This window comes from Athene cunicularia (genome assembly GCF_003259725.1).
Source record: "Athene cunicularia isolate RWA chromosome 1 unlocalized genomic scaffold, athCun1 chr1_part1, whole genome shotgun sequence".
NCBI lineage: Eukaryota > Metazoa > Chordata > Aves > Strigiformes > Strigidae > Athene > Athene cunicularia.
The window spans coordinates 100082773-100145999 of record NW_020799091.1 but is presented as its reverse complement, the minus strand read 5'-3'; the positions used below and the strand labels follow the sequence as shown (position 1 = coordinate 100145999).

The 63227-nt window shown below is 37.9% G+C and overlaps 1 protein-coding gene across 1 annotated transcript; it reads left to right on the top strand.

The window, feature by feature from the left end:
- The first annotated feature begins 9911 nt into the window (after positions 1-9911).
- On the top strand, positions 9912-28061 carry BACH1 (BTB domain and CNC homolog 1). Its single transcript, XM_026852868.1, has 5 exons — positions 9912-10024; positions 12311-12608; positions 16408-17799; positions 19522-19728; positions 24700-28061. Exons 2-5 carry the CDS (start codon positions 12369-12371, stop codon positions 25159-25161), a joined length of 2301 nt encoding a protein of 766 aa, XP_026708669.1. The 5' UTR covers positions 9912-10024; positions 12311-12368; the 3' UTR covers positions 25162-28061.
- Positions 28062-63227: the final 35166 nt, after the last annotated feature.

The window sequence follows — 63227 nt, the reverse complement described above, 5'->3', positions numbered from 1 at the left end:
GGAGGCGCCCTGTCAGCGCTGGGCACCGGGCGGCGGCTGGCTCCCCCTCCCCGGGGCCGTGCTTCCAGGTGTTTCCCCCCCTTTCCCCCAGGCCTGTGTGCCCAGCGTCACCGCGGGGCCGGGCGGTCGGTCGTTACGCAGCGTCTCGTCCCCGGTTTCCGCGCGTGCCCGTGCGCCCCGGTGACACGAGCGTGACGGTCTCACGCCGCGGTCCCGTCTCACCACGCGGTCCCTGGCCCTGTGCGAAAGGGGCAGCTCAGGCCCGCCGGCGGCGCGGCGGTAACCCTGCTCTGCCGGGGTGAAACATGCAGCTGGTGTATTCGGTGTTTGTTATCCTTTGTAGGAGCCGAGGAACATTTATTTTAGACCGTAAACAACGAGATACAAATCCTGTCTGTCTTGTTCTGTCTAGTGAGATACTTGGCATGCTTTGGGGCATGCTGAAAATACAGTAATTATCAAAGAATTGTCACCCGCTTTTCTGTCAAATCATATTGCCATACTAAAATGGAGAAGGTAAATGTAACAGGAATCCCAAATTCATATACAGCTGGGCCCTCTAAATGTTGAATTGAAAAAGGAAAAAGCATATATTCTAGCGGTAGAAGTAAAGTGAAGATAACTGTACAGTTTCATCATGTGTTAACTTTTGACAGACGTGTTAATTTGAGTCGCTTCAGGAAGGCACTTCCAGTGTATGAAAAACATTTGACTGTAGTAATGGAGTAATTGCAATTCAGAAACAATGTAAATTAAGGTTACGCAGCACTCTGAATACTCTATTACTAGAGTCAGTTCTTTAATCTCAAATACTATGCCACACTGAAGAGAAAACAAAAAGAGTCTGTTCCTGTCAAACATGTGAGTCCGAATTAAAGCAACTAAGATATTCCAAATCTTATTTTATGGCTTAAGAGTTTAGCTGTAAAGGTGACTTAAATGGCATAATTATGTTTGGGTGCCTTAACATGTGTGAGTAAGACTGTGTGTGTTACCAAGTAGCGAGGCCCAGAAGTGCTAGACTTGCAGAGAGGAATAGTTGTTGCTGAAAACAGAATATCCACACTGTATGCTTTTCAAAAGGACATACTTCAAGTGAACCCTACTGAACCCCTTGTATTTAGACTTCTTTAGAAGTACGTCCAGAGTAAGTTTCCCAGTTTAGTCTAAAAAAGAACCTACTCTTGTTGTCCAGCTCTGTCTTGTGAACAAAAGTATAGTAAGTGGGATGTTTGGGAAGTTTGCTTCACTAGCACACTCCTGATTCTAAGCAGAATGCTGAAGTGGAGGTTCATCTTCCATCTACTGTATTTTTGAGTGTTTTGTATGCAAGATTTTGGTGTGCTGAATATGTGTTTGCTTTTAATAGGTTCTGAAATCCTTATGCTTACTGTTCAATTGTTATTGAACAGTAATAAATGTATGTTAATGTAAGAATTGAATAGTATAAAAACCTGTCTTTACCTGATTGTTTGGATCAAGTGGCACTCCCATTGGGAGTATAATAAAGATGTCTTTGCACAGAAGTTGTACAAGTCCCAAATAACTTTGCCTTATGGTTTAGGAAAACATAGCTCAACAAGTCTCCTTGTCATGTCATTCCCATCTCCACAGTTTTATGAGAAGAGGTGGTCATATAAATTCTTCACAGAGTTCCTTTTAATAATAGACCTGCCTTTCTCCCTGCACTGGGCCTGCTGGTGTGAGGGGGAGCAGTGGTAGGTCATTCAAAGGGTTCATGTTTGTGTCTGTCTGCTGGCATTTTAGTTGTCCCTTAGAATTCGACCACTGAAAGTTTCATAGGGGATGTTTTAGAGTAGAAAAAACTTTTGTGGTATTCATAGTTTAAGTCCTGTCGTATGCAATCCTTAGTTAAATCATAGGTAATGTGTTAGTTGATGTAAATGTAGGAACAAAAGTGAGCAAAAAATAGCTGCTGAAACAACCATTAAGTTGTATGAATTCATCCTAATATGACCATAGTGGGGATAATGTATGAGGACTTGCATGCAGCTTTCCCTACCCCCCACCTCCAGTTCAAAAGTTAGTGGTGTGGAGAAGAAAAAAAAAAATATAGGAAGGCTCACTTTGCTGTATCAAATCATAGGCTGTATTTTTCAGTTAAGGCTATTCTCAGGGTGGAAGGAAGTTTGCTCTTGTTAAATAATACAGAGGGAAACCTTAGTATTTTGTATAAATGTGAGTTAGCAGGTCAGAGTAAGGCTCAACTGACCGATCAGCTTCTGAAGCTTTAGAAAGGAGGGGGAAGTGAGCTAGGAAGGGCAAATAGACTTTAGAAGCATTGGTGAAATACAAATAAATTGAGTTTAATCATTAGACACACATTGGAGAGTGGAAGAGGTAGCTTAGGGTATCAGTCCCTCAAAATGCCTTTAAATCAGAGCCTTCATCTTAAAGAATATTCAGTTAATCTTCAGAATCATATTGAGTTTATTTGTGAATGACTTAATTTGAACTGTAAAGATGATCTTTGTAGTTGTTTGCTCAGATTCCAGTCTTTGCCCATTCACTAATAATTTGATAAGTAGATAATCAGTATTTACTGGCCCTGTTTACGCTGCTTTTAAGATCTGTATTTTATATGGTGCCATCTCAAAAATACTTATTTATAGCTCAGCTGGTAAGGCCATGTCTTCCAGCAAATGGTCTACAGTTTCCTGATGGGAAAACTGAAACACAGCTTTATGTGATTTGTGTGAAGGTCTTCTTTACTTGAATTATCATTTGAAGTCTGGTCTTCTGCATTTTTTTTTTTTTTTTTTTTTTTTTTTCCTCCTGATATAAATATTGGCAGTTCTGCTGAACCTGCACATTTCTGTTTTCATAGAAAGTTTCTGTTTCGGAAGTTCTTTCTGATTTAAGTCTAAAGTATTTGTAGAATTGTTTCACATAGTGTAAGGAACAGTTGTAGAAAGAAATCGGAGTTAACAAGCTAGTACCAGAAATAAGATTATGAATATCACTTCCAAAAAGTGTTTTCTTTGACTTGCCTATATATTTGCTTCTCAGTTCTCTCAGGTTGTTTCTTGTTTCCTTCTAACTTAGGGTAAGATACGTTAGAACCTCAGATTGTTAAATTAGTGTTCATTATAAATATTTTGACATGCATACTTGTGAATGAATTCTGACAGTGAATGATTTAAATTCATTCATATTCTTTGTTAAACTGAGGCAAGGAGTAGAATGTGTATCTATAAATGCAAAGGTATTTGTCCTTTAAGTAAAGGCAAGTGTTGACAGTAGATGTTAGTTGTTGTGCATATTTTATGTTATGCCAGTTTACTCCTTATCATAAATGAATATTTTTATCATCTAACCTGGTTCTTACTTAAAAAAAAAAAAAGTTTCTACTAGTATTATTTGGGTGTTGTGTCTGTGTTGGGTTTCTTGCTGTTGTTGGGCATTTTGGGTTTTTTTAGGTGAACCATGCCTTTAAGAAGTCTGTTCATTGTTGTTACCTTCCCAGAGTAACTCTGTTTTAATACCAGCAGAACTGAAGGATTATTTTAAGTGATGGGGTTTTGCTGCAAAGTAGTCTCTAACATCCTTTCAGTCTTACATCATTTTTGAGCAGTGAAACAAACCAAATCGCACAAAATGATTTGTATCCCTGATCCAAAAATTAAACAATTAGTGTTGTATAAAATAATGGTAAACTGCAAAGTAGTAATAATTTTTCTGGCTTTGATGTGGAGTGCTTTGTATGATCTTCTGAGGGGAAGTATTCAAACTTCTGCTCTGTGGAAGATGTCTATGATTACATGGTATCAATCCTTTTATTTTTTTCTTTAAAATCACAGCTTATGGAGTCTTGTGACTATTGGGAATCTCAGGTCTCACCCCCCTAAGTTCTCATATAGCTTGCAAAGATTAAAAAAGTGAATATTCAGTGTCATAAAATGTAGAAAAAAACCCCAAAACAAACAAACCCAAAACAAAAAGACTCTCAGTGCAGACTTAAAACTTGCCAGACTTCCCATGATTCTTTTTAATTCTCGCTTGTAACTTGACAAGAGTCCAAATACTGTGGTAGGAATTATGTTGCAGCAATACAACCTAATAATTTTTAAAAACTCATTTATGTAATTAAGCTGTGAACAATATAATCCAGGTGTTTAGCGTACTTCTATTGTAAAGAATACAATTTAGAATTTTAATTATGAATATGCTAATCATCTTCAGATGAGACCTACTTTTTTCTGGATAGCATTGTTCTTACAAAGCAAAGCTTACATTATGCTTTTTTAAATCACTTTTCTCTTTTAAAGACTTATTGAACTAAAGATAGAGAAGCAATAAACATGAACACTAAAATGCTTGTTCATTCCTTGTCAGCATAACATGAATCAGCAGCTATTAAACTGCTGTAGACATTCATCTGTAACATAACTTTATTTCCTTAAAAGGAGAGGTAGCTGAGGGCAAGGACATAGATATAAAACTTCCTTTGCGGTATATTTTGAATAAATTGTCTCTTATCCAAACTGTCTTGTTTTAGCAATAGTAAATGATAGTTGTCACTTTGTACTTTATGTCTGTGGATGACAGAATTTTTTTTGTAGGATGAAGTAAATGTATGCCCTAAGGGAATTGACTAAGTGACCTTCTGGAAGTTACTCAACAGATCAGCATAGGAGTCAGGAATAGCACCCAGAATTTGTTTTCTTCAACCTGTTTTTTTGGGTCTACAATGCCTTTTTATCGGTGTTCTGGAGTTTGAAGTGTTCTAAGAGTACAGATATGTTACAAGCATGGTGGTAGCTGAGCAGACCTTTATTGTCCGCTAGATGAATTGATTTTGCTAGTTTTATCATGATGGTGATCACAACTGAAATTTCATCTGGATGTCCAGGTTCAACCCCCTCAGATAGCAGTGACAGAAAAGATGTCCTGCCTGGGTTCTGCAGCTGCTAAAGGGGAGCTTCATTCTCTGATTTCTCTTGTTTCAAGAACTTTACCCGTGTACGAGTGAGAGTTACTTTGATTACTACTGAGGATTGATATCCAATATGGTATTTACAGATGGTTGTCCACTAAGTAGGTAAAGACTAAGGAACAGGGTTTTGATTACTTTTTCAGTAAATGGGGTAACTTTTGGACTGAATCATTTACTGGAAATTTATGGTAGCTGAAAGTCAGGAAAAAAAACCCACCACCAAACCATATGTGTAGACTGAGTTGATTGCAATGGTAGAGCCACATAATTGATATCTGAGCCTATAAATAAGAATAGCTGCTCTTTTTAGGAATATCTGAAATTGATTTATTGACTGATGGAAAGTAAGAAAGAGGCTGTTACACTCTTTTTTTAAAGAGAACACTGACTTGATTCTGTAGTTCACATTTTTTTGCTTAGCTCTTGCTAGTACCATTGCTGTTTTAGAGCTTAGGACGGTATGGGTAGGTTTGTTGCCTCACTTGCTGTTAAGTGTATTACAGGTGATGATAACAAAGTACTGTCCTGTGTTTTACTTGATAGTGAGTCTTTCATAGACAGTCATTGGCTTTGGATGCTAGACTCAATTGAATCCAAATGTTTGCAGGTTCCCAGTGTATCTTGCTGACCATTAGATGCTGGATTTTCTCTTTCAGGTCCTTAGATTTACTGCCAAGGGCTTAGCTTGTGAGTCATGAAAATCAGCTATGTCTTTCCTGAAAGTGCAAACCTTCCAAGCAGTAAAGGCATGACTGTTACTGATTTTCACGGATTTCTGTTCTCTGATTTAGCGTTTCAAGTGTCCTTAAAAATACTGAAATCGGAATGTTCATAAAGTATTTTGGTAAATGTGTACACAAATCATAGGTGTATCATAATGTAAATAGAAGCAGAAATGGCAGTGATTCACACTCGCAAACCTGTATCTGTTTTAAGGGCCATTTTAGTATTCTTTGGCTGTTTGCCTTAAAGAGTCTCAGAGCCTATGGAGCTGTTTTCTGTGACTCATTCATTCTTTCTAGTTGTGAATTTTCTTCTAACGCCCCCAGCAGATCTTTCCAGTGTCAGCTGGTCCCATCTTCAAAACACTCTCTTTAGCTGTAAAGCATACCCCTTTGTGTGTTGAAACCTCACCCTCTTCAGTTTTTGTGGTGTTTGAGTATAAAGGATGCTGAATTTACCTCTGTGTTAGCTGTCTTACCGTTTTTCCAAGTAATTCTGTGGTAAAGTTCCTGGCAGCTGTCATAGGCAGACAGAGACACCTCCAGCTGTTATTTTTGTTTTCTTTGTTCAGAAAGAGTGATGCAAGTATATTACAAACCATCTAGAAGCATACAGAATTGGTATTGTGTGACTATTTTTCTAAGTTACAGAAAAGCTTAATTGTAACCTGTATGGTATTTTGGGGGACTTTCTACCATTGATGCAAAATGTTTAAATCTCCATTTAAATTCTAAAGAAGTTCTTACTATTAACTGCACTGAATAATAGTATGTTTTGGCTGATTTTTATCATCCTGTACGTTTGGTATTCATTAGTAATAAAATATTTTGGACAGAGCATGGCTTAGAAATTCCGTACAGAAAAGCTGGAATTTTTTGGTAGTTGTCCAGTGAATATCTAGATAAGTGTCAGGGATTTGGGATAAGTGCTACTGATGTTAATATTTGCAGTGAGATCATGGGTGGTACAGTTGTTTTATTGGTATAAGGTTTCGAAAGTTGTCTTAACGTCTGCACCTTACTGCTATTGCTTCTTGTTAGCCATGTAACTTCTTTCCCTTTTGAATGGGATTTCTGCTTGTTACCGGCTTTTTGCAACCACAAGGGACTTAATCGCTGTGGCAGATTATGAAGTTTGGGCTCAACAATGCCAAAAAAAAGGCAAGTGTTTGTATTGAGTGTTATATGTCATGTCAGTTTACATACACCATGTGTTTTGCTGTCCGCTGCATAATATGAAAAATTACTCCTCGGCATTAAATGCTTGAGAAAGTGGTACTGTGACAAATCCTGATTTTTAGGAGCAGCTTGCTAGGAAGACCTATTGTAAAAGGCATTTACTGGCTTCGTTATTTTAACATATGTGTGTATATACAATATAAAAATTATGTATTATCTATATGATACATTGTTTCTATATTTACATATATTAACCCAAATATATAAATTTATATATATATAATTTTTTATAAATAAATAATAATTTTTTTTTTTTTTTTTTTTGTTGTGTGAAATGCAATACAAAACTCTTTCCAGGGCTGTGTAATGGTCTGAATTTTCAGTGACATACTTAAACATCAAGCAGTTCTTTTGCCCTGTCATAAATGTATGGAGGTAAGCTGATTTCTGTGCATGCTTTTGTCAGCCTCAGTGACAACTTGATGCTTCAAAGCTTCCTTCATCTTCCGCATAACACGTTTCTTGATGACCACAGGATGTTGAGTGCAGACTTTTACATGTTGCTCTGGTGCTACTGAGCATGAAAGTTAATCTACTTTGTGCCTGTTCTGTATGTGTGTGGATGAGAAATGCATCACAGTATTACGAGTTTTATCCTGGTAATATGTTGCTACTCTTATGTTACCTATTCCAAGGTAATATCATCTATTATTATTATTTCCTGTTGGTAACTTAGCAACATTTCCTTACAGCTTTACCTGGTCTCAGCCATAATGATTATCATCTTTGGAATATATACTTCTTTTTAAAGTATCAAATGAGGAAACTTTATGGTTTGCCTTAAGATCTGCACCAAGTGACTCTTTAAAGCAGAGACTGGGGGGGAAGGAAGTAGAGGATCCTTTAACTTTTATTCTGCAGTCAACTAAGAGTTAGAGCAGTAATTGCTACCAATTGTAAGCAATCAGATGAGCAAACCTGCAGTCTAATTTTGAAGTACCTTACACTTGCCATACTTCAGCTACCTCTGTGTTAATAATATAAGCTAATGAATAACTTAAATGCATGAGAAAAGTGAGTGTTGAATGAGATTTGTATTTGCCAGTGAGTTTTGATAGGCATCTTGCTCTGATCTCTAGACTATATACTTAAACAAATGTATATTCCTTTTAAAAATGTTGTTCCAGTGCTAATTTTCTTTAATATAATTATTTTAAATGTTCTTAGAAAATAAATATGTATATATCTAGTCAAATAAAACTAGAGATGTCTAAGTTTAATGAAGATAATGGTAATCCTACAGGTAACTCAGGCATGGTTTTCATTCTGTATTCTAGTAGGGAGAAAAGAGAAATGGAGTTACTTCACTTTGATAAAGCAGAGTACATTTTTATACCCAGTATTTAAGAGAAAATATTTTTGCCCCTAGGCAAAATATGTTTTATCTCAAAATCACTGTCCTATGAATAATGGAAACTTTATAGTAGCATGCTTGGTTATGTTTTTAAAACAGAACTTGATTCATTCAGCTGCAGGTGTTCCTTTATATAGTTTTTATACTAGCATGTGTGTTTATATATGTTGTCTCCTTTTTTTGTTCCTCTTGAGACTGTGAGGTTATTAGGTGAGAGGAATTTGAGGAATGCTCTTGTACTACATTACTAGTTTTCTTTTGCTAACTGCGGATTTGTAGTTAGTGAACTTTCATGTTGTTTCTTTAATCCTTTCAACTTGCACTGTAAGGACATTTTTAAGTTTTGGGGGATGTTTTTGGACTCTCCTTATTTTACATGGTAACTGCTGTATCAAATATCTTAAAGAATATTGTGTGCTTTTGTTTCTTGGTATCTTTTGCATTCAGTCACATGGTTGGTTGGTTGACCTGGCTTAGTGAACAGTGATTTAAATATTCGGTCATCTGCTGACTTTTGGAATACATTTACGAGTTAGCTAGCTGTACCTGTTTTTAGTTTTCCTTACTTAAGTGGTAATTTTAAAATAAAAATAGCATGCTAGAGTAGGAGTTTTGGTCTGGTTTCCAAGGAAATGATTTGTGTGATCATTGTTCATAGTGTCTGTTTTCCTTCTTTTTAGTAACTTGTTGCTGCTTTCATTTGAATTGTCTGACAGGGGGGAAAAATCTGACAGATAATACTTGTAGAAAATTAAATTTGTGTAAAATGGGTATCTGCACTAAGAGGCAGAAAGCCTAGAGGGGCCTGTCCTCATAGGTCAGTTGCAGCATGACCTTATAATGCTCCTTTAAAAAACACCATTGAATTGTTTTCTGTCCTCCACACCTTTTCTCTTCTTTGTCCATCCATAAAATTTTTTTTAGTGCTCCAGGAGGACAGTTAGAGAGGAAAAATTAAAGAGTTTACAGAAAAGGTGTACTTTTTCTCTTTGGTAAAACAGTAAGTCTTGTTATATATATGTATATAATAAATCTACTTGTGAACAAGTGTATCATACACTGCGGTGGAAAACCTGGTTGGCTATCTTGACAAATACTATCATAAATATGGTACCATGCCTTTATTACACAAGTGGAAGACAGAATGAAAATGTTGACTAGTTTGACCTCTTAGTACTTTTCTAAAGTGTTACAGATTTTTACAGTGGTTACACTTTCCCTTTCCTGTTCGATGCTTTTTATTTTCACCAGCGTTTTCAATCTTCTGCATCGTTTACTTTTGATTTATCTCTGTCAACTATGACAGTAATTAGCTTTTACAAAGAAGACTGAGAAAAAATTAGTGTTTGACTGTGGTGTGTATGGTGGTTTTTTTGTTTGCATTTTTTTAAAGGTTCTTCTAAATTTTGAAATGCTTAATGAAAATACTGCATTTTATATTTTGGATACCTCAAAAACTTGCATCCTGTTTAAAAATAGTGAGGATGTAACTTGGCTGATGAAATCTTCAAATTAGGAAGCTCAATATTCTGTTGGAGTAAAGTGTTAAATTGAGTTATGCTTAAATTAAATATTTTTACTTCCGAAGAAACAGAAGGTAGTGTTTCAGTGTTGAAACATAATTTTTTTTGGCAGCAACAACATTGGAAGCTCACTATTAGTGCTTCAAGTAGGCTGCACACTGTTTTGGAAGCATCTGTGCTTTGTGGGGATTAAGGAGAAAGGGGGGTTGACTGTATTCTGCATGTCTAAGTATGTAAACAAACTACTGTTCCTTTTAGCCTTCTATCCTATGAAAGTGTAATGAGCTCAGTTGGATATTGGAACTGCTTATTTTATAAGGGAAAACCGAAGATCGGTATATATGATGCATGGGTTGTCCATCTGAGGGTTGGGAGAACTTGGGGCTTCAAAAGAAGAAAGGAAAAAGAACCTTTTAAGGCCAGTCTTAACTATAGTCTCCCTCGTGAGTTTTGCCTGGGTGTTCACCCCAATATATGTCCTTATATTTAATACTTTCCATTTTGTTTTCCATTCCTTTTTGATGTTTCATTTGGTTTTGTTTTTTTTCTTAGACCTTCTGGTAACAAATACAGTTGTACTTTGTTAAACTGCCTGTGCTGTAATATCTGAGGAATATGATAAGCTAAGGATATAGAACAAACAAATTAGGAATACATGATTTATATTGCAAAGCTTCTCATAAGCTATTATAAGAATAGAATTTTGTGAATAACTGTTTCACAGGGAATTACAAAAGAATTCCTATTTAAACTGATTGGAAATTAAATATTTCCTAAGTAAACAAATCTCTGTAGTCTTGTCATTGGGTATATAAAAATGTTTAAACTGGTTTGGGTTTTTTTTGCTTTCAAAAATAAGCTCTTTAGGGTTAACAGTGCATGGTATAGGTATTGCTTAGTGGGGAAAACTCTGATTTGTGTAACTTACTTTTTCCCCCAGGATTTTTATTTTCTCAAAACAAAATCTTGTGTATTTAAGTGGATGTCCCAACACAGACTTAGTTTCTTTGTCTTTGCCAAGTTATGAGCTGTACATTTTGTTGGTAAAGTTGACTGTGAAGTTGTGCGTAAAGTGTTCCAAGACAGAGTGGGAAGGGCAGATAATGCTGATGCTCTGCACTTCACTGGAGCCCAGACTTGTACAGGGCTACTACTGCCTCTGGCAATTTGGATCTTTTTCTTCTCTCTATCTCTTGGAAAGGCCCCTAAAAATGCTGTGTGCCATGAAAATAACTTGAGTAGTGAGTAACCAGGAGTACAGCTGGCAGGGTGGTTGGTTATTTCCCCACTGTGTATAAAAATGGCTATGCCCTCCTCCCTCCTGCATTGTGAAAGTTTCCCATATTTGAAAACTGAAGATTTGCATTGGCTAGAGTTTTATTGTTGTTGGGAGCTGGCATATCATAACAACCTCTGTTGAGCAATATAATGATTAGGTGGGGTAGTTCTGGGTCAGTTGAAGTGGGTCTCAGCAACTGTGTTCAGTTACAGTACTCTTGGGTAGAACAGTGCAGTGTAATCTGAATGTTTGCTTTGTTAAGGTAATGCCTTTCATAGTAATGTAATATATTCCTTGCAGGGCAGCTCCAAATCTGATTATGTGGTTTTCTTGATCAAAATTTATATGTGAGGACACTTCTTATTAGGCCCCTGTCTTTCCCGGTCTTTCCCACAGTTATATATGAGCTTATTTTAAGGTTTTAAATGTCATATAACTTTTACTGTTGTTTATTATCCAGTAATTACTTTTATTTCAGAACTTTGATCTGTCACAAAAGGTACTCCTTTGCCAGGTGTCTGATTCATAGTGATCCATTAGGAAAGCAAACTTCTATCAAGCATGACAAATCAAATAGTGATGAGCAGGAGGGGGGGAAAAGGCTGCATTAGAGAATTAAGGCAGGTGGAAAATAGGAGAACTAGTCTACTTTGAAAACAAAACAAAATACTAACCTGCTAGAGAGAATGAGAGTATTTTTACCAATGCCTGATTGGTTTAGCAGGCAAACTACTTTTCAAAGAAGATAGAATACAAGTATTTTAGTCTGTACTGGGTGAATCAGTAAACAGAAGTAGCTTACATAGTATTTTGGTGACTGGGCTTAATGCATCTTTTCTATTTCTCTCTGCATTTTGATAGTGTTGGAGTCATGTCAGAGTCACTGATAACTAAAAATGAAAGCTTAATTTTTTTTTTTTTTACTGTTATGGTAAACTTACGACTCTGAAACACTTCCTGAGGAATAATCTGTTCTTTATCACTGAAGTCACATGAATAACTGTTCCCTTTTTTGGTCTGTGAGACTACTAAAGTAATATTTTAAGATTTGTGTACTTTAAATGCTCATAAGCATGTATTTATGTATTAACATATATGAAATACTGAGTATTAATCTTGGTCTTAAAAAGAGTTAGAACAGATGATGCATGTTTGACATCATGCTTGTGTTTTAGTATCAATAGGTTCCTGTTGGATATGACTATCACGTGTACAACCTGTTTTTTCTTCCCCTAGATTTGAAGAACAGAAGCATGCTTTCCACTGAGATTTATGCTACCATTTATGATACAGAATGTCTCTAAGTGAGAAGCATAGTGTGGTTTTTGCATATGAATCTTCAGTACACAGTACCAATGTACTTCTCAGTCTTGATGATCAGAGAAAGCAAGATATTCTTTGTGATGTTACTATTTTAGTGGAAGATCAGCGATTTCGGGCTCACAAAGCTGTGCTTGCAGCTTGCAGCAGTTACTTCCTTTCAAGAATTGTGGGCCAGGTGGATGCTGATCTTATCATCACTTTACCGGAAGAGGTGAGTGTCACTCCCTTCTGTATTTTACCTGCCAGTGTTTCTAATTTGTTTTGTTCAATGTTGTTTTACAGTAGGTTGGTGCTTAATTGAGAAGTTAAGGCAAGAGATTAAAGAACTGAAGGGAAGGAATTTCAAAGTTGTAAAGCTGCTATTGGTTGTGGTAAAGGCTAGACAGATACAAGTGTATATCACAAACTGAAGATAATTGAATGCTGTCTTGGGGAATGTATAGGGGAGATCTTTTAAATTAAGTATGTATTACTTAAAATTATGCACCTGCTTTGAAGCATGTAAGTTTGTCAAAAACCAGACCTTAAATGGTAAGGAGTCATTGCACAACTAGTTGTCCTATATGAAAAGAGAATACTTTTGGAATAATAAACTAAGGCTTAAAAAACCTTTTAAATCTGTATCAATATTTGGTTTTGTATGTTTGAATAATACAGCTGTGCTTCTATTCGTTGCTTGCTGCTTACTGTTGATAACAGTTTTATTCTGCTCAGTTCTCCATTCTTTTTACACACATCATTAGCAGCTTGATTTTTCTTTTTATACTACTGTGGTTTATTACTTTTAAGACTGAGAAAATGTATTGCAATTACTTCATTTTTTTACCCCTAAAATGCATGTTCTTAAATCAGATTGAATTTAAAGGCCTACAGTGGGAATAAGCCAGAACCTGACATCCATAGAAAAGAATATTTATTATTACATCTGGAGTGTCCAAGCCATTTAAAGATTCCAGTTGGTGTTTAGTTAAGTTTTATAAGAGACATGAGGCAAACAAGTGACAGGATTTTTATGTGAAATGCTGTGTTTGTAGCTGAAAAGTGAAGAGTCTCAAAGTGCTCTGATTGTGCCCAATGGTAGCAGTTGTCTGAAGAGTTGGTTGTTAAATAATCAATGGTTTTCTCGGAGTTAAGTTATGGTAATTAGCTTTGGAAGTGAGAAATAGCATGCAAATTGTTGGCAACTCAACTAGAATCGTTAAAGTTGGAGGAAAGGTGCACTTCAATGAATATTTACAGTGACATTAGAAATTACATTATAAGGCTTGTTTATGTACAAGACTGACTTGAGTGGTAGCACAGGGATGATGTATTCAGAAAGCCTATGCTTCAGCAGAGTAGCTACCTCACTGGCTTTGTGTTGTACTGAGGAAAGCACAAGAATTCTGTTACTGTAATCTTCCTGATTTTATCAAAACCAAATAAATGGGATCAAGTGATCTCTTTAGAGCTTCAGTGGTCCTTGCAATAATGATCAATGAATTTGTTACAAAATTACACTGCAGCATAAATAACACTACATCACTTTTACTCAATCTTCATGTGGTGTCTGTGTGTTCATTTCTTCTTACACTTTTTTTCTAGTGGTTTAATATGTTGATAGACTGAATATGTCTCAGATTAAAAGAAAAGTAATGACGGGAGTTGATGTGGAAGGGAAGTAGGATTCTGGGGGACAGAAAGCCATGATTTGGAGTAAAAGAGGGAAATTAGTGGCATGTAAAACTTCTGATGTTGAAGAGAGAATTCTGCTTTGGGATGAAAAAAATAGATACTGGAAGAATAAGTGGTATACATCAAAGTTGGAGAGGGTAAAATTAATGTCTCATGCAAAACAACTGTTCCACTGAACCTGTGAAATAAACCTGAGTTAGCAGGAACCGGAGTTTGTAAAGAAAATGGAAGACTATAATAATCATGATATTTACTACATTGTAAACTTAAGAGGACCATTAATGTAATTTAGTATTACTGATGTAAGAACTGAATCTACTGAAGCAACCAGCAAAAATACTAAGTGAATGTCACCTTTTAATCATTTCATCTGATCTCTTGGTAAAAGCATTTTGAGATTTGGCAACTTGAGCTTTTCTTATGGGAACTGCTAAATATTTTGAAACGAGTCAGTTTTGGGAGCTGCATATTTGAGAGGGGCAAACACTGATCACATGGTTTGACATGTGATTATTATTTTTTTAACCTTTTTATTAATCCAGAGTCTTTGAAGTTTAAAATGATTACATCAGCCCAATATCTGAGATACAAAAATATTTTTTGGAATTAAAGAACTTAATAATATATATTATATTGTAAAGACTAATTACTGACATCTTGGTGTAGGTTTGTGGTGTTTTCACTCTGAGGTAGACTTTCAGCTCAAATACAAGTTAAATAAATGGCTACTGAAAGAACTACTTTTCTAGGTCAGTCAGACCAAGAGTCTTTCTAGCATTCTATCTTGTTTGAGGTTAGCCAGCTAGAAATGTGTAAGAGGAAGCAAAAGGAGTAACAGAATGCTTTTTTCCCTTCTTGATTCCTCCAGTTTCTAGCAGTGTTTCTAGCTTACGTAGAACATACAGTTTTGAAATACCGTTGTATTTGTTTTGTTCAGTTTAATGTTTAAATGTCACTTGTTTGTAAACCCACTTTAATGATTTATTTACTATACTGAGTTTGAAGACTTCTTGCCAGCTTATGGATAAACTGTCTTTTATACTACCCTTCCACACATGATTCAGAATGAATTAATGTGGTGGTGTAATCAGTATTCTCTCCAGAGCATATTTCAAATGCTATTTTAAGAATTCTGTAGATAGTTTGTAAGAGTTTACGGACAGTTCTGCTGAACTCTGCAGATCTTTTCAGCTTCCTTTCATGTGTTGCATGTGTTCTTTATCCAGCCACTAAAAACCCAAACTAAATAAATGCTAAATTGCATGTATAGTTAATTATCTTGCTGGCTGAAGAATTAAATATAGTTAATGTATTAATACAGCAATTTATTCAGCATAAAATCCTGTTAATTTCAGTAAAGAGGAGGAGCAGAATGTGGCCTTCAGTTTGAGTAGTAATAGTGGACATACTGTTTTATTCTTCACTTGCATAGAAGGGCTTAAGGGAGTGTCATGTAATTTTTAATATGATAATCTGTTTACAGCTGTCTGCCCAATTCCTTAGTAATTTTTTCATGCATAGACAATGAACTTCACAGAATCATCTAGGTTGGAAAAGACCTTGAAGATCATCTAGTTCAACCATTAACCCAACACTGACCATTCTCAACTACACCATATCCCAAAGTGCTCTGTCAAACTTGTTCAGTTTGTAACAATACAGGTTTTTTTATCTCTGAATTCCCTGTTAGGCAACTGTTCTGTGCTTAAAAACTGAGCTGATAATGATGGAAACTTTCAGTTAAAACTACCTACTCCAATGAGGCTTTAAACTGAGAATAATTAGTTTTGCTGCACAGTTTTTGGTTACAATTCATCTGTGTGACGAAGGAAGGACTAGGTAGTAATAAATAATCATGTGTGGTCAAATTCCATTTTTTCAAACTTTTTTATCAGTGATGCATAATACTGAGAAGATAACAGTAGTTCTCTTTAAAGGAACAATTAAATACTGGCAGCATTTTAATCTTACTCTGTAGAGTAATTCATATACAACTTGGGTTCGAAAGATATCTTCGTAAAGTTGGAATCCAGTTACTGGTTTTCAGTCTACAGCAGTATTTTTCCTTTGTTAATGCTGTAATGTCAGAACATTTTATTAAGAGATTGATCACAGCAAAGATGATAATGGCCATAAAATACAAAGCATAAAGTTGTATCAGAAGATTTGTTTTAGAATGAGTGTGGCCATGTTTTCTCTGTGGAACAAAGATACTGCTTTTGTCTTGTACTCTGTCCTGCTGGCATGGTTTGCTATATTTGGGTTCTGTGTGTTTCTTTGTTTAAACTCATATTTGCCATACTAATGTGTTTTTCTTTTTTTTTTTTTTTTAATAGGTAACACTTAAAGGATTTAGTCCTTTGCTTCAGTTTGCGTACACAGCTAAACTTACTTTAAATAAAGACAATGTGTCTGAAGTTTGCAAATGTGCTGAATTTTTGGGTGTACACAACATTGAAGAGTCTTGCTTTCAGTTTCTCAAGTTCAAATTTTTGGACTTCAAATTGGATCAGCAGGAATGTCCTAGGAAGAAGTGTTGTACACAACGTTGTCAGAAAACAAACCCTAAAATTGGCAGTGTGGATGATGGAGACCTAGAAATAGATGATGAAGCAGAAGAGATTTTAGAAAAGGAATATATTCAAACTCCTGACACAAAGCCCTGTAAAGATGAAGAAAATGCTAAATCATTGCCTGCTCTCCAAGATAATGCCAATCAAACATGTGATCCTGTACATTTAGAGAAGGGTAGTGTTTCCAGCTTATCTTCTCAATGCCCAAAGTATAGGAAATTCCAGAAAGCTTTTGGAAATGATAGAGTTCATACTTCAGAGTCTGGTTCCAGTATTAAAGACGTTCAGGTGCCACCAATTGCAACTTTTCTTGAGAAGGAAATATCTGATAATGATGGCATACAAAAAGCTCAGGAGTGTGTACCTATGCAGCTGGTCTCAAAATGTGAAGAGACTCAGGTAAAAATGGAAGAAGAGGAAGAAGGCATTTTGAAAAAGGAAGAATCAAAGAGAGATTCTGTGACTCAGAATGTGTCGTGTCCTGTGGAGAAAATGGATCTTGCTGCTTTCCCCCAAAACTCTGCTGCGCCTCATGGACTCAATTCTGTGTGTTTTTTACAGACTTGTGAGCAATATGCGGACTTGAATTTCAGTAGTATGCAAAACAGCACAGTCTTGGCTGAAAAAACTGTATCAGGTACTGGAGTTGGGAATGACAAAATTGAAAGTCTAGATGACACACCTTCAAAGGTTGATTTGTGCACTAGGGAAGCCAGTAACATTGCATCAGCTGGTGATCGAAGCAGTGTGGAGAGAGAGGTAGCAGAACATCTTGCAAAAGGGTTCTGGAGTGATATTTACAGCACAGAACCCTGTCAAATACATTTACCACCTGTGGTTCCAAAAGAGAGCTTGGAGCCGGTATATTCAGGGAAGAAATCAGAGTGTCCATGGCTGGGTATCAGGATCAGTGAAAGCCCTGAACCTTGCTCTCAACGAACTTTTACAACATTGAATTCTGTCAACTGCCCCTTTATAAGCAACCTTAGTACTGAAGGATGCTCCAACAGCTCTGAAATAAGCAGTGGAGATTATGTTCAGGGACAGCCACAAGAACAGTGTCCCTATAATTATGTGATAAGTTTGGGAGAGGATTCGGAAACTGACACTGAGGGAGACAGTGAATCCTGTTCAGCAAGAGAGCAAGAATGTGAGGTAAGCACATCCTGCTGTATCTTTTTCTTCCCTGTCTCTTCAGGACCTATTCAAAACTCTAATTCTGAGTCTCTTGGGGTTTCTTTTTTTTTTTTTTTTTTTTTTTTTTTTTTTTTGCTTGTTTTAAAAATCTGGGAAATTAAACTTTAAATAACTGTTCAAAAGTTTGTGTGGAAGATCACTGTTAATTCAGGGAGACAGTATTTTTTGGTAGGATATTGAAGTGGTAGCTGCTTAATTATTAGATCTTTTCAGATAATTTTCTGTAACAACTTTAACAGAAAAGGTGAGTCTTAAACCAAGAAATGGGTGTTTCTTTTTTAGAATATTTTTTTTCTACTTCAGTTAAACTTAAGAAAACTGAACTTCTTGGAACCTTTGTTTTATAAAAACTTAACAGTTTTCTTGGTTTTATTCTGAGTTGTGGGGAGAAGATGTAAGTGAAATGATACTTCAGATTTACTGTGAAATGAAAATCAAGTTTTCAAATGGGCTTCAGTAGCTGTGTATTTAATATGGCTTTAATAATATTACGTTCTCTAAAACTGAGGTTGTATTTGATCCTTCAGCTGCAGAAATTGTGGCACTTCTTTGTCAGAGCTTTAGTAGTGTTTTAGGCAGATGCCATACATAGTAGTCTAATCCTAAAAGATTTTACTATATACCAAGAATGATTTTTGTCACAGTTCTTAGACTGTAGAATTGTACTGTGACTCTGTGTATGTTGGATCATTTAATGTCATGAAAATTAAGTTGTTAAAGCACTAGGGTTTTTTTCTTTACAAGATACAGAGCATTACTGAGACTTAAAATAAGTAGAATCTACCATCAATATAGAAAGTTAGCAGGCCAAGCAAAACAGAATTGGTTAAATACATTCCTCATCTTTACATTACCAAGAAGTAGATGGCATAATTTCTGAAGGAAATTCTCTGATTTTTTTGCCTTTTGTCACCAGTGGTAGACAAACACAGAAACGGATTCTCTACTTTTTAAACTAAATTCAGATCTTTCACCACAGCAAGATAACACATTCTGCTACTTAATATACTCAACTGTAAGAATTAGTTGGATACTTCATAAAATGTGTAAACTGTTTTGTAAAGGTAAAGATCTTTTTCAGCATTAATCAGGACTTCATGATCTAGGTATAATGTGTTTCAGAAGCTCCTGCTTCTGTAGCTCAGGTGTACAGACATAGCAAGAGCCTGCTTTTCTCTCTTCTCTAGCATTAAGAATTACAAGATAAATATTGTAACTTCTATATTTTAAGTAAATGCCTGTCTCAGATAAACTTTTCTTGCAGAAAACTCTAGGTACAAATATGTATGCAGGATGCAGTCTTAATAGCAGCCTAGGGGAAACTTTAGAATGAATAGTGATTCTTAACCTGTTTTGTGCACCACCTAACCATAACTTATTTTCCTAGAGTGTATCACCTGATTATTTGCTACACACATGGACGGATTTCATCCTACTCTGAATATGTTTTTGAGGATCTAGTGTAAATGTGCAAAGTATTCAGCCCATGCTTGAACTCTAGTTGAAACCCCTGTGTTTTATCCACCTCAGCTGATGGCTACATTAGCTAGCTCTTGTCTCTGAGATTTAGAAAGATAGTCTGTATGGTAAGGAATCCTTAAAATGAAAGCTTGAGTTTGTCTGTTGATGTTTTTGTCTATCAGTTCCACCTTTGATTTACAACTTTATCTTACCTTCTAGGTAAAACTGCCATTTAATGCACAAAGGATTATCTCACTTTCCAGAAATGACTTCCAGTCATTTCTGAAAATGCATAAATTAACTCCTGAACAATTGGACTGTATTCATGATATCCGAAGAAGAAGTAAAAATAGAATTGCAGCACAGCGATGTCGTAAGAGAAAGCTTGACTGCATACAAAATCTTGAATCTGAAATTGAAAAACTGGTATGTATAAATAAATCATTACTGTTGACTTGAGTCTATAAACATCTTGACTGGACATCTGGCTGTAGTTTCAGTGAGGTGGCTTACTATTTTTTCCACTCAAGCTTAGAAAACTTGTATCGGTATTAGCCTTCTTGATAACAGTTCTAGATTTTCCATGCTTTACTTTTTTTTTCTGTGGACTTCTTTCTATTCAAGTAAAAGTGCATCATAGCATAATTTTTGGTGAATGGTGTTTCTGAAGCCCATCAACATTGAGTTTAATTGCACAGAATGATTCCCAAACAGCCATCCCACTCCTTCTTTTCTGTCTCTTTCCCCTTTCTTGCTTTGAGTTTTTGTTCTTCAGCTTGTGGTATTGCTCATGATCAAGCTTACAGTTATGCAATTGTTAGTTGTGTAAGTATTGGTCTTGTAACATATCAACATGGGTTGGTGAACTGTTTCCTGAGTGTTGAATCTTAAAAATGAGACCCTTGCAGAAAGGCGGAAGATACAGCAGAATTCAGGAAGCTGCTTGCTTTTTTAGCAGTTGTATCAGGATTGTAGCTGAGGAATTAACACATCTAGATTTCCCTGCAACCACTTGTTAATATAATTTCTCCTTCTTAAAAGGAAATAAAAAGATAAATACATAAGAGAAATGTGCATAATCTGAAGTTCTCCTGGCAAGAAAATAATTGAGTGGGTTTTTTTCTGATCATTCTTTCTGATCATACCACGTGCACTATACAGTTCAGTTGTTTAGGGTTACTGTGCTCTTAATTGTTTATGATGCAGTTTAGACTTTGTGAATGTGGTATCTGCATCAGCTAGGAACATAGGCAGTCATGTTGCACCTTTCTCCTTACAACTTCAGAGTGAAAATAAAATTAAATAAGAGCAAAGTGCCATGGGCTAGAAACTTACTTTCCTGAAGTGATCCATCATCTTTCACATGTGCTTCCAATTCAGCAGCAAAGGAGATACATTGAAGGAAAGCCTGCAGTGCCATACAGTCCTGATGTGTTGATAGAGCAAGTCATTCAGTGTGCTGAATGAAGATGATTCTCTGGGAGGGAGGGAAACCAGGTGATCATATTAATACCGGTTATATTATTCTGACTAAAGAGAGAAGTTGCATTTCTGATAGTTCAGAACTTTCTGCCTGGTTTTGTTGTCATATTGTCATTTCTATTGTCATGTAACTTTGTCAATATTGTGTAACACTGGGGTGTGTGTGTGTGGAATTAGATTCATCTGCAAGATCAGACTTGTAGTTGACTTAAGTGACTGATAATCATAGTATAATATCCTTTCTTCTGTGAACCTGTGCTAGAACAGACTGAATGTCTGCAATTTGACAGAGAGATATCACTGTGCAAGGTATGGACGATGATTTGAGAACTGCGAAGTGAGGTATGAGTTAGGAGTCATGCTCTAGGCACAAACATGTTCCAATCACTTTTTTTTTTTCCCAACTGCACAGCTAAATTTCTTCAGAACTTCCTGAAAAGACCTTCTTTGGAGCTGTTGAACATAATATAACTGATGTTATGCACCATCAAACTTGTATAAGTTGTGCACAAATACAGAAACTTTTAAGATCTGTTTAGGCATAATTTTTAGAAGAGGAGAGATATCTCTGAAAGGCATTGTATGGTATACTGCATGCATGGTGACTCCTGCCTCGTTCCTGCTTCTCTGGATCACTTGTGTCTCAGACCTGTTAGTCTTTGATCTTCTTATGGTAGCCTTTGTAATGTGGCTTTGAGAGGATAAATATGGTCTACCTATAGTTTGAAAACTCTTGACAAGTAGATAATACCCTGTACTATAGCCTGTTAGGAAATATTTGGTTAAATTCTTTATCCTAGCTTTCATTATGTGCAGTATGTTGTCTTATATTAATTTCTATTAGTTGCTGCTTACCAGGTTTTTGTTCTCTCAGATTGAAGGATAGTATTTGTGGTATGTTTCTTGGGGAAGTCCTGTATCTGGAACAGACTAACTCCCAGCATGAGTAGACACTAGAGACTGACTGGCTGGAGAGTAGCTTTGCTGTAAAGGACCTTGGGGCTCTGGGCAGACAGCAAGTTGAGTGTGGATCAGCAGCATGTCAAGGCTGAAAAATGGCTATCAGTGTCCTGGGCTGTATTAACAGGAGTACAGGTGGTCGCTCAAGGGCAGTGATTGTACTCCTGTGCTTAGCACTTGTAAGACCGTATCTTTTGCCCAGTTTTGACCCCTCCCAGTGCCAGAAGTACACTGACCAACTGGAGCAAAGTTAGGAGAAGCAACCAGGATGGTCAGACCTGGAGCACTTCTGAGAGGCAGATGAAACAGGGCTTCTGCTAGGAGAAGAGATTGTTGTAGAGAGGCCTTACCTGCCCATATCTGTGGGGAAGTCCTCAAGATCATGTAGCCATTGGGAGTGGAAGATCTTTGGCTTCCCAGGGGATAGTATTTCACAGCAGGAGAACAAAAGACATTGTCATAAATTTAAATGGAAGATTTCAACAGGATATAAGGAAACACTTTTTTCCAGTGGGGACAGGCACGCAATGGAGCACGTTACCCAGAGAGGTTGTACTTGCTTGATCCTTAGAGGTTTTCATGGCATGACTGAGCAAAGCTCTGAGCAGCCTGATCTCACACAGATGACTTTGTTTTGAGCAGGAGGTTGGACTACAGACCTTCTGAGGTACATTTCCACCCAAGTGATTCTGTAAAATTGAAAGTCTTACATTAAGCTCTGCTTATATTGAAGAAAAATGTTCTCAGTACTGAAATCTAATTGTTATTCAGGAGAATTAAGTTTGGACATTTTTCTTGATCTTCTGTACTGATAATGTAATTTTTGACCCTCATATAATCTTTGTGTATTGATCCTTCAGGCTAACCTCTGTGATGGTCTTATTCACTAATGTTCCATATTTGAGAATACATATGGGCTACTCAAGGAGATGTTGGCTTGTTAGAGACAGCTTTTTCAGAGCACCTGTGTATATTCACATTCCTTGTACTTTCTCAGCTCGAAGATTTAAAATGAGGGTACTTGCAAGGGGAAGCAGAGTAAAGGAAAACTGACCTCAATTCACAACTTCCCTGAAGATTCTGTAGCTCAGGAGAAGGATGTGTCAGTGAATGACATACTGTAAACTGATCCAAGAAATGTAATTGAGATCTTGTTATATATACTATAGCAGGAGAGGAGATGGGTGGACTAAATAGATTCTTCACCAGAAGAATTAAGAGCTCTCAATTTGGTTATTATGACCTCAAAAGTAACTGGCATTACTTTGCAGTATTAGTATAATGCTGCTAAAATAAAACAATAATACTTACATGTATTAATCTGTCAACAACTTCAGATAAGGGCAGGGAACTTACACTGGAATGGCTATTTCTGAGTGTTGATGTCTGCATTAAATAGCAGCCCAGATAATTTCATCAGTCCATAGTACACGGCTGAGTGCCTCTACCCAAAATGTGCATAAAGTGGTTTCAGATTAGTAGATCTGGCAATGGCTGCTCCCAGTATGCTGACAAGTATAAGTTTATTAACAAAGCACTCTTTCTAATAATTTCAGGCAAAATGGATTGGTAACAACTGCTTCTCTTGCAAAACACGACAAAGTCAGTTCTTTCAAAAAGAAGTTGTAGAGGTTGCAGTTAGGAGTTTCTGCTGCAAAAGGGAATATGAGAAATATGAAAATAATTAAACTTCATAGGAGAGAATTGGTGTAGGAATAGTGATAATGCACAGTCCTTACGATTAAAAATTATTTCTATTTTTATGTCTTCAGAGGTCTGCCTTTTAGAGTTCAAAATGTGCGGCATTTTGGGTTTTAGGTTTGGGGTTTTTTTTTTTCCTTTTTTCAACTGCTTCACTATGGTCTTGCTCTTTTCCTGTCCTTTGCCATTTCCTCATTTTTCTTTTTTCAGGATGTTGCTTGTTTCCATCATTAGACCATCCCTTCAGTTACCCATGTCCTTTTATCTTCAGCCAGTTGTATCGGAAGTCTCACAAAAATTCATGACGTTGAAATAAAACAAAACACAAATGAAGGAACAAGCTAATTTTTAATGAATGGCACTTTTTTCTGTTTGATATTCATTACTGAATTGCTATCCCTTTTGCTGCCTTGTGTTTGGAAAATCCTTTTGCATTATGCAGCTAGATTGTAAGCTCTTCAGATCAAGGACAGTCTTATTTCATGTCTGAGTGGTATCTGCCACTCTTACGCATGTTTGCTGTGTAAATGAAACTCAAGCATTCAGCTGGTATTCCTCTCTTCTAATAGTAGGCAGCTCTGTTCTTGTTTTTTTAATTCACTATCTGTCACTGCTTTAAATTCTTTAACTTCCCATGTGGTGCCTTGAAACAAACTGGAGTGTGCATTTCCAGATAAAATACTTTGTTTACAATTTTAGCATGTTATATTTCTTTAATTTTCCTATATTTTTACTTTTTGAAACTCTTAACTCCATTGTTTTGTTCTACAGTACACTTGGCATTTCAGAATTGAATTTATGTTCATCTAGCAGAGTAGTATTAATAGTGAAAATGTAATGTCTGGTTTTCAGCATTTAACTTTTAAAATACAAGTCTCTGAAGATTGCTCTACTTAATGTTTTGTTGACCCAGTGGTAATGATTTAAATGTTACCCTGTAGAATTAGTGTTTCAGGAATGTTTATAGTAAGTGAAGCTAAGTTTCACTTATTCAATAACTACAAATTACTGTTTTGCCAGCATGAGCTTTGGAAAAGTTGTATGCCTGAAAAAATGACTTCAAATAACCAAGTTGATGACACTTGAGAGGTTAGGATTGTCCTTTTGATTGTGTCAGTGTTTGCCTTCTTATTGCCAAAATACTTCTGTTTCAGCAGACCAGATTATTTACAGTCTTGTTCTAGCTTTGTTAGGAACATAAACTATAGGGTTTATGTTAAAATGCAAACTAAAAGGCTATTTTTCTTCTTGCAGCAAAATGAGAAGGAGAACTTGCTGAAGGAAAGAAGCCACATTTTGTCAACTCTGGGTGAGACAAAGCAGAATCTGACTGGACTTTGCCAGCAGGTGTGTAAGGAAGCAGCCTTGAGTCACGAGCAAATACAGATACTTGCAAAATATTCTTCCTCAGATTGTCCGCTCTCATTTTTATTCCCAGAGAGAGAACGAACAGCTCCATCTGATAGTGAGCTTGCGATGCCAGCATGTATAGAATTAGCAGATGGTCTTTCAGGTGTTACATCTACAAATGAGCAGAGTTCTTGTTATCAGTGTGTGAAAAGTGTGTGTGATACAACATATGATCAAGTACAAGAACTGCATCCAGTTTCTGTAAGAACATTAGAGAAAACTTCTCTTGTGGAACAGTGTGGACAGAGCGGTGGTATCACAGACTTCTGTCAGCAAATGACTGACAAATGCACTACAGATGAGTGAATCTATTCTTATTGCCAGCCTCTCAACATTGCAACTAAAAGTAAGATTGAGCATTATTGTAAAGTAACTTCTTAAGTGAAAGAAAAGATGATACTATCTTTTGAAACTACATTGACAATTACATGGTCACTATATTACTTGGCAAACTTTGGTTTTGCTCTGTGTAGTTTTAGAGTGTAATTTGTATATGTCAGCCTCAAACTTATTCTGTGTGGTGATGCCAAGGAGAGTTCAAGAAAGATTTTGGAAAGTATAAACTGTGCACAGATGTTTTTGTGAGGAAGCTTTCATTCAGGTATAGAGCAGCCTTCACTCTGATTTATGCCATCGTATCTAATGCCACTCTGCATCTCAAGAAAAGCCTCCTAACAGGTGTTTATGCACAATGACTTCTATACCTGGAATTCTTACCTCTTTATGATTTTTTTTTTCCTGGTAGACAAACCTTGAGAAACATGTATAGCTCTGTAAATGTTTATTTTGTAGATGGGTTAGGATAATGACAGTATGAGGAGATTATGGCAAGTGTGCTCTAGAACAGCTCACTGCTTCCTGTTGTTTCTAGCTCTGTACCAGAGCCAGCTTTTACTGACTATATGCTTTTGTCTTAGCTCTCCAGTACATAGTTAAGGCAACTGGAACAGCAGAGGTGCTGCAGCATACTGCTGTCTTCTCTGAATTTTGTGGGAGGAATAACAACGTACTGGGAAAGGCAGAATTTTGAAATGGACACAATTCTTTGATTAGTGTGCATTGGATCCTCTGGCATCTGAATCCCATATGCTTGTTAGAATTCATTGCTGTGTTGTGACTTACTGTCCTAGCACCTTCAAGCTCGCTGCTGTTTGTGATAAGTTGGAATCAAAGTATTGTGAAAGTTAAGGACAATTTTTTTTTTTTTTAAGGTATTCAGGCACCGAGTTCTTTGGCTTCAGTGCCTAATTGCATAATTACATCTACAATTGCATAATTGCATCTACAAATGTATTTGTGATCAAATGTGTTGATCACTGGGACCAGTAAAGATCTATTGCAGAATTCTACTCTTCAGGATACTTTCATGGCTAAAGTAGTACATTTTCAATAGCTTCTGCTATAAGTATGAACATATAGAAAGTATAATAAGGAAATGAGCTGAGGGATTTACTTTACTTGCTGCGTGAAGGAGAAATTCAGCCACTAAAAATAATCCCTTTTTTTTTTTTAGATTTTTACATGGCAGTAGATGCATACTGTATACCAATGATGCTTTTTTATTTAGATATTATTTTCACACCAGAACTAAGTATTGAACCTCACCACGGAAAACTTTGATTTTGCTGGTTTACAAAACATGAAGAATCTTGTACAAGCCAGTGGAATTCTTCATTTCCTACCTCAGAATGTATATTAGCTTTTTGTGTCTTTTGTGTGCATGTACAGTAGGCAGCAACTAAGCAAAGGACTGTTGTAAATACTGCTTTGCAGTTTTATCTTGCATTGAGACAAAACTTGTTCTTGGCAAAGCTGGTGTTTCTTCTTTCCTTCTCCCCCTTTATAGGTAATATAGCATTAATAAATATATTAAGACTCTTAAGCCACTTATTTAAGAGAAAAATTAAAAATTGGACAGACTTCAACAGTACTTCTTATAACCAGCACGTAATACAAGTGACTACACTACCTCACCTATGAAAGTGGATTTAAATCTCTAGTGATATCCTTGGATTTTCATCATATATCATTACTTTTTTTAAGGGGAAAATTTATGATATAGGAGCATAGCTTGTGTAAATCACAGTGCTTGCAGTAATTGAAATTCAGAAATAAATACTATATGGCAGACATCATGAAAGTTCTACTGCTTTGGATATATTTTCAGATAATTGAAATGAAATCCTTTAAAATTACTATCATTTATATATGTTGGTCCTGTATAATATGTATTACTCATGAAGCTCTCTGGGTTTTTATTCCAGCATCTGTAATATGCCTGATTAATTTAATCCACCTTCCCTCCCACGCTGCTACCCTGAGCAGTGTTTTGCTCCTAAGTCTCCATTTTATTTAAAAAGCAAAGCAACAAGAAAGTATAAAAAAACCCAGAAACCCCCAAACCTCTCTACTGTCCATACATAATACAATTTTTAAAGCTGGTGATATTCTGAAATGACGTGGATAGTGATGTTAAAGCATTGTCCTAATAGTACACATACTCTGAAATAGCGTTCCTTGGGTTAAACATTATAAAGGGATAGAGCATATATGTAGAGAATGACTGGCTGGGAACTTAAATATAGCCAATGGCCAAAACCCCTGACACATGGCTATGGATGTTGGAAAACAAGGTCAGTGATAAACAAGTTGAGAGGCCAGAATATCCACCAAAGAGTTGTGCTCCCCTGCTGCAGTCTGGTGATCAGCCAGGATCTGTCTGAATTCCACCCAGCAAACAGTGCAGAAGTCATTGTTGTCATTGACATATGGTAAAATTCATGTTGTGTTTTTAAACCTATGATGAACTTGATGAAGTCTGAGGGTAGGCTTTTGCCTAACCAGCTGCATCTAAATAATTTTTAAAATACTTACTTAATACAGTAGACCTACAAGTTGCATGTTGACTTCTATAGCCTATATCAACTTGGAAAAGTTAAGAATGAATGACAATTTTATGATACAGAATTCTCAGGTAAATGTTTTGGAGTTTGGGTGTTTTTTTCAGTAAATAAATACTCAATTTTGAAACTGTAAAATACTTTGTTAAAGCATGTTTTAAAATACTTTGGACAGACTATCTGAAAGCCATAAGAGTATGATGGCATACAGATTGTAAAATAAACAGATAATTACAACAGTTGATTTTGTATCTTTCATAATTCAGTATTTTCTATGACAATAAAAACCACTATCCTTTCTACAAAGGCTTTTCTTTTTTGTACAAATCTTTTGCAGTGAAAATCTTTACTGGTGCATTATTCACTTATGTAGCACTACTAAAACAGTAGCAAAGTCTTCTATATAGTTTATAAGTTCCTGAATAATACACACAGTAGCAAATATTAATGAGTTGGAATAAATTTCCTGTAAGTTCGACTTTTTTGTGTCCTGTTCTGTTTGAGTGGATTTTATTTTGGGGGGAACTTTGTTATTTATTGATTTATATTTTTTTTAATATTTTAAGGGAGAGAAGTAGTAAATGGCTGATTAATGAGATATTGTAGGTTTGGATCTAGAAAACACTTGCAGTTGATGATGGTATGCATAGTATAGATCAGTCCATGAGACTGAGGTTTATCGTAGGGGAAGTTGTAGTAATATGTATGTTTATTAAGCTTCTCAAGAAGTTTCTTTGAATTGTAGATCTGTTGCGGCCTGTTAATCAGAAGGATTGCAGAAAACTTACTCTTTGAGAAACTGCATTTATCCTAATCTTCTGTACCTCCTGAACAGTAAATTGTAATGCTGAATTGTATTTCTCTCTCACACTGAATCTAGCCTTTCAGCATTGCATTTCATCTTGCTCAGATAATTTTTCATTAGAAGTCTACCTTTGTTTAAGTTTTTCGTAACCTATGCATTTGATGCTTTCAAGTCTGAAATTACTCATCATGCCAGAACACCCTTCATAAAAGTTAAAGCAGTCTTTTTTGGGGAAAATGCTGGAAAGCAAGGTGATTGATTATAAGTTTCTTGCTGCTTAAAACTGATAAGGCAGTAAAAGCCTGTCTTCTCCAGGACAATTTTGTCCTTGGCATTTGTAGTCACTTGGATTTGGTTAGTGTGTTGTACATTTCTTAAGAAGCAAGATGTTAGCTTGCACAAGAGTGTTAGTGTGATTCCTCTTTGAGGAAACTTAAAATCTTGATGCAGGAGTCTGTGATATGTTTAAAACTCCTCTTAATATTCAGCAAGAAACAACGTCAGTGAAAGCTGAAAGGTACATCTGCCAGAGATCAGTACTGTACAGATAGTTCTGCCTCTGGGTCTTTTTTTAGGAAGTAAGAAATGAGGAACTGCTGTTAACTCGTATTCTTTGTGAGTGCTGGGTTTTTATCTGAACGCAAACAACTTAAGTGAACTAACAAAATTTCTCAAAAAGCTGAAAAGAAGGTAAAGGCACCTACTTTAACTGCAGCAGTTTTTGAAGAAATTTCTTCAATACTCTTAGAGGTTTGAGCATAAACAAAATAGTTGATCTTTACAGAGCAAAGTAAATGTTGTCCCTTTTTGGCACTGAAATAAAAGCTGGACAAGCTGGGTCCTTGTGCCTGGTGGATATTGATTTCTTGTGTTCTTCAAAAGAATGAGCCTCAGAAGCACACAGCTGCAATTCACTAGCATGTATAAAGGAGAATTTTAATATTGGTACATTAAGACTTAAACCAGTTGAATTTTTGTGGACAGAACTAAAGGGAAAATGAGCTGTTTTAGCAGAGGTTTGAGTATTACTCATGAATATGAGTATTGTAAAAACCTATTTAAGCATGTGTTATGCTCTCCAGGCCTCTTAAATTTGTATACATCACACTTAAGCTTTTTTATTACTATTTTTAATATTTTTATATGAATTGCAAATATCAGTCTGACAGATTGCAGACACTAGCAATCACTTTTTTTTCCCCACCTCTAGATGACTGGGATAGGGCAGGGAAAGCAGTATTCACTTCAGAGATTGAAGCTCTAGAAATGCACAAGATGTTTAAACATTTCTTTCGAGAACAAGGTCTTGTATGAAGGCCCAGGTAGTGGCAAAACATTTCCCAGCAATAAATGCCATGTTGTAGGTTTAAAAAAGAATCAGAAGTGCTTATTTTCCTCTTGAGCCAGGAAAGATTCTGGATAGAACTTGTCAGGAGCACATGCTAGAACCCAATTTTTTTTTAAGTTTAGAGATGAGAACGTATTTTTTACTTTTCTATCCTTCTCCACTGTATTGAATAAAAGTGGAAGAAAATTATAATAATGCTCATTCAGAATAAATACATTGTAGCTTTCTAAGGATGCTATTAAAAAAAAAAACAAAACAAACTTTCATATATACTAGATATTGAAGCCACACATACAAATATTCCCTATTCCAAAGAGATTTTGATTAAGGGATGTGAGGTATCCCAATAACAGGATTTGCAAAGTAAATGATAATTTCATTTTATTTTTAGGACAGCGTTTTGACTTGCTATGTAGACAACACTTCATTAGATAGGCCTTCTGGGCTATGAGGAGGGTTAGCATGACTGCGGGAGGGTAAAAACAGCTTTAGACTATGACTATGTAAATCTGTTTGGTGGTGGATTATATTGTCTGAACATTAGACTTACTTATTTTGTAATATATTGCCTCACACTTAAAGCTGTTACTACCAGGTAGTGTACTGAGCAGTAAATATATATCTAAAAATACTGTTATTCTGGAAGACAGAAATTGGTAATTTACAGGATTTCCACATCATAAATAGACTTTTCCATTATGTTTTTCACAGCAAAACAGGTTTCTTGCTTTGTTTTAATGGAAATTTATCACAATTTTCACTTTTAAAAAAACCCTTGGATTTGCACAAAAATACGTAATTTAATGAAGAGCTCCTTTGAGAACAGAAGAACCTTGATGCCTGAATAAGTTGGCCTGTGAAGATTTGGTTCTTTAACATTTTTTTTTCTTCCAAGCAGCTACTGTCTGCTTTGAAATTAAGGGCTAGTGAGTGTCTTATGTGTGAAATAGGCTTCCAAATCTGAATATCGCACAGCTAAATAAAACTTTTTCAGGAATGCTGATGTATTGTTGCTTTTGCTTTTATTTATGCCCATGATGTGAACAGACATTTTTTCATCAAAAAGATCTGTTGATTTAGGATGAGGAGGGCAAGGAGAAGGGCACCCAGGTAGGACCTTAGTCCAGCCTAGGACTCCTTATGGAGGTCTTGCTGATGCTTTAAATAAGGCCCTGAGTCTTGTTCACTGAGCTAGAATGTGAGCTCACACATGGTCTGTGCATATCTCTCAATCACTTGTCTTTTGAAAAGCCCAGATCATTTTTGTTCTACAAATGCTGTTTAACCAGTGCTTTTCATAATTTGAACCATGCATTCTGTTTTCTTCTTGAAACCATAGATGGCAGCATTGTACTGCATACTGCCTGCGTTACTACTGCTCAAAGTGCAAACGACTAAATCAACATTCCTTGGTTTAAAAAAACCCCAAACAAACTAGTAGAAAAGTAAATTTATGTGATTTTTTGAAAAATCAATTTAGAAGATAAATTACAATATCTAGATTTTTGACCTCTACATTATATTTAACACTTATTAATCATAGAATGGTTTGGGTTGGAAGGGACCTTAAAGATCACTTAGTTCCAAGTCCCCTGCCATGGGCAGGAACACCTTCCACCAGACCAGGTTGCTCAAAGCCCTGTCCAACCTGGCCTTGAACACTGCCAGGGAGGGGGCAGCCACAGCTTCTCTGGGCAACCTGTGCCAGTGCCTCACCACCCTCACAGGGAAGAATTCCTTCCTTATCTAATCTAAAGCTACATCACTTTAAAACTGTTACCCTTTGTCCTATCCCTACACTCCCTGATAACATGTCCCTCCTCATCTTTCCTGTAGCTCCCTTTTAAGTACTGGAAGGTGCTACAAGGTATCCCTGGAGACTTCTCCAAGCTGAATAACCCCAAGTCTCTCAGGCTGTCCTCATGAGAAAGGTGCTCCAGACCCTTGATCATCTTTGTGGCCTCCTCTGGACCCTTTTGATCAGGTCCTCCTTATGTTGGGGTCCTAGAGCTGGACACAGGACTCTAGGTGGGGTCTCATTAGAGCAGAGTAGAGAGAGAGAGAATCCCCTAACCCCCTCCACTGACCTGCTGGCCCTGCTTCTCTTGATGCAGCCCAGGATACAGTTGGCTTTCTGGGATGTGAGTACATGTTGCTGGCTCATAGTCAGTTTTCCATCCACTGCTACTCCCAAGTCTTTCACATCAAGGCTTCTCTCAATCTACTCTATTTGTGCTTGGGATTGTCTTGACCCACGTTCAGCATCTTGCACTTGGCCTTGTTGAACTCCATGAGGTTTATATGGGCCCACCTCTCAAGCCTGTCAAGGTCCCTCTGGACAGAATCTCTTCCCTCCAGCCTATCCGCTGAACCACACAGCTTGGTGTTGATGGGAAACTTGCTGAGGGTGCACTCAATCCCCCTGTCCATGTTGCTGACAAAGATGTTAAACAGTGCTGGTCCCAACACCAATCTGTGAGGAACACCACTCGTCACTGCTCTTCACTTTGACATCGAGCTCTTGACCACAACTCTTTGAGTGCAACCATCCAGCCAATTCCTTATCCACTGAGTGGTCCATCCATCAAATCCATGTCTCTCCAATTTAGAGACAAGGATGTCATATGAGACAGTCAAATGCTTTATACAAGTCCAGGTAGGTGATGTTAGTTGCTCTTTCCTTATCCACCTATATTGTAACTCCCTCATAGAAGGCCACCAGATTTGTCAGGCACGATTTGCCCTTAGTGAAGCCATGTTGGCTAACACAAATTACCTTCTTATTTTCCATGTGCACCAGCATAATTTCCAGGAGGATCTGCTCCATGATCTTGTCAGGCACAGAGGTGAGACTGGCTAGTCTATAGTATCCCAGGTTGTCATCTTTTCCCTTCTTAAAAACTGAGATTATGTTTCCCATTTTCCACTCAGCGGGAACTTCACTAGACTGCCACAACTTCTCAAAATATGTCTTGGTTAATGGCTTAGCCACTTCATCCACCAGTTCCCTCAGGGTCAGTGGATGCATCTCATCAGGCCTTATGGACCTGTGCACCTTCAGGTTCCTTAGATGGTCTTGAACCTGATCTTTCCCTACAATGGGCAGTTCTTCACTCTCTTAGTCCCTGCCTTTGCCTTCTGTGACTTGGGTGGTGTGACTGAAGCACTTGCCAGTGAAGACTGAGGCAAAAAAGTTGAGTACCTCAGCCTTTTCCATATCTTGGGTAACCAGGTCTCCCATTTTCTTCCAGTGAGGGCCCACATTTTCCCTAGTCTTCTTTTATCACCGACATACCTGTAGAAGCTTTTCTTGTTGCACTTAATGTCCCTGGCCAGGTGTAATGCTGTCAGGGCTTGGGCCTTCCTAACCTGATTTCTGGCTGCTTGGAAAATTTCTCTGTATTACCCCTAGGCTTCCACCCTCCGTAGGCTTCCTTTTTGTGTTTGAGCTTGTCCAGGAGCTCCTTGTTCATCCATGCAGGCCTCCTGGCAGTCTTACCTGACTTCCTCTTTGTCGTGATGCATCGCTCCTGAGCTTGGAGGAGGTGATCCTTGAATACTAACCAGCTTTCTTGGGCCCCTCTTCTCTCCAGGGATTTATCCCATGCTACTCTGCCAAGCAGATCCATGAGGAGGCCAAAGTCTGCTCTCCTGAAATCCAGGGTAGTGAGCTTGCTGTGTGCCCTCCTCAGTGCACTAAGGATCTTGAACGTCACCATTTCATGGTCCCTGCAGCCAAGGCTACCCTTGAGCTTCACACTCCCCACCAGCCCCTCCTTGTTGGTGAGAACAGGGTCCAGCATAGCACCTCTCCTCACTGGCTCCTTTATCACTTGGAGAAGGAAGTTATCATCAATGTATTCCAGGAACCTCCTGGATTGCCTATGCCCTGCTGTGTTGTCCCTGCAACAGATATCGGGGTGGTTGAAGTTCCCCGTGAGGACCAGAGCTTGTGAATACGAGGCTGCTCCTGTCTGACTATAGAGAGCCTCATCCTCTTGGTCTTCCTGGTTGGGTGGCCTGTAGCAGACCCCCACTATAACGTCTCCCATCCCTGCTCACCCTTTAATCCTGACCCATAAGCTCTCTGACAGCTCCTCATCTATCCCCAGGCAGAGCTCCATGCACTCCAGCTGGTCACTGACACAGAGGGCAGCACCCTCTATGGCTATTAATTTCAACAAACTAGTGATGCAAATGCAGCATACTGATTACTGACATTGTTATATGGAATTCAGGTCTGAATTCCAAAAGCATACATTCTACTCTTAAATTTCCTTTATTGAAGTATATTGTATTTTAGGGACTTGAATTCAAGAAAGAAATGAGAACAACAGTAAAAATAATTAATAAAGTATTTCCCAAGGCTTTCTGCATTGTGAATGTACCGAAGTTGGAGAGTACATTGAAGTTTGCCTTGAGGCCTGCCCTAACAGTGGTTTAGCACTTTTTTAATATTAAGTATGCTATTAGTTTGAGGAGCTTGCATTACTTATTTTCTAAAAAAGAGGTTTTAAAATTCTGTGCTAGCATTGGGCATTTTAAATATAAATAGGACAGAAATACATTATGGTTTAAAAATCAAGCTGCTATTTTCTAAATCATATGACTTTAAGAGACTCAATATAATAACATCCCTCGTTTGTGGTTAAAAAAAAATTATAATCTTGCCAGTTTGTGCATACGCGCAGCAAGGTATTGGGAGGTTATTTCCACAAATGAAGTTGAGAATAATTCTGTTCCCTCTTTCCCCTTCTTGGTCGACTCTCTTCTTCCTGGGTGTTGCTCTGGAGAAGAAAATTGCTCTTTTCAGACCATCCAAACAGTGCCAGGTGATACCAAGTGTTCGGTATAAACAAACTGAACAAACCAAGCTTTGAAAGAGAAGATTTGGTTCTACACATTTTACACGGTATCAGCTGCAGGTCTCATTTCGTGCCATGTAACACCACCCACAAAGAAAGGGGGAGAGAGAAAGAATTAGTTGAGGCAAAATAGATGCCTATGTTTAATTATTTTGCAGAGAAACTGGTAGTATCATTCATGGTGATGTCAGTATTCTAGATCGAGCCTAAGAGTAATTAAAGAAGAGTATTAAAGAAGAATGAAATTACAAGCTAGTATTTCAGTCATAGGCTGAAGCTTTGTGTAGTTCTTAATTGCTTATACAGATAAAATACTCAAAAACTCAGTAACTTCTCCCTTATCCTTTTTTCCCTCATAAGCTTAAGAAAACCCAAGCTTCTTAGTTCATGAGTTTATGGGAGAATTTTCTGCCATACTATTGCCAAAAATACAGTTATCTTTTTATACAACTCTTCCTATAGACACAGTAATGAAAATGCTTTTAGGGATATTAATTTGCTTGAAAAACGACAAGCTGGACTGAAAAACAACTTTTTGTTTGAACAATATGTAGAAAAGTCCTTATTCTCAATGTATTAAAATGCTGATGTTAAAAGCAAGAATGTACAGATGTCATAAAAAGAAAATCCTTATTTCAAAGCTGATATATTCTCCTATTACTTTAAAGTTATGAGAAATTTCCAAGTATTTCAAATGCTTTTTCTAGTAGTGGAAAATGACCTGTGTATAATTCCCTACTCAAAAATATCTTTAAGAAATCCTCTATTTGAGCTGTCAAAAGTTATTTCTGCTGCATCTTAAAATCAAACAGTTATGCTTCAGCCCAGAGAGTATATTTAACACGGGACTATAAAACTCTGAAAATACAGCCTGAAACATTGATGAAACCAAGCAGTAAAACTAGACAGCACATTAATCCGTCTTTATTCTTTTCCTATTATGTTGAGCTAAAGAGCTGGTATCTGATCCCAGAAATATTCTTTGTTGACTGGATTACCCTGCGGAGCTCTTAATGGGGAAAAAATAAACCGGGGGAGGAAGGCTCAGTGCCGCAACTGAGGTGCTTGCCATACAGTCATTCCAGTACTTTCGGAGATATTCTTCTGGATGAGATTTTGCTTGCAGTCTCACAAATTTAGGAAATCTATCAATCAAAAAAAAAAAAAAAGTTATGCTGAGAATCCCCCCAGGTTCTGTGCATTGTTGGGAGTTTGGGTTTGTTTCCCAAAGGAGTGGTGATTTGAAACTGAGGCTCAGAGATCCAACAGCTGCTGTTTGGTGTTGGCATTTTGGCATTACAACTTTTTGATGTGCAAATTGTTCCAGGGAAAATACCTCAGGGAGAAACATGCTCTTACATACAGTTGCAAGAGCCATGGCATTGTTGAAATTGTTCATTCCTAGTCATCTTCTACAGGGGGCCTATCACTTGAAAATAGTTGTGTTAGTGCTGAATGCATTGTAGCTATCTATGATAAGTTCCTATCTTAAAAAAACAATTTTTGGATTTTGCTCTCCCATTAGAAAAGTTGCAGCAGCTGGAGACATATTCACTACAGCTGATCCATTTATGAATGCTTACAAAAGTACTTTAAAAGTCAAATTATTCATAAGAAATGTCAATTTTAATTTTCCCTTTAAATCTCAGGACAGACTGAGCAATGCTGCTGAATAAGTTTGATGTCTCTCAGGATTGCAACATCCTTTATGTTCAGAATCACTGATGGGAGACTGATAGAAATCAGCTAGATCACAGACCTTGCTTCAGTGTTGTCAGCTAGCTAATGAAGGGGAAAAAAGAATCCCTTTGCACAAGCTTCCTGGTTTTGTAATGTCCTTTTTGTGTTTTTCTTCCTCCTAGTTTGTAACTAGTCATACAAATGAAGAACTCTAATTCTGTGTGTGCTGCAGGACCATCACCCTGCAGCATCAACCAGTCAAATCTATGAATTAGTAGGATCCAGGACTATACTCTTCTCCGTGTTCACTAGAATGTGATTTATGATTTATTTTTCAGAAAAATGTTGTGCAAGACTCAAGAGAAGTCTTGTGCTTTTGCTGATTTTCTTCTGCTATTTTTATCCCCTTTAAAACCTATTTTGTGCTGTTCGAATAGGAAGTAAAACACATGAAAAAGTGATGTAATATTAGTCATGACTTCTGCTGCAGTTTTTAAAGTCATGGTTTAATCATTCCAGGTTTTTACAACTGTAACCCTGAACTCTAAATTTGACTGCCTATAGTATATCCTTATTTTTAACTAAATGGTGGTCATCAAAATAGGTGGGTTTGTGTTATGTTTCATTATTCCCACTGTCTTTAACATTAGCACTGAGCAGTCAGGGATCTAAATGGATAAATTACTGGGGCAGGATGAATTGCATGTGTAACTCAAGAGCTACAGCTTCAGCATCCCCAGCCTTTAGTTCTTCTCAGATACCTTGAAGCAGAAAAGCCAGCAGTCGTCACTGTGGCCAAAATTAATGGGCTACTTTGAAATCCCTTTGCTTGTCGAGGCCAGATCTTCTCTGTAATGGCATGGAGTTGTTGTCACCTCTCATCTGGTCCACTGGTGCGGGTGATGTGCGGGTTTCAGCTCTCTTCTGTAGAAGCTAGCATAGAAATCATAAAGTCGGGTAGTCTATTCAGCCCTGCTCTGAGGCTTGAACTGTGTCTCATGGCTAAGCAGTGTTGGCATGGCTGCAATGTTAGCGGATCTGGCAGGAAGGCAGAAAAATGTAGGTTGTACCAAGGCTTTATAACAAAGTTGCAAAATGAGTATTAAAACAGACTGAAGCATTTTGCTAACTGGCAAGGATTCCTGTCGTTGAGGTACACTGAATGAACTAAGACCAGCTTAAAAAGCTCAGTAGGTATACTTTGATTCTGTGTTCTTTCAGGATTGAAGAGATTCAGAGGAATGGGGCTCAATGTGGGAATAGTAATTGCAATAAGTAATTTGCTGCACAGAAATATCGCTGACTAGATGCCTAGTAAACTCCAAGGTGAAGTACCTGTGATTGTGATTAATTTTGCTACTGCCATCAGTGATGCTAACAGAGGGATTTGCTTGCCTAAAGATCAGTGTTCAGTACCATTTCAGGTATGTGGATGTCCCATATGTCATATCTGTTAGGCTCATGTGATGTCTTATATAGCTGATGGCACTTCCTATTATACTTGAAGTGTAGGCATGATTAAAAGATGGGTTGTTATAGCACTGGGCATCAAAGCACCCTTCAGACATTGCAATGGAAAGCCACTAGTCTACCTAGCAAATTTGGGAAAGATAACTTTAAATGATGATACTGAAAGCTTTGGCAGCTCTCCAGCTTCACTCAGGGAACGTTGGAAGTAGATGTAGATAGTATAGTTTAAGTGTAAGGTAACAATTTTTCTCAGAAGGCTTCTAATTCCAGGAATCAGATTAATTTGGGCACTGGGAACTTCAGATTAAAAGAAGACATTGTGAGCACTGGATCACAAAGTACCCTTCATGTATTAATAGAAAGCGAATAGCTAACCAAGAAAAATTGGGAATTATCATACTAGTGAAACAAATAGGTAGGAAACCATATTGTAGTCAGCACATAAATCAGAAGAATCACAAACAAGTTTGTGAGGGGAAACAAGAATTCTTAATTCAGGAAAAATGAATCAGGAAATAAGGCTAAAATTAGGGGAACCTACAAATTGCTAAAAGGAAGTAGTTCTCGTGTTGTATAATTTGACATGGATGATTTTGGTGTTGCATTCTAAAGGCTATTGTAAGTCTGACTTTGAAACCAAACTTCTTGCCTGTCCAGATGGTGAACTTGGAAGCAGGCCTCAGTAGCCTCTGGATGGTGCTTTCTGCAGTGCTTACATCTAAGTGTACATACACAGTTCTGGTTAAATTAGTACACTCGTAGTTCAGCACCAGGCCAGGTGGAATTGATGGGCACATCCAGACAGCCTATAGATGTCTGTGTTACTTGGATGAAGTGGATCAGAATTCTGCTTGAGCTTCTAGTCACCCTGTGACTGTTCATCAAGAGCCTTCTTTGCATAGTTGGAAAGACCAAAAGAAAATCTGAACAATCACGGAGGTTTTTTGTTTAGTTAAAGCTTTTTTCATTATAGTAGCTGTGGACATCAGATATTTTGAGGGGTTTAGATAATGGGATAAAACCTCATGTGAAGAGCAGATTAAGTCTCCTAGTTCTATGTTTCTCAGATATTCTTCAAATTGAATGCTTAAAAAGTAGAGCCTCGTTTCAGTTGGGGATTTTGGATAGCACGTTAATGTTACTAGTTGTATGTGTTTCAAGTGTTAGCAATTGGATTTTAACAACAGTGTTGCAGAAGCAGTAAATATTAGCCCCATTGGATATATTGGTAAGCTAAGCCTATAAGCAAGCTGATTCAGTACTTGAGTCTGCTCTACTGTCCAGACAGTGCTTGTATGTCTGATATACCTTAAAGATTGTCAGGTGGGCCTAGAAGTTGTGCTGAAATTCTGTTTGACCCTCACCATCCCTATCTACAAGGTACTTGGCTGAATTTGAGCATAGCAGGATCATGGAGAGCAATCCCATAGTTCAGTTCTTGACTTCCTCTTTCTACTCTGTGTTGACTGTGTGAAGCATCATGTCTGGAAGAAGAAACAAAAATACAAAAAAAAAAAAAAAAGCAGCTTATTATAATTTGATCTATTTTAGTGTAAGGCTTTTAGATAAGAAACAGGAAGAGAGCAGGAAAGTTCATGCAGTTCTTTGAAATGGGTGAGTCCAATCCTTTAGTCTAACTGTAAATATCACTGAAAGCCTAATTCAGACAGTTATTTGGTTTGAATTTAAAAGGGAATGGAACAAAGATGTGTTTTCTCACTCTTTCCTCTCTCCTCTTTGCAAAGAAACCTTCTTAGTAAAGTAAGATTCCCAAGAAAGAGAGCCAGTGGTAATATGTAAGTGTGGATGGCAGCCACCGTCAGAAAGGATCACTGACTATTGAGTATGTTTGTAATAGTAGAACTTGAATTCAAGAAGATGTCTTGTTTTAGAAGTAAAAGGCCCCTTCTGACTGAGGAGAGTAGGGAGTGACCGGTGCTAGGGTGGTTTCTTGGTGGATTGGTACCTTCTTTTTCTTCTTTTTCTCTTTTCTTCTTTTTCTTCTTTTTCTTTTTTCTTTTTTCTTTTTTCTTTTTTTCTTTTTTCTTTTTTCTTTTTTCTTTTTTCTTTTTTCTTTTTTCTTTTTTCTTTTTTCTTTCTTTTTCCATCAAGTTACAAATGACTGGTCTCTTGCTCAAGCACACTGCAGAAATCCCATGTGTTTGCATAAATTTGTATATGTGCAGCCATTTACTTTTTTTTTTTTAATATTATATTTTGTGTGAGGATAATGATGCTGAGAAAAGTTACTAAAAGTTTGGCATGACTAACTGTACCTTTCATCTGAATTAAGAGAAAAAGCACTAGAACAATAACAGTGTCCAAACAGCAAATAAATAACAAGCTGTTATTTGGTCCTATTTGAGACAACCTAATCACATGATGATTTACTGACTTCACTGATAATGCTTCCAGAAATCATAAGAAGGATGTGGGCATGCTTCTGAATATTTACAGAAACTTCAACTTCTTCATTTCTCACATAGTCAAGCAGCAATTGTAACTTCCAAAAAGCTGAATGACCAACTTCTGTTTTGCTGAATTATTTTTCCATTCCAATGTTAAACTTGAGGATTAAAGATCTTCTTTGTCATTCACACTAGTTTTTCTTTTTCGTTTCAAAGATCAGGAGTTGTGGCAGGAGCCACTGCAGATAAAAAATCTTACCATTTTGGTGACAGTAATAGACCTCTTGTTAAATATGGAGATTATTAAGTGAAGCTATATAAGATTTCATTAGGAAAAGTAGCGGAGAAAGGTCAGGGTTGCTTCTAAAAAGTTTCTTAGTTCTGAGCTGTCTTCAGTGAGGGAGTAAGATTTCATCTTAATCCTTGGATTATGTGAATAACATTTATGCTTACAAATCAGAAGCCATACTGGAAACATTCTTTTTATTCACTGGAAATTTTCCTGTGTTTACTTGCTGGTCTGTGTTGGAAATGTCTTTTTCCTTTTGACCTTTCCCCCTTCTCTAAATAAAACTCCAGCTAATTTTTACTAGTCTATCCAGCCATATGTGCTCTTTAAGAAACAATCCAGATTAAAGGAAAGTTTAATTCTAGCTCACTGGCATCAAACTAAGTTGACAATACTTCAAAACTCTTACTGAACTTCAGGAAATGACTTTTCCATAGACTTTGCCTCTATTTAAGTAATTTGAATAAATCAGGAACAGATAAACCAGGATAACCATCACTAACAAAGATGTAAAATAAAGTGTTTCCAGGGCTATGATGGAAAGTGCAAGGAATTTAAAATGAACTGTGAAATCGAGATTGTTCTACTAACGCTGCTGATTAAGATTTCATGACATTTAATGACTTCAGCTCAGCTATGTGCAGTGAAAATCAACAACTGTTTTGTCAAACAGATGTGAAGATTTCTGTACAAAACACAGAGAATTCAACGTAGAGGGTATAAATTAATTTCACAGAAGAAGAGAGGTGACCTTTCCCTTTTATCCCAGATGTCTCTTGCAATTAGAAATTACTGGATGCACTTTGGACTCATTAACTCACCCATACCATAATGATCCTTCTCCTCATGTCAAGTCTGAGACAAAACGCTCGGACTTGACCATCTTGCTGTGGCAAAGTGATATGAATTATTAGATTGGTCACAGTGAAGGGCAGACTGGTGGCCTAGGAAGCCTCTAGCCCAGTGCCCCAAGGACCTGGGTCCAGGGTCTTTACTTTGCTTCTTCAGACGCCGTCACTGGAGGTTGCATAGGGGGTCCAGATGGCTAGAAGCACCCAGGAAGAGAAAAGATGTTGCCACAACTTGTGATGTCTGCTGATGTGCTGATTCAGAGTCCTCTGTTAGTTCCCGTAAGTCCCCACTGTGAGGTCCCTGCACCGGGGCCATCTCAGGTGCCTTGGCTTAATGGCACCATGATCTCCTTCAAACGCTAAATGGATTGAAAAGGGCTTCTTGGTATATAAGAGCACCTAACCATCTTAAAGGAATTGCTGTACACATTTCTTATTTAAAAATACCTGTCCCTACAGCAAAGAACTTAGAATAAAACCAGACATGCTTGGTAGAATTATCCTCACAGATTTATTTTTTATCAGAAAAGACAATTCCTAGCTTTTTACAAAGCATTTTGTTGACTTGCCCTTGTCTTGCACAAACCTGAGTAGGCACTGAAGCCTGTAGATGTTTCAGATGTTCTAGTGGTGAAGAAAATCTGAATATAGCTCTCCCTCTTTAATGATAAATCTGGCCAAATTGGAATTATTTTCCCATCACATTAACAGTTTTTAAGAGAAACACATGCATAGGTTCTGATGAATTTTAGTTTGTCACTGAAGAGAGAAAAGGGTTCCCATTCTTCTCTGTCAGAGAATATTTATGTACTTATACTTTTCTCTTAAGACCTTCCTACAGGTTTGAAGTTACTCTCACTTGCTATTACTGTGAGAAGGAGAAGGAAAAGGGGAAGCAAACAGCTGTCTACCAGAGACAGGTCAGGGTCTTCTAATCTTCCATTTTATACATACAAGATTAAAGATCTGCTTTGAGTTTTGATTAAGAATGCAAAGTTAAAAGATTAAATACCAGCAAGCCAAATTAAAGAGGTTTAAGTCAATCTCAGAACTCATCAAAGTACCAAATTTTTAAGCTTTCATTACAACACAGGATTACTGCAAAGCTTCCCTGAACCCTGATTTGATGTCCTTCAGTCAACAATGTCATTCTCTCTGCAGTTCTGTACTTTCGGCATAAAACCAGCTATTGTCTCATCTTCAGAGCTCATTTCACCTAGATACTTCTTTGACTTTTTCTTTTTTTTATACCCGTGTCCCATTTAATCTAGAAACCCTACATTTTTTCGTGACCCACAATTTATACTCCAGCAGCAATGTACTGCTCTGTATTATGCACTGTCACAAAATACATTAAAGCTTAGTAAATGTGGCTGGTTTAGAAAAAAAGTCTTAGTCAGTTGGATAGTGTCTCAAGAAATAAATGCATCCCACTTCCTTTGTGTGTTTCAGCTGATTGATTCCAAAGATCCAGGAGGAAGGAAAATGTAATGAATAACTAGAATGAGATGAGGCTAATATGGTTGTCACGATCGGGTATCTGAAAATGAGTTTTAAAAGTCCATAATTGATGATCACATCTTTTTGCTACCATGAATCATTTCAGTTGAAATTAGTGAAAACCTGGGATGGGGAGGGCGGAAGTCTGGAGAGTGATTATATCCAGGAATCTGCTAATGCAAATAACTACTTCGGTGATAAATTTTACAAACTATCATAAATGTTATTTAAAGCTCATGCTGTAATGCATTAAAGTAAATGTTCCCCTGGCTTTCAATATAATAAATTGGATCCTTTCCATTTTTTATTTATAGAATTTGGGATGTCTCAGCTACATTAAGATTATGCTTTCCAGGATTGTAACCACAAAAGATAACTTAATAATGTTACTAAATGCTGTACTAATTAAAACTTTAATTTGAAGTTATTCCCCCTTGTAAAACAGTGTGGCAAGTGATCTATTTTGAAATTTTCCTCTTAAGACTTAAAATTTTTTGTTAGAGTTTACAATAATGCAGTGTTTTGAACCCAAATTTTAACTTTCCTATATATCTGTGCAGAATGTCTTATCCAAAACATCAAACTTACATGTTAAATTACATTTGGTTTTGAAAAAAAGGCAAATTAAAATTTGTGTTTTTTATTGAAATATAGTATCTTCATTTATATATTAGTAAGGACTCTTCCCTGTCTGCTCTGTATCTTGTGATCATTTCTGAGGCTGCTGCCTTTAGTAAAGGATATTGAAAAATACTGCTGTACGAGTTATGCGAACATACTGTACTATTGTCAGTTCCTAGTATCTTTCAGAAATATTCTTCAGGATGGTAGAATACAAGGGATAAATTCCTGGACTTTGAAAAAAGTTACATTTTTTTTCCTTATAATACTTTTCCATCATCTTTCTGCAAACTGCCTACTGCTCTCATTTGTTTTGGACATACTACATACAACCTGAAAATGTTTTCATTCAACAAACAAAATCCAAATTAGCTAGGTTTTCTGAAATAACTTAATATGTGCCTTTTGAGTAAAGATGGCGGAAAATGAATGCAGAAGGAGAATCATGAAGAATGGAAAACAGTTATTGCTTATGAATTTCTTGGCATCCTGCTCCTGGCAGACTTGCAGTTATTTTATATCTGAATTTCCCTTTTTCATGGTTTCACTTACTGGTATTCAAGCTGCAGACAGAAATAGAAATGGAAGAGTGTGATTCCCAACCCACAACAATCACAGCAGGTAAGGTATTCACAACAGACTCCATCTTCTGAAAATAATATTGGCAAATTCATCTCAGGGTTAAACAGATAAAGATTGGGCAGAGTTTCAGTAAATTTATTCATGCCTTGATAAAGCTGGGATGCATCTGACTCCTACAATTTTGTGTGAATTTGTTCCTGCTTTTTGGCAGACTTCTTCAAGATGTAGAGTGTAGGAATGGTGACTGTACGTGGGCCCATCTGGCTGTGTGTGCACTTTCTGACAGTGGCTAAATCACTCTGGACAAATGCAGTGTCACCCTTCTCCTGTTACTGCCTTCTGTTACCGTCAAGCCGGTCAGAGGGACTCTCTAAGTCTCATTTTGGAAAGCAGGTATTCTTTATTGCAGCACTGGGTGCACGGGGGATCATTCCACCTAATGTGTGTACACTAAAACAAAAGTTCATCCTTTATATACTTGAAGACATGAATCGTCTTACATTTTCCAAGAAGCCTTCACCTTTCTGTCTATCTACTACATTTACATAATGCTGGCATTGCAAAACTACACTATGCATGTGCAGGGGGCCGGGGTGGTCATTTGGGGACTTAGCCCCCTACTCCTGTCTTTTGAGGACAATTTCTTCTCTTTGGATGTTTCCCAACTCTGTTGTCCGGCCAGACTGTTCTTTCTTATCCACCTTGTTTGATCATTTCTGCCAGGATGTATCTATTCTCAAGGTTAGGATATCGTCTCTCTACTTTTTAATCACTTGGGCCTTGTTAAGTACAAAGTTCAAGATTGTTTGGTAAAAGAATTTCTTAATATTTCCTCTTTGAGACTTCCAGGTATACACAACTGAGTATAACACGACCGAATAAGGTATAATGGAACACCTGTCATCACTAAATGTTACAGGCCTCAACTTGCAGGCACCAACTGCTCATGGGCATCAGACAGCCCAAGATTGCTTTTGAATTTTTCTCTTTAACGGTTTAGTGTTCTTTTTGGTTTTTAGGCAAAGTGTACACCTGACATGCTAGTGAGTGTCACTAAGTACGCCCCCCAAAAAATCATTCCTCTTTTTTTTTTTTTTATGTCTTCTGCCTGACCAATTCTTCTGATACCCTTGAGTGTTCATATTATGAAAAAAGGGAAGAATAACAGGTTTCTTATTCACAATTTCCATTTTGTCTCACTTTACCTCTTAAGTTCTGCGGTACATCCGTTTTCAGGTATGGTCATCAGAACTGCATGCCTTGTTTAAAATGTGTACTTATATATTGGTAAACAATGCTTTCTGTTTTATTCTCTATTCCTAATCTTTTCTAACATTCTGTTCCTTGCTTTGACCACCACTTAGCACAGAACTGTTTCCAAAACTTACTCACTGTGGCTCTGGATTTTTCTCCTTAGTAATATACAGCTAGTTTAGAGCTCACTAGTGTGTATGCTTAATTAAGATTTTTTTCCCCTATATGCATCACTGTGCTTTAACAACTTTTAATCTGCCTATTTTACCATACAGCTGCTCAGTCTCCTTCTACAACTCTTCATAGTCCATTTATCTTTTTTACTGTGCTGAATTATTATAATCAGCAATCTTTATCCTATGGTTCACTTTCTTTTCCAGATAATTTATGAGTGTGTTGAACACAGAGGTGGCTCCTCTCTCATCTGTAAAGGGACCCATGTGGCAACTTACTTTATGGTGAAGGCTAGTAATATATTCCTGCCTTTTTATTTCCATTTCTTAACCTGACATTAATCTGTAAGAGGACCTATTTCTTATGAAGAGCTTTGCTGAGGTAGTGTTACACAAACCCATTTTGGTAACCCAGATATGGTTCACTCACAAGCCACCTGCTTGGAGACGCCTTTGTGGAGCTCTAATGGGTTTGTAACTTACCTCCTCTGGTCATGCTGCCCCTTCTCATCGTATCACTAAAGTGTTTTTTAATTCTTCCCCTGTTGTAATCTCAACCCAACTGATCTCTACAGGCAGCAGAGTTACTACAGTGCAGCTCTCTACATCTTTCTGTAGCTCCTTTCAGAAGTTTTCATCACTTTCCTTTTCTCTGATGCTCATGTAATAGGAGACAAACCACACTACTTCGAAAATTAGGATCTTTAAGACCTAAAGAAGAACTGTCTTGTCCTCATGCTTTGTTACTATTTGTTTTATCTATTTATTCTACAACTCTTCTACCGATGATCCTATTTAGCAACTTCTCAAGCTGACTGTATAGCCCAAAGCTGAAGCAGACAACTCCACTCTTCCACATGGTGAAAATAGATGTAAAGAATTTATCTAGCATTTCTGCTCTAGCTTTAACTTCCTTGTGTATTTTTCTTATATCTATTCCATTTCTAGGTTCTACAGGCTGGTTGATTTTCCAAATATGAAAAGCCTGAAAAAATTTTTAAAAAAATTGTCTGAAGTGTTTATTCTTATTATGGCTTTATATTTAACTAGCTGAAATTAATGCTCCTCTGTTTTCCTTGTTTGGACATGGCTTCCACTTCTGGAGGATGCCCTTTAATATGAATAGCTTTCTTTGCTGCTTGACTGCTGCGGCATTTTCAGTATTCAAAGACATTTTTGATACATGGTATGTTTATTTACGAAGCTTTTTATATACCATCTTCATATACTCTCAAATCACCTGCAAGCATCATGTGGGCCCTTTAGGTGCTGCTTTTAGTTTTATATCTGAGTTGGGTTCGTGTGTGTGGCAGGGTTCTTGGTAGTGGAGGAGGGGGCTACAGTGGTGACCCCCTGTGGGAAGCTTCTCAAAGCTCCCCTGACTCCGAGCTGGACACGCTTCTGGCCAAGGCCAAACCAATTAGCAACGGTGGCTGCACCTCTGCGATAACATATTTAAGAAGGGGAACCTGAGAGGAGGAGCGGGAGTTGTGAGAAATTGTGAGTGAGACACCTCTGCAAACACCAGGATCAGTGGAACAAAGGATGAGGAGGAGGGGGGGAGGTCTGCCAAGGCAGAAAACCCTCTGCAGCCTGTGGTGAGAGGGCAGACTGTCTCCTATGGCCCATGATGACGAAATCATTGCTCTTTGTTAATTGTCTCAGGAAACCTAATGACTCACTGATGCAGTTGTTTTATCTATAACCGAGGCTGCCCTCCAGTCTCCCTGGTGTTGAGATAAGTTTAGCCTCTTTATGATACATGATTCCCTGAGCTCACTGTTGGGTTTTTAGGGTTTTGTTTGTTTGGTTTGGTTCTTTCCCCCTTCTCTGAGCCCTCCTCCACTGTGGGGTCAGTCAGAGTGGGCCAGTTGAGTGACAAAAGAAAAGACTTTGAGTTCCTTTTTCAAAAAGCAGTTTACAAGTGTAGTTACTAGTATATATTTAATGTTAGGAAAGCATATTAGAATTAAGCTTTTCATTATATTGAGTTATTTTAATAATTGCTCAATACGTATGATTCAACTGTTGCGCTGTGCTAGTTCTTTCAAGTGCATTAGAGCCCACAATATTGTTGGGCACTAGAGGTCTCTTATTTACTCTTTTTCAAAAGACTACCAGTTAATTTGTATTCTGAATACAATGCCCAGCACATTACACTTGCCTGCTACTTTACTATTAGAGGTACACCATTTACCATAGACCCCAAAAATACTAGCACGAATTAAAAGTTCTAGTTATTGAATATTGCTCCTTCCTATACAAGCAGTGGCACAGCATCACTAGTAGGAACAAAACATAAAAATCTTTTCTTTTTCTTAAGAAAAAAAAAAAAGGTATAGGACAAAGCAGCTTTTTGTTATTTATTATGCCTTTGGGAAGAGGAGTCTAAAGCTATCTTCCTAAAATGGCAGCAAGTGCTGAGCATTTCAGCCTGGACAGACCCTTTTAGGTAATTGAGTATGTAACTACTCTTTCTGGTACACTGACAGCAAAAGAATAATTGAAGAAGTTATATAAAAAAAAATATATTTTGTCTTATAAATTACTCCATTTAATTTTTGTTTATGAAAGATCTAGGGAGTTTAAAATACAGTGATGCAAAGGAGAAATACACACTTGCAATAAACCCTCAAGCTTTTTGAGGTATACATTTGCTATGACTTTCATGATGTGCTTGACATTTTCCTTCTGCCCAGCAACACTTACTTACAGCCTTTACCACAAGAAAGACTGTCCATGGGAGGTTATCAGAAATGCTACTGCTGGAAGATGTCATCTGCAGACACTGCTTACTTTTCTTCCCTTTATTTATGTTTTCCTTCTCTGTTCACCCTGGGAGAAGATAGAAAATAGATTAAAATTGATTGAGCTAATGAGTTTTGGAAAGAGTGCTGGAATATACATTTTCCATAAAACTTTCCATAAAAATTTTCCAAAATTAAATGCATGCTGGCTACAGTCTAAGACAGGACTCTGAAGAAATAAATGCTCAGATGCAGTATTTTTCCTTGCAAGTCATCTGTGGCACCTTTCATTGTGAAATCTAAGAACTTCTTACAAATGTTAATAACTGAAGCAGCAGAGTTTACATGGTCACTTCAGAGCGACCATATTTTCTAGAAGGAGCATCTGAGACACCCAAAACCTATAACCCTTGCTCCCATACTGGGTGCTTTTGGCAAGGGTAGGGTTACGATCTAGGTCCCTTGTCACCCAGAGCTACCATCTCTGGTTCTCAGTTTTTAATCTTTAAAGCTTGGACTGTTTCACTGGGCATCTGTGGTGAAAACCTCTTTAAATCCAGTGCTCAACAGCATCCCAGCCCAAGACAAGAATGTAACCTTCATCCTTGGAGGGGTGTTCCAAGACCCAACCAAGCAAAACCCTGAGCAGCCTGGTATGATTCCAGAGCTGGCCTTGTTTTAGGTGGGAAGTAGGACCAGAGTCCTCCTAGATTTCCCTGCCACCCAAATTATCCATGATGTCCTGAAAGCTTTGCTGAACACCATCGATGGTAGTGGAAGCAATGAACTGGCTGGATGCCATGGGCACAATGTGTCAGTCTCTGCCTTCCCATCTGCACTGTTGCTCTTATCTCTGTTTGCCTGACTGGGGGGCAAGATCAAAAAAAAACCCAGCTGAGGTGACTGCTAAGGCATCTTGTCTCAGCCACAGTTTTCCTGCAACAGATAGGCATAGTTGGGTGCAGGGACACCTGGGCTGATTTTGCAGCATTGGGCTACATTTACCCTCTGTCCCTATTTATTGGTCTGTAAAAGGCTGATAAATTATACTTGCTTACTTTAGGAATGAAAAGTTGTTACTAAATTGCTATATAATGTATCTTTAATGTGTTATTTAAAAAGAAGGGCAGAGATGATCTCAGAATAAATGCAGGGTAGTAGTATTTTTTCTATCCCACAAATATGTGTGTTTCTAGCTGCTTTTGCCCTTCGCCATCGGAGCTGGCTGAAGCTGAAGGAAGCTACCAGACTCAGCATCCCCTGAGCCTGGGGTTTGCCAAGGAATCTGGTTGTGCCATCTCAAATCCTGCTGGGAAGGGGTCCCTGCAGGAAGCCCAGTGTCAAAAGGCACCCAATGCTGATTGCATGTAGACCTCAGATTTATGCCCCAAGTGCAGAGGCTCCAGAGCGCAGCCCATCCACGGATGAGTGCTGAGCCCCCACCGAAATAAGACCTTACTGACTGCATGACAGGAGAACTGGAAGTTGAGCAGGAGTCCCAGACAGCAGCTGTCCTCCTACCAGTGTCTGGGAATAAGTTTGAATGTGAACTGTAATCGCCCATCCCTGGGCAATGCTGAGCACTCCCCTCCCAGCCTACGGGTGACTATGAAAGTAGGACTGCGTCTCCCTCTTTGGGCAGAAAGGGCATAGTGGACAGGGAAGCCCACCCTGCAGCATTTAGAAGAAAAAGAAATGGGAGAGCTTCAGAGGAAAGACCAATATTGATTAGATACACTCATTTTATCATCTCTTAAGATTACAGATGCTACAAATCTGTCTGGTACCACTAATGAAATAACTGATCAATTCGCTGAGACCGTGCCCTGGGATACTGACACTGTTTGCTATTTGTAGTACTTAGAGCACTAACTTTAGAGGCTTGTAGTTTTGACTCACTGAATTTGTAGCTGCATTACAAGTCTCTTCACATATTTCCAGTTAAACTAAATGACTATTATTTCCTCCTCCCCCCCCCTCCTCCCAACTGTTGTTTAATTAACCATAACGTGCTGCTCTTCAGTGGGTGTTTGTTTATAGCTAGATAGTGGGTGTTTGTTTATAGCTAGATAAATGTCAGTAATATGCTGTAGCTTAAAGTCCTTTAACTGGGAATAGTCAGGTTCTTTTTTACTACTACTACATTTGTAAATAAGAAAAGCTGCTTTAAAATCTATTTTTCTGATTACTTAATATTTTAATGATTATTTTAAAAGAAATTCAGTTTGGGAGTGAAACTTTAATCCCAAACTAAAACCATATGTGATGGAAAAAGAAGCTTATGTGCATTTCTTATAATATTTTATCAGGACGTTTAGTTCCCTAGAAATTCATATCACGTCTGTGTTTCTCAGCTTTTTACTTTCCATATTTTCCTTTCTTCTTATGCCTCTGAGAAAACATAAGCAAAATTAGTTCATGACCAGCAAAATGCAAGGAACACAGATGTAGACTGATCATTTTGATTTCTGATGTCAGTGTTCAGTTCCTTCAAGGTATGTATAATATCTTGAATAACAAAGATTTTTCTTTGCTGAAAGTGCCACTGGAGCAATTTTAAAGCTGATCCCTAAATGTTTTGTAATAATTTCTCCAAAATCATCTTGATTTAAAAATCATTGCATATAAGAAATATCTAATTTCACTTTGCATGTGTGGAATGAAGTGGATAGTTAATAGATATTTGGGGTACAAATATCCTAATATCTTCTCTTTCTTGGTCAGGAGGAATACAATGGACTAGGTTTGTAGTTTCCTTCCCTCCCTAAATGGTACAGACCTGGGACACAAATCCTGGGGGTACAGCTCAGTCCAGTGCCAAGAATAATGATACTCCAGCTTAAAGGGGGGAAAGAAAAGAAAAGAAAAGAAAAGAAAAGAAAAGAAAAGAAAAGAAAAGAAAAGAAAAGAAAAGAAAAGAAAAGAAAAGAAAAGAAAAGAAAAGAAAAGAAAAGAAAAGAAAAGAAAAGAAAAGAAAAGAAAAGAAAAGAAAAGAAAAGAAAAGAAAAGAAAAGAAAAGAAAAGAAAAGAAAAGAAAAGAAAAGAAAAGAAAAGAAAAGAAAAGAAAAGAAAAGAAAAGAAAAGAAAAGAAAAGAAAAGAAAAGAAAAGAAAAGAAAAGAAAAGAAAAGAAAAGAAAAGAAAAGAAAAGAAAAGAAAAGAAAAGAAAAGAAAAGAAAAGAAAAGAAAAGAAAAGAAAAGAAAAGAAAAGAAAAGAAAAGAAAAGAAAAGAAAAGAAAAGAAAAGAAAAGAAAAGAAAAGAAAAGAAAAGAAAAGAAAAGAAAAGAAAAGAAAAGAAAAGAAAAGAAAAGAAAAGAAAAGAAAAGAAAAGAAAAGAAAAGAAAAGAAAAGAAAAGAAAAGAAAAGAAAAGAAAAGAAAAGAAAAGAAAAGAAAAGAAAAGAAAAGAAAAGAAAAGAAAAGAAAAGAAAAGAAAAGAAAAGAAAAGAAAAGAAAAGAAAAGAAAAGAAAAGAAAAGAAAAGAAAAGAAAAGAAAAGAAAAGAAAAGAAAAGAAAAGAAAAGAAAAGAAAAGAAAAGAAAAGAAAAGAAAAGAAAAGAAAAGAAAAGAAAAGAAAAGAAAAGAAAAGAAAAGAAAAGAAAAGAAAAGAAAAGAAAAGAAAAGAAAAGAAAAGAAAAGAAAAGAAAAGAAAAGAAAAGAAAAGAAAAGAAAAGAAAAGAAAAGAAAAGAAAAGAAAAGAAAAGAAAAGAAAAGAAAAGAAAAGAAAAGAAAAGAAAAGAAAAGAAAAGAAAAGAAAAGAAAAGAAAAGAAAAGAAAAGAAAAGAAAAGAAAAGAAAAGAAAAGAAAAGAAAAGAAAAGAAAAGAAAAGAAAAGAAAAGAAAAGAAAAGAAAAGAAAAGAAAAGAAAAGAAAAGAAAAGAAAAGAAAAGAAAAGAAAAGAAAAGAAAAGAAAAGAAAAGAAAAGAAAAGAAAAGAAAAGAAAAGAAAAGAAGAAGAACAAAAAATACCTCCAACAAAAAAAAAAAAAAAAAAAGAGCAAGAGACAGAGAGGAAGGTTGAAACCCTCGGCAAAGACAGAACGGGATTATAATGGTCTAGGACACTGCACTATGTTTTCCCCTACAGTAAATCCATAGACTTTCCTTTTCAGACTGCCCAAAGTGCTGTTGGCGGTTTCATCTGATCACAAATGCTAATCCTGTCTCCTGTGGGGCTCAGAGACCACTTTTGGCTAGACTGAAAGCTGGGTTTAAAGTACAGTCCTGGCCTGAAGAGCACCTCCAGACACAGTGTATTAGTCAGTGTAAACCCAAAGCTACATCAACTGATGCATGACCATGGCAGCACATTTCTGCCTTGCTGGGCAGCTAGGATCAGCCCTGGTGTGAGCACTGATGGAAGGGAGCCAACTCTGCTGGGACGTGTCCCTACAGAGGTGCTGTGCTGGCAAGGTCTCCGCCTGAGCCTGGCAGTGGGGCTGCACGAGCATGTCTGGGACAGGGCTGGAGCACAAAAATCTCAGATCCTGTGCTGTATTGGTAGGTAGGACAGGTCATGGATGAAGCATCTCCAAGTACAGGGCTTTGCGATGCTACCTTTTTCTTCTTAAAAAAAATAGATTTTAAAGGATGAGTTTGTTCCTCTTTAGGTATGAAGGCAATTTGCTGTATGTGTCTGGTTCTCTGTTGTTTTTTTTCTATCTGACTTGGCAGGACTGAAGAAATGAGGAATATAGGCACCAAAATCAGTTTGTCTTAACGTCTCTAATTGTGCTGTAATGCTCATCCAGACTCATTCCCTGTCATGAAAACATGCTGAAGGTTTTTCCTACCTTTCTGAACAGCCACAGTGGAGCAACCTGTAGCCAGCAAAGTGCTGTACAGTGCTACAGAGCCAGGCTGCCTCAGAGCTGGCTCAGGGCCCCTGCTGTGCTCTACTGAAGTACTGGGTCTAAACCAGCTTCTGTCTTTCTAAATGACTGCTATATTTTGTGGATATTTTGCATTTTACTTAAACATAGCACTTGTCTATGAGCTGTGGGCTAAATCTGGAAGATATATTGTCTACACTACCTTATTTGGGACCCTAAGCTGAGATTGGATATTTGTCTTTTTTGGATAGAAGTTTGCCAATCCCCAACAGCCATAGACACTCACCACAGGGGAGAAATTCCTTTTCTTAAAAACGTAAAATTAAATGGGGAAAAGCACAGACAACACCAAAAAACAAATGACCATTGCCATCAGATGTCACAAGAAGAAATTGTGACTTGCCCAGTGTCACTCAGAAAGCATGTGGTAGAGCTTGCTGTTGAAGCCAAACCTATCATGTGTTTTTCACAATACCCTTTTTCTTTGCTTTTTTAGGTTTGTTTTGTTTACATGGTGCAATCTGAATGTTTTGAACCCAGAGAGGAAAAGTGTATCTGTGATTTATCTTTTGACAGTATAGAGCCTGTAAATACAAGTTATTACTTGTACACACATTTGTTTTTATTGGTTGTGAGAAGTTTAGCATGTCTCACATTACAGTTATAATAGCTGCCGAGAAAGATCATCGACCTAAAACTGTGAAAGGGAGAAGGGCAAAGCATGTACATACACTGACATACAATACACAAGGATTTCCATTGGGAAATAAAATGCATTTTCTACATCTTATTTCTAGTGAAGCAAACTATCTCAAGCCAGAAGAGTTGTTGTTCCCACATCACCATTTTTATTATTGCATGAAAAAGCTCTTTAGAGAGGAACGAAGTATCAGCTCTAGTAATTAAGATTTTTGTACCATGAAAATCGCGGCCAGCGTGTGTGTGTGCATGATTCATCTTCATTCTAGAATTCCCTCTTCAGAGCCAGGCTGTGATTTTTCATAAGCAAGTACACAAACCCCGCTGAACAACATGGGGCACAGTCCGGCCATGTGTCAGCTCTTCCCAGGCACGCTGGGTTTGTGACGTGCCCATTGCCCTGGATGTGCACACAGACTTCAGGAGCAGGAAATCCTGATGTGCCTCTGCGGGGGTGTCCTGGGGTGCCCCTGCACCCACCCTGGAGTGAGGGAGGGAGGAAGGTGTCTAAGCAGCTGCCCGGTGCCAGGGCCAGCCGAGCCCTCCTGCTGCCACTGCTGACCCAGGGCTCAGGAGCTGCAGGTGCTGCTGGAAGCTTTGTCATCAGCACCACCTCTGGGTGCTTTTCTCAACGACAGAGTAGTAGGACAATGAGTAGTAATTTCCCCCAGTAACATATGTTGGTATGACATTTAAGTTGGCAGTTCTGTATGTGACTTTCACAAGCTCTCCTACTCTCTTGTCTCCACTGTGGTTTTCTCCCTCTAAAACACAGCTTCTTAAGATTTGTGGTCAGATACCAAAACTTAGAGAGTATGTTAATTTTTTCCCCTGGATTTTAGAATGGCATCTCCCAAGGCCAGATCCTGAGCTCCCTATTAGTTTTGTTACTTTTAGGAAGACTTTAATTTTGCTAGCTATTGGCAGAGTAGGGGCTGATGAATCTTTAGACTGTGTCATATACCATATGTGCAATTTTCTTGCAAAAACAACTCTTCACATTTTATGAGATGAAATACTACTCCTATCCATGCATAGACGTAACACCAGAAGGAAGATGGGAAAGAGGAGGGATGCTGAAAACATGGAGGAAATCCAGTTCAAGGAAAATAATCAACTTTCTGTAGTCCTGAGATCCCTGAAAAAAAAAAAAAAAAATAAAAATCAAATCAATGTTAAGATTGTCAGCTGAGATCTTCCTGGTTTTAAAAATATGGTTGGTTATAGCTTGCCCAGGCGTGGATCCATGTAGTGTAAAGCTGGGCTCTGTCACCCACCAGCAGCAGCACAAAACCTGCTGCTTTGCATGTTGGAGTTGAGGGGTTCCCAGATTTCCTGGGAAAAAGTACACTTTGCAAAGTAAACTAAAGCAGAAGGCAGTGGCCTCTCTCCAAGACTTCTGGGCTGTTCTGGAGCCTTCAATAGGCAGAGTTTGTGCTCAAGCCAGAGCCAGGAACACTGAAATTTTCCACCCAAAAAATGATGTCCACTTCAGTGGATGGCAAAATCTGGGTTTTTTTATGGGGCTTAGAGGTTGGAAAAAGAGGCATTTTACATCACGTTTGCCATGTAAAGTTTTACATTGCCTTTGCCTTTTTATATTTATGAAGCAATATATTTTTTGCTCCTTTACAAAAGTCCATGCAGCTGCCTTTCTTAAATCACCTTAAAACCAAGGCAAAACATAACTTGGAAGGTGTCTAAATGTCTTCACTTTTTGAAATTCCCTTCCTTACCTTTACTAAAATTAGAGAAAATTTTGAACCCAAAGTGCATTTTTGATGACCAGTCTCTACACGGAAAAGTGGGCAGTGATCCATTAAAGGGATCTCCCAAGTGATGAAATGTTCTCTCAAGTGCTGCTCAATTTTAACTTAAAGGACTCCCTGTAAATATTTTGGGAGAATGGGAGGAGAGTTAGTGTTGTTCTAGTGTTGGATTTTAGTACCAAGAAAGGCAGCTAAGGAAAGAGGAGAAGGAGGTGGAAGGAATTATCACTTGTAGAGCATAGAGGGGCTAAGGTTGACTATGCTGAGCTGTAATATTCTCTGAAATCACAGGGATAAAGCTGTCTTTAAATGAATGAAATTATTTTGTCTTACAAGAAGCTAGTTACATAGTTATTTAGTTTGTTTTTTAGAAACAGGGTTGGATTTATTTTTCTCCTATTTTCTGTCTCCCCTTGTCATTCCCTTCACCTCTGTCATAAATTTCAACTACAGCAGGATGAATTATGCCTACACATTCTCCCCAGGTTTTAGAAAAGTTCTTTTCCCCTCCCACATCTTTCCCACTGTGATGGTTTGACTTTGGTTAAATGCCAGGTATCCACCAAGTCGCTTTATCACTTCCCCCCCTTTTCCCTTTGTTTTCTCAACAGGGCAAAGAGGGGAAAGAAAATAAGATAAACCAACCCTTGTGGGTAAAACAAAAGCAGTTTTAATATAAGCAAAATGAAGCAAAGGTCCACGCACAGAAGCAAAAGAAAACAGACATTCTCTCCTTCCCATGAAGAGGCGCTGTCGGGCCTTCTCAGGAATCAGGGCTCCAATACGCGAAGTGGCTGCCTCGGAGGACCAAGGGTGACACACACACACACACCCCCCACCACCCACCACCCCCCTTCCTCCTTTCTCCCAGCTTTATCCTGAGCAGACGTCATATGTTCTGGAATATCCCTTTGGTCAGTTCGGGTCAGCTGTCCTGGCTGTGTCCCCTCACAAGGTCTTGCCCACCCCGTCCCACTGAGGGGGGGAATGTGGGAAAGATCCTTGGTGCTGTGTAAGCACTGCTCAGCAGCAGCCACAACACCAGGGTGCCATCAACACCTGCCAGCTCCCAGCATAAAACAGCACCGTGAGGGCTGCTGTAGGGGAAAACCAGTTCCAGCTCAGCCAGATCCAGTACACCCACCTGCATCTCTTAAAAATGTCTCCATCCTCAGAAAAGGTGTTGGAATAAGGGAGAAGCTTGGAAGAAAGAACGAACATTTAAAAATTAAATTTATTTGAAAATTATTTAACAGCTGGAAGAATGTTTAATCAAAAAAGCTGGTTTTAATAGCTAAGCTAATGCTGCTACAATAATAGGAATAGGGGGTGAAAGAGAAGCATATGCCACATACGTGCATAACAACCACGCATCTCACAGCTGGCTCATTGCTGTGTTCCAGCATAGGTCACGCACATTCAGGGAAAGTATCTTAACTCACCTTTCTTCTGGGGGCTGTTCTTTTATTTGTAGGTGAATTAACACCTATATTTCATGAAGCACACATGAAATTTCTCTCTCAAACTAGCTAGTCTGTTCAAATGTCAGTAGTCCCCGCCTCGTCCCTCACTGCTGCAGAGCTGAACCCAGCAGGTGGGAGGCTCAGGCCACCCCTGCCGCAGAGCAAAGCCCAGTGCCCAGTGAGGGGGGGGGGGGTGCACACACGCGTGCTGCCATTGCTCTTCTTCCCTCTTGGCAGGGAAAGTGGTCTCAGGTATCAGGCACATCACAAGCATCCTCACTCTGGTTTTGTGTTTATAGTCTGAATGGATACTTTACAATTTTAAGTAAGGAGGTCTGCTAACTGGTACTATGCTCTTTAGGAGGGTTTCATTTGCTCCGTCAGTCTTGAAGAAGAGAGTACTGCTTAGTGTCAATAAGAGTGACAATATACTTTTTTTTTTCAGACTTGCGCTGCTCATCTAGTTGTTTAAAGAAGCATCAGTCTAAACTACAGGACTTCATTGATAGACGTAGCATAATCATGCCTGTCTGTATGACATAAAGCCTGTACCATACAGACTTTAGCATATATCTATTATCTTTGGGCATGTTAGTTATGCTTTTGTCCTTATTATTCAAGGATTTAAATGAGGAGAAGACAAATGAGTTCAGAAATTCCAATGAGGCTTTGCTATTCTTAACTTTGGTTCTTGGCTCTGCCACAGATGCCTTATGTGACCTTGATCAAATTCCATAACACCTCTGAAATGGTAACACCTCTGTGTAAATTAGTGGTAAATAGATTTCCCTCTGCTTTCACTTGCAGTTTTTATTTTAAGTGGATGGGAAGTGTCATCTACTTATTTTAGTTCTATATTTTACTCAGGAGCAGTGCTTAGTATAATGTGACCTGACTTCAGCTGAAGTCTTTGGTAGTTTTATGCTACTATTAAGACTGGGGACTGAGCAGTTCAGTTTAAATGATGTAGTAAATGATGAGTGCTTGATAACCTGATATGAGTGACAACTGCATTTTAATTCTCTTTGAGAAAGTTTCTTTAATGCATACCTATCTTAATAAAAAGTTATGAATTCATGCTTCTACCTAAGCTGAAGCAGTTTTCAGGTTCAAAGTGCCAAATTTCTAAGGGGCTGTTATCAATCACGGTCTTTCTGATCTATCTAAAATAAGACAGAAAAATCTCAGGAGGAATCTCTCTTCCATGAAATATGTAGACCAGTTTTTCAGCCTCTGAGAGTTTATGGGAAACCGCATGTCTATCAATAATTATTACCTCTGAGACTTTTATGTAACCGTAGAAATCCACAGTGGCCCACTGGCTATTTTAGGGTCCTTCTTGGGTTATTTGTTGTATTGCAAAATCAAATTTTGTGTCACCTGTTTATATTAGTGGAAAAAACTTCTTTGAAATCTCCACTTTTGACTCTGCATGATAGCATTGCAGACTTGTTTCATTTCCTCGGTTGCTCTATAGTGAAGATCTCAAAGATCAATTTGGTACATGGAGTTAGAGGTGGGATGGACAGGATTTGAGTAAGGGTGAAGAATTCTTGCCTTGTAACAGTTCAAAAACTGGCCTTGAAGCTGCAATATGTTTTGCAATCAAAGCTAAGGCTGAAATGCCTTCTTTGCAAAAGTGGAGATAGTTTCCTCCATATATAGCTTTTCATAAGCAGACTGAAGTTGATGTTATCTTCCTCTGTTCCCATGGACCTTCCTTAGTTTATGGGATTAGATTTCTGACCCACGCACCCTATTTCTCCTCCTTCATCTGTTACTGATCTAATGATCAACAACAAAAAAAGTCACAACTTCTTTCTTGTTTTCATATCCTAAGGAAAACCCTTAGGAAACCACTAATGTTCCTACTTCTCCCCCTGAAGAGGACCGCCCTGAGATATTTAGGATTCTCTTTGAATGGAGGAATTAAAGATCAACATCTGTCAGAAATACATGAATATCTGTAGCTCTGGGTTGTGCTAAGTGACCTCTCAAGACTCCCTACAGTTTAATTTTCTGGCCTGCCTATATAGCATTGCAATACGTCTAGAAAGAGCAGAAAAGATCCTGCATATATATCCCATTATTGTGCTCTCTTTTCAATAACACTGGAAAGGTCAGATTTGAAGGGAAAAATCCCCATGCAACCTTTAACTACCATGTTGCTGTTGATACATTAATCTTCTGTATTTTTAAAGATCATAACAAAGCAAAAAGCAGCAGAATAAAAGCAGGTGTATGGCAGTTGCGTGAGGAAACTTGGACAGATGTTTCACCAAGAGCAGAAATTTGACCTTTTGCACAGCAGAGAGAGAAACAGAGCCTTACCATGCAGAAATGCTTCATAGATTGGAAATGTGTATTTCTACTTGAGAATCACCTGGAAGTACATGGAACAACTGACATAGGGATAATAGGCTTGGGTCAATAAGCATGAAACCAAACATGTAGAAGAGCAAATGCATACAAATTCTTGTATGCATACAAAGCAAAATTTTCTGTCCTTTTCACCATATATAGCTATACATTATAATATTTCTTCAGATGGTATAGCTGGGAGTCATTATGGCAGGTGCTTCAGTATAGATTGTCCCCATCTGTTTTTTCATCTGAGGGGCCAAAGCTAAGCTCAGAAACCCTTATGTCTCTTTGTCCAGTTTCAGATGAAAAAAATAGTTGACATTAACTATCATGGTAAGTTGTTACCTACAGAGGTGATGGATTTCTTAAATAAATGTAGAAGTCCAGTCATTTATTAAAAAATACCCACAACACTCTGGCTAAGTTGAATAAACACTGATCATCTATTTCATCTATTAATATTAAGAATGACACATCCTGCTGCTGCTTAGGCTCTGGATCAGCATCATCGTTTATTAATATTTTGCAATAACATTGTGGGATGGATGATGCCAAAATCTTCCTGAAGACAACTTCAGAGGTGAGGAAAACAGAAACAGAAACAGAAAGGGTGCATAGCTATCAGACAAGACTTATGCAGTAAGTTCAACACCCCATTTTACCCACTTTATATGCATTTTGTATAAATCAAAGGTCACATTTTAAGTCTATGTTAAATCATCAAATAGCTCTTTTCAAAATGTCAGCAATTCATTGCACAAATAGTCTGCCAAATAATAGTTAATCAATTGTAAATGGCATGCAGATTCTCATGTAAACTTTGGGGAAATTGTTAACCTCAGCTAAATGTAGGTAATATTTTTCATGGAATGTCACTTCATACACTTGCCTTGGCTGATTTAGAATGGGTAAAGCTCTGATATAAATCATTTCAAAATGTGGATTATACTGAAAAGTTATATTTGGTGTCATTAGCATAACTGTACTCTTCATAGCTGTAGCCAATAGTTCCTTGCTGCATAAAAGCAGCCTCCTTGCAGATCCATGTCACTGGTTTAGAGAATACATTGGGTCAAATCTTGAAAAATAAAATATTTGTGTGATTATCATAACCCTGGATTTTTCCCCATTTTTGTAGGATGGAGAATGGGATGTAAGGACTTGTATGCGTTCTCTGATTCTATCAAAATATAGCCCTTGAGCTCGTAGCAAGACCAGCTTTCATCTCGTTTGCACTGAGATTAGGGGGTTTGTGAACTACTCCTTTCTTCTCTTTCTCATTAGGGCATGTCAGCTACCCTATTCTTCATTTTCCCACCACATAGGCTTTGTCTAGGCTGATTCCTTTACACTCAATTTTCTTCATAGCCCATTCCCCTCACATGCATGCATAGGATTTTCTCTTCCCACTCAGTTCCTTCCTTCCTTTATTTTCTCCCCTATTATTTCTCCTGTTGAAGTTGCATCTTACTCACTCTCCTTTTAAATGCCTTTGCCTTTTCCTGCAGATCCTTGTTCAGGAATGCAGCTTTTTGTCAGTAATCTCCCTTTTTGTTGTGTCTTTTAGGCAGTCTGGGTTACCATTCCAGGGCCCTTCCACTGGCATGGCATTTTTGCCTGGCTCTGGGACCAGCCCTGCTGGTGGGAGCTTCATGGGGGGCTCTGGAGCTCCTGCCCCCAGTCACACCTTCCTATAGACATTCTCCCTGAGGACGAAGGTTGGGTGAGAAGTACAGTGTTAAGCCATCTTTATCAAAGGATCTCATCCCATTTATTTTCCCATTAGTGGATTTTTCTGAGGGAGAGAACAAACTTCGGTGTATGCTTGCAGCTCACTTATAATTGGGAACACACATCACTTTCTGGTGCGATGGCAGTGCAGCATGGCATCCCTTTGACACACTTATTCCCTCTTGACTGACATTTTCTGTTCAGCCATGCTGACTCTCCTCACATCTTCCTTCCCTTTGCAGCCCTGTCCACTGTTTTGCATCTTTACTTCTCGATGCCAAGCTTATTTCTGATCATGTTGAGCAAAACTCCATTGTCCTCTGGTAGGTGTTGGAGCCATAGTACCTGTCCAGTTCATTCCTCCTGCCACTCTCGTGACCCACTGCTGCACTCTGAACCCCTGATGTGCTTTAGAATTGTTGGTTCTTACCTCTCATTTATGGTCATTAGTTAGTCATCATCAGGAACCGCTTATTTCAGCCCATTACTCTGTGATAAAAGTAGTTGGGATCACAGTATTTGCCTATGAATGTTATCCATGCTTTCTAGCACTTGAGATACTAATCATCTCTCCCTGTTGATTACAGGAATTTACAGCATGCTGCAAACATTGCACTACTGCCTATAACTAACTAAATAGAGTATATTCTGGCTCGGCTCTGGCTAGTTATTTTAAGTGTCCCTTCCCTCTTCCTGGTTCACTCTGCCCTTGGATCGGGCCTCGTTGCCCTCTGCAGAGCCCTGGGGAGGGACACGCAGCGGGGCCAGGGCTGACAGACCCGAGCTGAGCCCTTCCCTCAGGCCCTCTGGGTGCTGGGACACATGGTGCCCAGCTGAGAACATTCAGGTGACTGTGTCTGAGGTACACGCCTTGCAAAGGGGGTCGCCTCACTTCTGTAATGGCATTCTGGGTGTAGCAATGCTCTAGTGACGCTGCATGTCATCCGTTCCAGGCCACCATGGGATGGACAGAAAGTTTGTCTTAGCAGTGCTGCCCACTCAGAAAACCTTTATTATGAGAACAGTGTTTTTAGAGACTACTTGTCTTCCCCAAGGCAGGTTCACAGTGAACAAGGCAATCCTAAGAGAGGTCTGGCCTGTTCCACTTCAGTCCTTTTACATCCTCTCCAGGCAATCTGCTCCAGTGCCTCCGTGTCACTAATGTTCTTCTTGCTGAAGTCTGAATCTGAAACTTCTTATCCCTGTGCTTCAGACAGCGAATGGTATTTCCTCTCTGGAGGAACCTTTTGTATATTTGAAAACCATCATGTTTCCCCCCAACCATTTCTGGACTAAACAACCTCGGTTCTTTCATCTGCCCACACAGGTGATAGTTTCGGACCTCTGACTGTTGTCACCTCTCTCCTCTAACTTCTACCCCTTTTAATCTCAAAGTACAGCACCCAGACCTGGGCACAGTACTCCAGCTGGACTCTTGCCGAAGCAGAACACATTAGTTAAAGAGGTGTCAGCGTGTTCCTTGCATGTGCACAGCCATATATCTAAACTGGCACGTTTGCTTTCTCACACAGCAGTATGAACAGTCATTTATAATCCCTTGAACCTCTTTTGAAGGACTACTGCACACTCATTTGCTCTCTGTCCCGCACATAGGCAGCTGGTTATTCACACACCAGAGTGGTGCTTTACATTTGTCCTTCCCGGATTGCATCCTACCTGTCTCAGGGGAGATTTCCATCCTGGCAAGATCACTTTGCCTTATCACCCTGCCCTCCAGAGTGTTTGTGGATACTCTAAAGCTGGGATGCTCTGCAAATAAGTGTATTGTCTCCTCCCACCATGCAAAGTATTTATGGAAACGGTGAATTGATACTAACGTAGTGAACATCTATTTTGACATTTTGTTCAGTGCGATACATTTCCAATTAACTAGTTCCCTGGGATTGTAAAGGTGATGCAAACAGTATTGTATTAGACATATAAACCATTAGGTGTATGAGTTGGTCCTTCAATAACTACAAATAATTTGTTCATAAGCTTTTTGCCTGCTTTGCCTCTGTGGCATAA

Coding starts and splice junctions, on each gene's coding strand:
- BACH1 (XM_026852868.1), top strand. CDS start 12,369: ATGTCTCTAAGTGAGAAGCATAGTGTGGTTTTTGCATATGAATCTTCA. Junction 17,800..19,521: donor CAAGAGAGCAAGAATGTGAG/GTAAGCACATCC, acceptor CTTACCTTCTAG/GTAAAACTGCCATTTAATGC. Junction 19,729..24,699: donor AATCTGAAATTGAAAAACTG/GTATGTATAAAT, acceptor TTCTTCTTGCAG/CAAAATGAGAAGGAGAACTT.